Here is a 50,485-nt window from a genome sequence, read left to right as displayed (position 1 = left end):
ATGTTTTTTTTTTTTTCTTTCTTTTTTTGAGACGAGTCTCACTCTGCTGCCCAGGCTAGAACTGGAGTGCAATGGTGTGATCTCAGATCACTGCAGCCTCCGCCTCCCGGGTTCAAGCGATTCTCCTGCCTCAGCTTCCCAAGTAGCTGGGACTACAGGAGCCTGCCACCACACCGGCTAAGTTTTGTGTTTTTAGTAAAGATGGGGTTTCACCATTTTGGCCAGACTGGTCTCAAACTCCTGACCACAAGTGATCCACCAGCCTCAGTCTTCCAAAGTGCTGGGATCATAGGCATGAACCACCACGCCCAGCTGGTTATATTTTAAATATATGCTAAACAAGGGGTGGGGTTATTCATGCCTCCCCTTTTTAGACCATATACGGTAACTTCGTGATGTTGCCATTGCATTTGTAAACTGTTATGGAGTTGGTGGGAGTGTAGCCTTGAGGACGACCAGAGGTCACTCTCATTGCTATCTTTTGGTTCACTGCAAGCACCGCCTCCCGGGTTCACACCATTTTCCTGCCTCAGCCTCCTGAGTAGTTGGGACTATAGGCGCCCGCCACCATGCCTGGCTAGTTTTTTGTATTTTTAGTAGAGATGGGGTTTCACCATGTTAGCCAGGATGGTCTCCATCTCCTGACCTCGTGATCCACCCCCCTCGGCCTCCCAAAGTGCTGGGATTACAGGCGTGAGTCACAGCGCCCGGTGGTTTTGGTGGGTTTTGACTGGCTTCTTTGCTGCAACCTGCTCAATCAGCAAGGTCTTTATGACCTGTATCTTGTGCTGAACTCCTATCTCACCCTGTGACTTAGAATCCCTTAACCACCTGGGAATGCATCCCAGTAAGTAGGTCTCAGCCTCATTTTACCCAGCTCCTATTCAAGATGGGAATTGCTCTGGTTTACATGCCTCTGACAAAACCACTTAGAGGTAGAAAGCCACGTGTGAGCTGACTTTTGAAGAAGACTCACTTCATTTGTAACCAAACACAGGTCTGGATGCCCACAGAGTCCAATTTACAAGAGTGAAAGGTCTGGTAGAAAGAAAATGATTTTGCCTGGGCGTGGTGGCTCACACCTATAATCCTAGCACTTTGGGAAGCCAAGGTGGATGGATCACTTGAGGTCAGGGGTTCGAAACCAGCCTGGCCAAAATGGTGAAACCCCCAACTCTACTAAAAATACAAAATTAGCTGGGCGTGGTGGCACATGCCTGTAATCCCAGCTACTTGGAAGGCTGAGGCAGGAGAATCACTTGAACCTGGGAGGTGGAGGTTACAGTGAGCTGAGATCCTGCAATTGTACTCCAGCCTGGGCAACAAGACCAAAAAACTCTGTGTCAAAAAAAAGGAAGAAAGGGATCTTATTACTCAGAACTCCCAAAACTAGTATTGGGCAAGTGGCCGGACTCCCATCCAAAGCAACCACTTCAAATTTGTGGGGGGAAAGCAAGGGTTCAGAAAGGGAAAACTGTCCAGGGGCGGTGGCTCATACCTGTAATCCCAGCACTTTGGGAGGCTGAGGTGGGTGAATCGCTCGAACTGAGGCATTTGAGACCAGCCTGGGCAACATGGAGAGACCCTGTCTCTACAAAAATACAAAAAAAATTAGCCGGGCATGGTGGTGCACACATGTAGTCCCAGCTACTTGGAGGGGGGTGAGGCAGGAGGGTCATCACTTGAGAGCAGAGATCACGCCACTGCACTACAGCCTGGGCAACACTGTGAGGCACCATCTCAAAAAAAAAAAAAAAAAAAAAAAAAAAAAAAAAAAAAAAAAAACCGAGAGAGAGAGAAAAGTTGATAAGGAAGGTAAGGAAGGTATATGCAGGAATGTGCTGAGTAGTCTATGTGTCTTATTCCTGAGGCTATCGGCTATCTTGGGTCCCAGTCCACCTGGAGCGTGGGCTGGCATCATCTCAAGAATGGGAGGGTTGTTAATTAGCCGTCTTGAGGTCGTCTCTGAAATTTTGCAGCTATATCTCCAGACTTGGTCTGTCTTTCTCAAGATCAGCCCTGGAGCTTCTAAGAAGGCTCATGATCAGATATTAACATGCAGTTAGGTAAATGTGAAGGGAGTATAGATGGCGGAAAGGGGAGAGACCTGGAGTCTATTTCGAGGCTAAGGGAAAAGGGGCTTCTGCAATGTGTTACAAGGTTACATCTTGAAACCCAAGAGAAAGAGAAAGAAAATTTAAAAATGCATTTTGGTGTGGGGCGCAGTGGCTCAAATGCCTATAATCTCAGCTACTTGGGAGGCTGAGGCAGGAGAATCACTTGAACCTGGAGGTGGAGGTTGCAGTGAGCTGAGATCGCGCCACTGCCCTCCAGCCTGGGCAACAGAGCGAGACTCCATCTCAAAAACAAACAAAAAAATATAAAAATAAATGCATTTTGAAGTTAAGCTGCCTAGTTACACATTCACTCACTCACTCATTCATTCATTAATTCATTAATTCATCAAACACTGTCTGAGTACCCAGTATCTTCCAGGTCCTGGGCTTGAATGGAACCCCAGCCTGCCCTCCAGGAACACTGGTCAGTGGGGCTGAGAGGAAAAAACAAGCCATCCCCCTGTCATTTGATCAAGTCATGATGGAGGGCAGGGAGAGGTGGGACAGAGCAGAGAGCCAGAGCCTGTGGGCTCTGAGATGGACATGGAGGCTGATCTACTGCTGTCCCTGCATCGGGAGGGGCAGAACTGGAAGGCAAACCCAAGTTTCAGCATCCCAACCCCGGCTGCTCCTGGCAGGACCAGGGATTAGAACAGATTGGGACTCAGGGGCTTCTGGGGTTAGTACAGATTGGGAGTAAGGCCTGGGGTCTCTGTTCTGTGGGAGAAGTACCCCCATCAAGCAGTGGCCTGGAGGGGTGAGCACAGAGGCTGCCAGCTCTCTGCTGATCCCACCCACCCTCTCAGTCCACATGGGCTGGGGGTGGTTATGAGGAGAGTCCAACAGTGCCCAGTGCCAGGCTGGCTCACCCTGCTGCACACCAGAAAGTCCTAGCTAGTGGCTCCCAAAGCAAGGTTGCCCAGCCCAGCAGCATCAGCATTAACTAGGCACTGTCAGAAATGCAAATTCTCAGCCCGGGTGGCTCACGCCTGTAATCCCCGCACTTTGGGAGGCTGAGGTGAGTGGATTACTTGAGGTCAGGAGTTCAAGACCAGCCTGGCCAAGATGGTGAAACCCCATCTCTACAAAAATACAAAAGATTAGCCAGCCTTGGTGGCGCATGCCTGTAATCCCACCTGCTCGGGAGGCTGAGTCAGGAGAATCGCTTGAACCCAGGAGGTGGAGGTGGAGGTTGCAGTGAGCTGAGATCACGCCACTGTACTCCAGTCTGGGCAACAGTGTGAGACTCCCTCTCAAAAAAAAAAAAAGAAGAAGAAGAAGAAGTGCCTCACTCCTGTAATCCCAGCACTTTGGGAGGCTGAGGTGGGCAGATAACCTGAGTTCAGGAGTTCAAGACCAGCTTAGCCAACATGGTGAAACCCCATCTGTACTAAAAACACAAAACTTAGCCAGGCATGGTGGCGGGCACCTGTAATCCCAGCTACTTGGGAGGCTGAGGCAAGAGAATCCCTTGAACCCGGGAGGCAGAGGTTGCAGTAAGCCAAGATTGAGCCTAGCCTAGGTGACAGAGCAAGACTCTGTTTCAAAAAAAAAAAAAAAGAAAGAAAGAAAAGAAATGCAGATTCTCAGGCTCCACCCCAGACCTGACTCAGAAGCCCCAAGGATGGCACCCAGCCATCTGTGTGCTAACAAGCCCTCCTGGAAGACCCTGATGCACTCCAGAGCCTAAGCCACCATTCTAGAGTTCCGAGGACCATCTAAGAAGACAATAATGGAAGTCACATATGTGCTGGGTGCTTTGTGTCATCTCAGGTAATGCTTCCAACAGTGCATGCAGCAGGGGCCTACAAATCCTTCCAGGCTCAAGAGGGTCACAGGCTTAGCCCCGGGCTGGATTGGCATCCAACCCCAGGTCACCGTGACCCCAAGGCCTGGGCTTCAGTTATCAGGCAGAACCCTCTGTGCAGTAGTCAACACCCACGCAGCAGTTGGTGGTTGCAAAAACGCTTCCTCTTACCTGTTGTCATTGTTCAGTTTATCTCCCAGGGGCTCCAGCAAGGCACAGAGGCTGCACACTTCGCTGGGCTGAACAACCAATGAGTTATAGCCAGGGCCTGCTGAGCAAACTGGAGAGAAAGGGGAGGCAGGTGGACTCAGCGCCAAGTCACACGACGTCCAGTGAGTCAGGCAATCTCTCCAGAGTTCAGTTTCTTCATCTGTAGAATGGGACGATAATCCCTCCCACATAGCCAAAAGAGACGGAGGTCAGATACAAAGCAGCCACCCCCACTTTCTCCCAAAATTCCACCAAAATGGCACAAAAAAAAGATGTCTTTATTTTATTTTATTGTTGAGATGGAGGCTGGCTCTGTCGCCTAGGCTGGAGTGCAGTGACACGATCTCAGCTCACTGCAACCTCCGCCTCCTTGGTTGAAGTGATTCTCCTGCCTCAGCCTCTACAGGTGTCCACCACCATGCCCAGCTAATTTTTGTATTTTAGTAGAGATGGGGTTTCACCATGTTGGTCAGGCTGGTCTTCAACTCCTGACCTCAGGTGATCCACCTGTCTCGGCCTTCTGAAGTTCTGGGATTGCAGGCGTGAGCCATGACATCATTTTTTTTTTTTTTGGAGATGGAGTTTCACTCTTGTTGCCGAGGCTGGAGTGCAGTGGCATGATCTTGGCTCACCGAAACATTCGCCTCCCAGGTTCAAATGATTCTCCTGCCTCAGCCTCCCGAGCAGCTGAGATTACAAGCACCCACCACCACACCCAGCTAATTTTTTATTTTTAGTAGAGATGGGGTTTCACTATGTTTGCCAGGCTGGTCTCGAACTCCTGACCTCAGGTGTTCCACCCCTGCAGCTTCCCAAAGTGCTGGGATTACAGGCGTGAGCCACCGAGCTTGGCCTGTTATTCTTTTTTATGGCTGCATAGTATTCCACAGTGTATATGTACTACATTTTCTTTTCTTTTTTTTAGACAGAGTCTTACTCTGTCACCTGGCTGGAGTGCTGTGGTGCAATCTCACCTCACTGCAACCTCCGCCTCCAGTGTTCAAGTGATTCTGCTGCCTCAGCCTCCTGAGTAGCTGGGACTACAGGTGCACACCACCATGCCCAGCTAATTTATGTATTTGTAGTAGAGACAAGTTTCACCATGTTGGCCAGGATTGTCTCAATCTCTTGATTGAGATTGGGGTGCCCAGCCCCAAATGGAAGCCTAGTTCCATGTCTTTGCTATTGTAAATAGTTCTGCAATAAATGTGTGTGCATGCATCTTTATAGTAGATTGATTTATATTCCTTTGGGTATATACCCAGTATATATACCCAGCCTGATCTTTCTAAAACTGAAAAAAAAAAAAAAAAAAAAAAGGTCCAGGTGCGGTGGCTCACGCCTGTAATCCCAGCACTTTGGGAAGCCAAGGTGGGCAGATCACAAGGTCAGGAGTTCGAGACCAGGCTGGCTAACATGGTGAAACCCCTTCTCTACTAACAAAATACAAAAAAATTAGCTGGGCGTGGTGGCGTATGCCTGTAATCCCAGCTACTTGGGAGGCTGAGGCAGGAGAATTGCTTGAACCAGGAAGTTGAAGGTTGCAGTGAGCCGAGATAGCACCACTGCACTCCAGCCTGGCAGCAGAGTAAGATTCAGTCTCAAAAAAAAAAAAAAAAAAAAAAAAATTCAAGCAGACCATGACTCTGGGCACCAGCATCTCCTTTGTGGGCTGGACTAGGGTTCAGCTTTGGAAGGAGGCTAGGGTGGGATGGGGGCCAGGCCACCTATGCAGGAGACCACCCAGGAAATATAAGGCAAGGAGAGAGGGGGCTGGCAAAGGGCCAGGGCTCCAGCATGGGAGGGGTGAGTTGAGAGGAATCCTCAACTAGTCAGAGAGGTGGGAGGCCAAGGACACAGAATTCATGACCAACTGTCAAATACACAAGCAGGTCAGAGGGACAGCCTATGAACCACCATTGCGTTTGCTGATGGAGTTGTTGCTATCAAGAGATCTCAGGCCAGGCGTGGTGGCTCAAGCCTGTAATCCTAGCACTGTGTGAGGCTGAAGCAGGAGAATCACTTGAGGCCAGGGATTTGAGACCAGCTTGGGCAACATAGTGAAACCCCATCTCTGGAAATAATAAAAAAAAAGACAGGTGTGATGGTGCACACCCATAGTCCCAGCTACTTGGGAGGCTGAGGTGGGAGGATCACTTGAGCCCAGGAGTGCAAGGCTGCAGTGATCTGCGATCATGTCACTGGACTCCAGCCCGGGCTGGAGTGAGAGACCTTGTCTCAAAAACACAAGAGTATAATTTCCTTTTTACCAAGAAAATGTATCCACTCATTTGTGTCATAAACAACAACTGTTGGGCACAGTGGTTCATGCCTGTATTCCCATCTACTCAGGAGACTGAGGCAGGAATTCCTTGAGGGCAGGAGTTTGAGAGCAGCCTGGACAACATAGTGAGATTCAGTCTCTTAAAAACAAACAAACAGGCCGGGCGCGGTGGCTCAAGCCTGTAATCCCAGCACTTTGGGAGGCTGAGACGGGCAGATCACGAGGTCAGGAGATCGAGACCATCCTGGCTAACCCGGTGAAACCCCGTCTCTACTAAAAAATAAAAAAAATTAGCCGGGCGAGGTGGCAGGTGCCTGTAGTCCCAGCTACTCGGGAGGCTGAGGCAGGAGAATGGCGTAAACCCGGGAGGCGGAGCTTGCAGTGAGCTGAGATCCGGCCACCGCACTCCAGCCTGGGCGACAGAGCGAGACAAACAAAACAAAACAAAACAAACAAACAAACAAAAACCTTCTGAACCATACAAGACAGAGAACAAAACAAACTAATAACCACAACAAAAACACCAATAAACCAAAAACAACCTTTTTTTTTTTTTTTGAGATAGGGTCTTGCTCTGTTGCCCAGGCTGGAGTACAGTGGTGTAACATCATGAATCACTGCAGCCTTGACCTCTAGAGCTCAAACAATCCTCCTACCTCAGCCTCCCAAGTATCTGGGACTACAGGGGTGTGCCACTAGGCCTGGCTAATTTTTAAAATTTTTTTGTAGAGACAGGGTCTCATCATGTTGCACAGGCTGGTCTCGAACTTCTGACCTCAAGTGATCCTCCGACTTTAGCCTCCCAAAGTCTCGAGATTATTAGCGTGAGCCACTGTACCCAGCTGGGCTCTTCTATGTCAAAAGCAAAACTTTGAAATCCAATTTCTTGAGTATTCCAACCTTGATTACAAACTTAATTAACTAAACTCCTACACATGATCTAAACTGCAATGACAGATTTTGTATGGCTGACTTCCATAACAATACTTTTACACTTAACACTCTTCTGAAACATCAAGGTCCAGGGGTCATTCAATGCTTCTTCACTTTTTTTCTTTTCTTTTTTTTTTTTTTTTTTGAGATGGAGTCTCGCTCTGTTGCCCAGGCTGGAGTGCAGTAGTGCGATCTTGGTTCACTGCAATCTGCGCCTCCCAAGTTCAAGCGATTCTTCTGCCTCAGCCTCCCGAGTAGCTGGGATTACAGGCGCCTGACACCATGCCCAGCTAATTTTTGTATTTTTAGTAGACACAGGGTTTCACCATGTTGGTCAAACTGGTCTCGAACTCCTGACCTCGTGATCTGCCAGCCTCGGCCTCCCAAAGTGCTAGGATTACAGGCATGAGCTGCCACACCCGGCCAGTGCTTTCTCATTTCTATCCTTGCTTTTATCTTCTTAGGGATATTTTGATTTCTCACTAGGGCTTTGGTGATGGGAGTTTATTTATTTATTGGATACAGGGTCTTGCTTTATCACTCAAGCTGGAATGCAATGGCTAACAGCTCACTGTAGCCTCAACTTCCTGGGCTGAGGCGATCCTCCCATCTCAACCTCCCAAGAAGCTGGAACTACAGGCACACACCACCACACCTAGCTAAAATTTTTATATTTTGTAGAGGCAGGGGTCTTGCTATGTTGCCCAGGCTGGTCTTGAACTCTTGCGCTCAAGCGATCCTCCTGCCTCAGCTTTCCAAAGTGCTAGAATTACAGGGTGAGCTGTAATCCCCTGCCTGACCAGTGATGGGATTTTGGTATCTTCCCATGTTTGGAATAATTTTCCAAGACAAGCTGAGATCACTGGATCTGGATGTTTGACCGTGGGTCCTTGGCTGGAACATAGGGCTTGACTGCCTCTGCTGGGATTGCACTTGCCTATTTAGTCATTTTGGACATTCTCTGTTGAATCCTCCTTGTCCTTGACAACTAGGGGTGGCCCCTGTCCTGAATACCCGGCAGAGCCTCGTCTGCGTGGTAGTTCTGTGCAGCTACCAGTGCCCATGAGTCTGTGCTTGCTTTCCTTGGTGCAGTTTCTGCCTCTCCAGGGCTCCAGTCCAGAGTTCTGTGTTTATTCTTTTCTTTTTTTTCTTTTTTTTTTTTTTTTTTGAGGCGGAATCTCGCTCTGTCGCCCGGACTGGAGTGCAGTGGCCGGATCTCAGCTCACTGCAAGCTCCGCCTTCCAGATTTACGCCATTCTCCTGCCTCAGCCTCCCGAGTAGCTGGGACTACAGGCGCCCGCCACCTCGCCCGGCTAGTTTTTGTATTTTTTTTTTTTAGTAGAGACGGGGTTTCACCATGTTAGCCAGGATGGTCTCGATCTCCTGACCTTGTGATCCGCCCGTCTCGGCCTCCCAAAGTGCTGGGATTACAGGCTTGAGCCACCGCGCCCGGCGTGTTTATTCTTTTCTAATTACACAGAGAGAAAGCAAACAGATCTCTTTACTGTTTTTTGTTTGTTTGTTTGTTTTGCTTTGTTTTGTTGTTTTATTTTTGAGATGGAGTTTCGCTCTTGTCACCCAGGCTGCAGTGTAATGGCGTGATCTAGGCTCACTGCAACCTCTGCCTCCTGGGTTCAAGCGATTCTCCTGCCTCCTTGGGATTATAAACTTGAGCCTCCCAAGTAGCTGGGATTACAGGCATGCACCACCACGCCTGGTTAATTTTTAGTAGAGACGGGGTTTCTGCATGTTGGTCAGGCTGCTCTCGAACTCCCGACCTCAGGCGATCTGCCCGTCTCAGCCTCTCAAAGTGCTAATATTACAGGCGTGAGCCACCGCGCCCAGCCTAATATGTTAACAATAATAAAAGAAACAAAATGCACAGATTAACACACCCCCACATATTAAGCTCAATAAAAATTCAAGTCATATGACAACCATCTTTTTTTTTTTTATGAGACGGAGTCTCACTCTGTCACCCAGGGTGGAGTGCAGTGACACCATCTTGGCTCACTGCATGCTCCACCTCCTGTGTTCCCACCATTCTCTTGCCTCAGCCTCCCGAGTAGCTAGAACCACAGGTACCCGCCACCATGCCCGGTTAATTTTTTTTGTATTTTTAGTAGAGACGGGGTTTCACCGTGTTAGCCGGGATGGTCTTGATCTCCTGACCTTGTGATCCGCCCACCTCGGCCTCCTAAAGTGCTGGGATTACAGGCATGAGCCACCGCGCCCGGCCTATTTTTTTTTTTTTTTTTTTTAATGCTCCAAGGGATCCTGGTTTCCTTTAGTGGATAAGGGTCTTAGAGACTTATATCTGGGTACCAAGGTGCCCATGAGACTGGGGATGGGCAAGGAGCTATTGTGGCTTTCAGGCAACTCTCTGTCAAAAACAAAGCCGGAGGCCAGGCACAGTGGCTGACATCTGTAATCCTAGCACTTTGGGAGGCCAAGGTGGGTGAATTGCCTGACCTCAGGAGTTCGAGACCAACCTGGGCAACATGGTGAAACCTTGTCTCTACTAAAAATACAAAAAATTAGCCAGGCGTGGTGGCGCATGCCTGTAATCATAGCTACTCGGGAGGCTGATGCAGGAGAATCACTTGAACCCAGGAGGTGGAGGTTGCAGTGAGCCAAGATTACACCACTGCACTGCAGCCTGGGTGACAGAGTGAGACTCTGTCTCAAAAAAAAAAAAAAAAAAAGGCCGGGCGCAGTGGCTCAAGCCTGTAATCCCAGCACTTTGGGAGGCCGAGACGGGCGGATCACGAGGTCAGGAGATCGAGACCATCCTGGCTAACACGGTGAAACCCCGTCTCTACTAAAAAATACAAAAAAACTAGCCGGGCGAAGTGGTGGGCGCCTGTAGTCTCAGCAACTCAGGAGGCTGAGGCAGGAGAATAGCGTGAACTCGGGAGGCGGAGCTTGCAGTGAGCTGAGATCCGGCCACTGCACTCCAGCCTGGGTGACAGCGAGACTCCGTCTCAAAAAAAAAAAAAGAAAAAACATGGCCAGCCAGGTGTGGTGGCTCACGACTGTAATCCCAGCACTTTGGGAGGCCGAGGCGGGTGGATCACCTGAGGTCAGAAGTTCAAGACCAGCCTGGCCAACACGGTGAAACTCAGTCTCAACTAAAAATACAAAAAAATTAGCTGGGTGTAGTGGTGGACGCCTGTAATCCCAGCTACTTTGGGAGACTGAGGCAGGAGAATCACTTGAACCTAGGAGCAGAGGTTGCAGTGAGCCGAGATGGTGCCATTGCACTCCAGCCTGAATGACAAGAGTGAAACTGTCTAAAAAAAAAAACACACACGCACACACAAAAAACCAAAGCTGGAAATACCTCATATACTTTTTTTTTTTTTTTTTTTTTTTTTTTTTTTTTTTTTGAGAAGGAGTCTCGCTCTGTTGCCCAGGCTGGAGTGCAGTGGCCGGATCTCAGCTCACTGCAAGCTCCGCCTCCCGGGTTTACGCCATTCTCCTGCCTCAGCCTCCCGAGTAGCTGGGACGACAGGCGCCGGCCACCTCGCCCGGCTAGTTTTTTTTGTATTTTTTAGTAGAGACGAGGTTTCACCATGTTAGCCAGGATGGTCTCGATCTCCTGATCTCGTGATCCGCCCGCCTCGGCCTCCCAAAGTGCTGGGATTACAGGCTTGAGCCACCGCGCCCGGCCCCTCATATACTTTTAAGGTCATAAATTGACAGTAAATTCCTTCAGTCTGTGATTTTGTTTACGGACATTAATAACATTGTTATTGTTAACTCTATATTGACATGGGCAAGCCACAGCAGTTACTGTGACACTGGCTGGCTTGGCAGGGGATGAAGAAGGCAGGGAAGGAAGGGTCCGAAACAGCGAGTGGAGGTGATTCGTTTGAGAAATCTGGCTGACAGGAGAGAGCTGGCAGTCACAGCGTAGAGGGAGGAGTGTTTGCTTTACTTTTTGTTTTCTTGTCCTTTTCTTGGGATGGGAGGGGCTCAAGCTTGCTCATGGGTGGAGTGAAAGTGCCAGTAACCCTAAGGGTGCATCAATCAAAATTCCTGCTTGTACAAAGGAAAATAAGAAGCTGGGCATGTAATCCCCACACTTTGGGAGGCCAAGATGGGCGGATCACCTAAGGTCCAGAGTTGGAGACATGGTGAAACCCTGTCTCTACTAAAAATACAAAAACTAGCTCGATGTGGTGGTGTGCGCCTTTAGTCCCAGCTACTAGGGAGGCTGAGGCTCGAGAATCTCTTGAACCCAGGAGGCTGAGGTTTCAGTGAGCCAAGATCACGCTACTACATTCCAGTCTGGGCTACAGAGGGAACCTGAGTGAAAAAAAAAAAAAAATAGTGAAATAATCCAGCTCATCTGGTTAAACCAAACCATGTAACAGGAAGGCCCAGGTCGGGGTGGAAGCAGGGAGATCACCAGGTCAGGCCCAGCTGGACATGGCTCCAGGGATGCCCTGACTCAGTTCTGTGTGTATAACCAGCTCCATTCATGGGGCACTGGGCTCTGTTCTGAGATGGGCCCTCCCCTTATGTGGCAATGAAATATCACCGAGTCCAGAAAAAGACCTAGAAGCCATCCAGAAGAGGCTACACCTCTATCCCAGACCTCTGTCATTAAGACCATGTGGGTCACATCATCTCTGGACCAGTCTCTGGCTGGGTGTTGTGAACGGTCCATGGTCAGAGATAACCAGGCCCATATTTGTGTCTTTCCACAATGTCAGGATTTTAGCGGATTTTTTTGTGTTTCGATCACAAAAGCCATGAGCTCCATGGCGTTCCCAAGGAGGCGTTCTCATTGATTCCCATTTACTCGGTAGTCAGTGCCACAGGCACACAGGCTTAAGCCACTCCACAAGTCAGTCAATACTGCAAACCATACATAGTAGTGTCCTTAGGCTATATATAAATGTTACAGATTAAACATTCCACAACAAAGTCACACTTAACATCAAGAGGAAAGAGAGGCTGGGCGTGGTGGCTCACATCTGTAATCCCAGCACTTTGGGAGACTGAGGCGGGCAGATTGCCTGAGGTCAGGAGTTTGAGACCAGCCTGGCCAACATGATGAAACCCATCTCTACTAAAAATACCAAAAAAACAAAAACAAAAACGCCAGGCATGTTGACAAGTGCCTGTAATCCCAGCTACTCGGGAGACTGAGGCACCAGAATCGCTTGAGCCTGGGAGGCAGAGCTTGCAGCAGTGACAACAGAGCAAGACCCTGTCTCAAAAACCAAAAAAAAAACCAGGTGGAATTCCTCTGGAAGTATTTAGTGTGCTGTTACCAGACAGTTGGCAGAGAGAAGAAAGAAAGACCCCTGTCCACCGGAAAGTTGGAGTTAGAGGCCAGAGGGGGTGATCAATGAGAGCAGTCACAGAGGAGATGAGAGGACACGGGCCCTGTGCCTTGCCTTTGCCTGTGCTGTTCCTTCTGCCAGGAGAGCTATATGGAGTAATTCACAGAACTTCCCCTTCCCCGTAAGTAATAGTCTAGATGTTGACATCCTGCCTTTCTTCTCTAGGGCCCAGGAAATGCCTGTTGAAATAAATTGCATTTGCTGGAAAGCCACCATGAACCATGCAAATTGTCAGACTGTTCTTTCCCATGTGGGTATGAAATCTGCTTTGGAGCATGGGCCCAGTGGGGCTGCAGCGAGCGCACCACCTTCCAGGACCACTCTCCAGATGACTAAGAGCTGTGGACTGAGACCTATTAACTGAGGGCCCTTAGGCAAACCTGTGCCTGGCTCCCTAAGCCCCAGGTCCTCCTGGGTAAGGGATGCCCCTGGAAAGCAAGTGGTGGGAGTTCACCCCACCAGTAACTATGCCAGTGCTTTATCTGTTCTTTATTGCAGGTAGACCAAAGTGGCCACAGGCTTTCTACTCAATGTTCAAAACCAGATGACCAGCTCCAGTTTACTGATGGGAGAGAAACCCATTGGTTTAGAGAGTTTAAGAATTTCAGCCTAGAAGCTGGGCAACGTGGCTCACACCTGTAATCCCAGCACTTTGGGAGGTCAAAGCGGGAGGATCGTTAGTGGTCAGGAGATCAAGACCAGCCTGGGCAACATAGGGAGCAACTGTCACTTCAAAAAACATTTTTAGGCCGGGCGCGGTGGCTCAAGCCTGTGATCCCAGCACTTTGGGAGGCCGAGACGGGCGGACCATGAGGTCAGGAGATCGAGACCATCCTGGCTAACACGGTGAAACCCCATCTCTACTAAAAAAAAAAATACAAAAAATCAGCCGGGCGAGGTGGCGGGCGCCTGTCGTCCCAGCAACTCGGGAGGCTGAGGCAGGAGAATGGCGTGAACCCGGGAGGCGGAGCTTGCAGTGAGTTGAGATCCGGCCACTGCACTCCAGCCTGGGCGGCAGAGCGAGACTCCGTCTCAAAAAAAAAAAAAAAAAAAAAAAAAAAAAATTTTAAAGAAAAGACCAGGTGTGGTAGCTCACGTCTGTAATCCCAGCACTTTGGGAGGCCAAGGCGGGTGGATCACCTGAGGTCAGGAGTTCAAGACCAGCCTGACCAACCTGGTGAAACCCTGTCTCTACTAAAAATACAAAAAAATTAGCCAGTTGTGGTGGCGGGCACCTGTAATCCCAGCTACTCAGGAGACTGAAGCAGGAGAATCACTTGAACCCAAGAGGCGGAGGTTGCAGTGAGCCGAGATTGCACCACTGCACTCCAGCCTGGGTGACAAGAGCAAAACTCCATCTCAAAAAAAAAAAAAGAGCCAGGCGTGGTGGTACACACCTGTGGTCCCAGCTACCGAGGAGGCTGAGGCAGGAGGATCACTTCTGCCTGGAAGGATAAGGCTGCAGTGAGTTGTAATCACATCACTGCACTCCATTCTGGGCAACAGAGTGAGACACTGTCTCTAAATAGTAATAATGAATCCCAGCCTGGGTAAGACTCTGTCTCAAAAAAAAAAAAAGAAAGAAAAAAAATCTGGCCACGCTCACCCCAGGCAGATCACTCTCTTTCACAAGCATCCCAGGGCTCTCCATCTCCAACCAGAAAGCCAGCCATAAGCCATGCCGTCCCTTCCTCTCAGAGCCTGTGTGCTCGACCTTAGGAGGAAAAGCACCTGCCACGGTGCTAGGAGGGAGGGAAGAGGGGAGCACTGGGCTCCGAGGTGGAAGGGGTGCTCCAGGGGTCAGGAGAACCCAGGGCACCAGGGGCCAGGCTGTGCTTCCAGGGTAGGGTTTCACAGATGAGTAAACTAAGGCCAGGGCAGGTCAGACACGTAGGCTCTTTTGTCCCCTGCTTCCTCCCCCATGCCCTGGCCTCTGAAGCTCTCCCAACAGTCAGGACAGGTCAGACCAGAAAATAATTGGCCTCGGCTGGGGGTAGTGACTTAAACCTGTAATCCCAGCACTTTGGGAGGCCACGGTGGGTGGATCACAAGGTCAGGAGATTGAGACCATCCTGGTTAACACAGTGAAACCCTGTCTCTACTAAAAGTACAAAAAAATTAGTCAGGCGTGGTGGCGTGCACCTGTAGTCCCAGCTACTCGGGAGACTGAGGCAGGAGAATGGTGTGAACCCGGGAGGCGGAGTTTGCAGTGAGCTGAGATCACGCCACTGCACTCCAGCCAATGGCCTCCATTTTTGTTTGTTTGTTTGTTTGTTTATTTTGAGATGAAGTCTCGCTCTGTCACTAGGCTGGAATGTAGTGGCACGATCTCAGCTCACTGCAACCTCTACCTCCCCGGTTCATGTGATTTTCCTGCCTCAGCCTCCCGAGGAGCTGGGACTACAGGCGCCCGCCACTGCACCCGGCTAATTTTTGTATTTTAGTAGAGACGGGTTTCACCGTGTTGGCCAGAATGGTCTCGATCCTCTGACCTCATGATCCGCCCGCCTCGGCCTCCCAAAGTGCTGGGATTAGAGGTGTGAGCCATTGCATCTGGCCCAGCCTCCGTTTTTTTTCATTTGTAAAATGGGGATGATAACAGTGTGACCTCAGAGGGTTGTGAGATTAACAAGCTGCAAGGAGGCCGTTTCCTCAGGCATAGCCAGGAAGAGCTTGTGGGTCTGGGCACAACAGCAGTGCTGGCTGTTATAAGAAGGCCATTCTCTTCTCAATTCTCTTTTAATCCCTTTGCTTAAGTCCAGGGCCAAGTCTTTGCTGGGTGCTGGCCTGTCTTGAATACCTCTCTACACCTTTGAATCTTCCTTTTAACAAGGAGAGGGCAGGAGGAGCTCAGCTCTTGGAGGGGCAACAGGACCTACCCGGGTTTTATACATTGTTTTAGTGTTACTTTTACTGTTGCCTTCTAGCCTCTGAGATACTGGTGTTCCATTTAGGGTAGCAATACACAGTTTCTCTGAAAAATACATTTGTGATCATGGAAAAGCCGACATAAAAGCAAAAGCATTAAAAGTATTACAAGTGGGCCAGGCCCGGTGGCTCACACCTGTAATCCCCACACTGTGGGAGGCTGAGGCGGGTGGATCACTTGAGGTCAGAAGTTCGAGACCAGCCTGGCCAACATAGTGAAACGCTGTCTCTACTAAAAATACAAAAATTCGCCAGGCATGGTTGTGCACGCCTGTAGTCCCAGCTACTCAGGAGGGTGAGGCAGGAGAATCACTTGAAACCAGGAGACAGAGGTTGCAGTGAGTCGAGATGGTGTCACTGCACTCCAGCCTGGGCAACAGAGCGAGTCTCAAAAAAAAAAAAAAAAAAAAAAAAAGAGTATTACCAGTGGAGAAAGGGTCCACATTCATTCATTCCTTTTTTTTCTTTGCTTTGTTTTGAGACAGAGTCTGACTCTTGTCACCCAGGCTGGAGTGCAGTGGCATGATCTAGGCTCACTGCAACCTCTGCCTCCTGGGTTCAAGTGAGCATGTCTTGCTGATTTTTGTGTTTTGTAGAGACGGAGTTTCACCATGTTGGCCAGGCTGGTCTTGAACTTCTGACCTCAGGTGATCCACTTGCCTTGGCTTCCCAAAGTGCTGGGATTACAGGCGTGAGTGCTTGCCTGGCCTCTCGCTTCCATTTTAAGATGGGAGAAGTAACAGCCTGTGATGGAAATGACCCGGGGAGAGTGGAGAGAGGGCAGAGTTTCAGGATCAGTGTTGGCTTGAAGGGTCAGGTCGGGATCTTGTGAAGGGGGTGGTCGTGGCCAGGAGCTGGCCGGGTTCAGCCTGGTCCCAGGAGGGAAGGGAGTGGGTGCTACCTCAGCAGGTGGGTGGGGGAGCTGGTAGGAATTTTCTACTGATTCCTTCATTCGAAGTGTATTTATTGGGCACCGATTGAGTGCCAGGCTCTTTCTCAGGGCTAGGATAGAGGTTCCATTTTCTCAGTGGCTTAGGCACCAGGTCATCAGCTGAGTGAGAGGATGGGCGTCAGCACTCAATAGGTCACCCAATGGTCTCATTTTTTGCAGTCTTTGTTGTTCCAGAGGAGTAAGAACTGAAATCACTAGGATTGTGACATGCTGGAAATATGGCACGTTCCAAAGATAATAAAATACAGTTTAGTGATACACAAATTGTGTGTGATACATTCCAATTTCTCACATTGAACAAATTACCAATAGCAATATGCTGTGAAGATGGGCGAGATGAGAGTGAAGAGGAGAAGGAGTAGAGAAAGGACGGGGCGGCGTTAAGGATACAGCAAATAACTGGAATTCCGCAAACACTGGGGTGATGCAGGCACGCCCTTAGCACGGTCCCGGCAGGGGGCGGTGGGGTCAGGCCGACCCGGGTCCCAGGGGTGACAGCGTCCTTTCCCCACTGCAGGACATCGAGGTACTCAACCCTCTGAACCTCAGTTTTCTCATCAGTTACATGGGGAAAACGGGATGGTAACCCGTAATACTGGCGGCGCGGAGGCCGGGCAGCGCTCCCTACCCGTTGGCCCGCGGGCTGGGGACTGTCCACACCCGCTCCGGGGAGGAGCGAGGGTGCGCTGGCCGGGTCGCCGGGACCCAGCAGGGGCTCTGGGGACCGGGACCCGCAGGGCAGGGCGGGACGGGCGGGGCGGGGCGGCGCTGACCCCGCCCCGGGCCGGAGGGGCGGTGCTGCCTCCCGCCGGGCCCCGGGCACTGCCCTCCGGCCGCCGAGCCGCCCGCCCGCCGGGGCCCCGCTGCCCCCTGCCCGCTGCCGCGGGAGCCAGAGGTACTAGGGGCCGCGCCAAGGGTGCGGGGGGCGGGGGCTCCAGGCGGATCCTGCGGCTCCCGGTGGGGAAGAGGCGCCTCGAGAAGGCAGGGGCTGGGGGGACCGCGAGGGGCAGAGGTGCTGGGCCGCCGCCCTAGCCCGGGCCACCTGTTCTGGAGGCGACATTTGTGCGCGCACGAACCCCGCGCGGCGGTGCCAGCCACCGCCTCCACCCCAACTGCGCCCCGAAGTGGAGCGCAGCGGCTGGACCCGGAGCCCCGGCCCTCGCGGACAGGACGCGCCTGGCTCCGGAACCCTCGAGGGCAGCCCCGCCCGGTTGGGTCCCGGGGCTGGAGAGGGGGCGTCGGGGAGAAGTCAGGTTCGAGGCAGGCTCTGCCCGGCCACCTTGGTCGAGTCGCGCCCCTCCGTCCGAGGGAGGCCTGGGCACCGGGCGGTGCTCGCCCCGGAGCGGATGCGACTGGGGATGGGGATGGAGAGCGTCCGGCAGGAGGGGGCTCTGCCGGGCTGGAGGCGTCGGCGCCGGCCTTGGGGAGGGTGAGGATTTGAACCTGCCCAGAAGCTGGAAGGGCCCTCCCCGTACGGGAAACGACCTGGGTACGAGCTGGGCACAGGGCGAGCCGGTTGGAGTCGCCCGGCCTCCGCGCTCGCCTCGGATCCACAGGCGCCCCTCCCTCCTCTCCAGCTGGGGAAGATTGAGGGCTGAGCGGAGCGGAACTAGGCTTGGGAGAGGCTCTGCTGGGGCACCTGGTTCCAGCGCCCATCCCATTTCACTGCCAGGGCCCTTCCCTCAGTTTCATCACCTGTCATCCGGGGGGATAAGTTCCCACCGCCTGGATAGTCTCGGCTGAGCCTCTGGCCCTGAGTGGGTTAAGGCGCCATGTCCCCTGCACCCACCTTTCCCTTATGACACCCTCTCTGCGGCTTCCTCCCCTCCGCCAATGTCGAGTGATTGTTCCGCGAAGGCCCCTTGGGGTCACTTACCCTGCATTCAGCAAATAATCCCGAGCACCTGGTGTGTCTCAGGCCGGGTCTGGCCTTCCTGTTCCGCCACCAGCTGCTCAAAGACTACCCCTATGTCACCTCCTCCCAAAGAATGGGGGGGAGCCACCTTGCCCAGGGTCCCATAGCAGAGTGCAGATGGAGCCAGGCCTCCCTCAAGATTTCCCACAACCCTCTCCAGCCTCAAACCTTCTCCAGGACCCGAAACCCCCCCCAAAAGGGGGTCCCCAAATCAAAGGAATACAAAGGAAAACAAAATATAAAGGAAAAGAAAGGGAGAGGAGAGATGGAATCCTCTCTGTCATTAGTTTTTTGTTTGTTTGGTTTTTAGGCACTCCCTCTGTCACTCAGGCTGGAGTGTTGTGGCAACTTATTGCAGCCTCAAACTGCTAGGCTCAAGCAATCCTCCCACCCCAGTTTGCCGAGCTGAGACTAGGGGCACACACCACTACACCCAATGTTGTCATTAGTTTGTCTCTCAAACGTTTTTCTAATGCCTTGGATGCCTGTCATTTCTTGTCTGCTAGGACAGCTCAGTATTAGAGGATAAACTCCGAAATGGACAGCCATCTAAAAAATATGTTTTGTTTCCTTGTACTAACTGAAGCCCTCTAGCTGCTAGGCTAATGGGTCCATTAATTTCCAGTTTGTGTGATGGGCCCTGGGACCCCAGTGTGGGGCAGGGTTGACAGAATCTCTGCAGGTGGTTTGTGTGGAACACCAGGAGGTTGTGAACGACCACATCAGCCCCAGCTAGCAACTCCCAAGCCCACCTGGCCATGGGGCCACTGGGTTCAGACCTCCAAGGATGCAGTTCAGCTGAGGATGTAGGTCCCAGAAAGTGGTGGCAGGTGGACGGCTCCACCACCAAGCTGGCCATCTGAGTTCTGAAGTGTACCTCCTCTCACTCTTCCCAGCTGCCTTCTTCTTTGGGGGCCTCCTCAGCGTGCTCACAAACTCCTGTTGATCACCCTGCATTTTCATCGGCTCACCGCATCCTTCCCCCCAGATTGGAAGCTCCTGGAGGGAAGGAGCCTTGTCCAGATCCCAGAGCTCAGTACCAGGCCTGGCACCTAGCAGGTGCTTGCTGAATATTGTTTGAATGAATTAACTGAAAGAAGTAGGAAAAATCATTCCTGTTTGCATACTTGTAGATAACTATTGTTAACATTTGCCTTCTTTTGCCAGACCTTTGAAAACACGTTTTCCCAGTCGGGTGCGGTGGCTCATGCCTATAATCCCAGCACTTTGGGAGGCTGAGGTGGGTGGATCACTTGAAGTCAGGAGTTCGAGACCAGCCTGGCCAATGTGGTGAAACTCCGTCTCCACTAAAAATATAAAAAATTAACCAGGTGTGGTGGCACGTGCCCGTAATCCCAGCTACTCAGGAGGTTGAGGCAGGAGAATCGCTTGAACCTGGGAGGTGGAGGTTGCAGTGAACCGAGATCACACCACTGCACTTTAGGCTGAGCAACAGAACAAGACTCTGTCTCCAAAAAAAATAAATAAATAAAATAAATAAATAATAATAAACACCTTTTTCCATATTTGAATATGTCTATATAAAATATTTTTCCATTAGTATAATTTCATGAGCATTCCTCACCTCAAACTTTTTTAAATATTTTTCATTGCTTGCATTTTGCTACATCATGTTGAGTTATTGGATCTCTTTTGACTTTTTAAAAATATATTTGGCTCTTTTCAATAATGTTACATTGAATTTCTGCATACATTTATACATGGCCAGATCTTTCCTGGGAAGGAATTAACCTGGTAGTCAGTGCGTATGAACTTCTAGTATGGCTGTATCTAGACCCAACTAGATATTTCTTCGTATTTCCTAGAAATGAAATTCCTGAGCAGCTAGGTTCTTTGTATGTTGCTTATTGATTGGTTTGAACTGATCAATAAGGTTTTGCCCCTTGTCTGGTTTCTGTGTGGCAAAGATCTTTCCCCAATTTATCATTTGGCTCTTATTTGTGGGGGTGTGTGGGGGTGTATGTCTGTGAGAGAGAGAGATAGAGAGGAGCAGCAAGTTTTTTTATTTTATCTGTGTGTGTGCTTTCTGATGAGGAAGACCTGGCTGCATTTATGAGCTGATGGAAAAGCCAGAAGAGAGAGCTCAGCTCCCTCAGACCCGGGAGAAGGAGGGACAGGTTAACAGGCTGAGGTCTCTGAGGACTGAGGAGGTGGGAGGATGCAGTGCTGCTCCCAAGGGACCTCCTGAGCTGGTGAGGACAGGAGGCAAAAGGGAGGAGCTGGGGGGGACACTTGATGAATTGGCTTTGGTCTTCCCCAGAGAGAGTTGAAAAGTCAGCGGAGGGGAGGGCCCCAGTCCCTGGGTGCTGCTGGGAGGGAGCAGGTGTGAACACTCCCATTAACAGCTATGCAGGGAGGGGAGAGCCTAGTTCAGGGTGAGTCCATGCGGAGCCAGGTTCAAAGCAGGCTGTCCACATACAAACCACATGCCCTTGGGAATTGCTCTTCTCTCCGAGTCTCCATTTCTTGTAGCTATCAGGAAGTGGCAGCTCTTTGAGTAAGTGCCCTTCCCTCTCCCATCTGCCGCCTTTGTCTTCCCTATGGACAGACCCTAGGGTTGCAGAAGCTTCCAGCTGTGCAGTTGGCCACAGGACTAGGGGAGCCCCCTTCCCTTCCAGATCAGTGTCCACATACCCTCCCCTGTGCCCACACACCTTCCCCTGTGCCCACACTCTCACCCACCACAAGCCTACTCCAGCAGGAGCACCACAGCCTTCTGGGGTCGTGATGAGCTGGCAGACAGGGAGCCAGGTGGACCAGCACATGAGAGCAAAACAGGAAGAGTGTCTGTCTTCACCTTCGCTGTTTGAAAGTCATTGTCCCAGATATAGGTACAGGACCCAGAGAGCCCCAACCATCTGTGGCCATCATTTGTTCCTTCCCCTTCAGTTTGGGGTGGGCCTCTTTCCATTGAGCCCCCACTAGGTACCAGACACTGTTACCTGACCTTACCAGACCCTGTCAGCCACCATGCTCTGTTATTCCCGTTTTACAGACAAGGAGACCAAGTCTCAGAGTCAAGCGTCTCCTCTTGGCCACAGTGAGATTGAGCCGCTAGCCTGGTGCAACCCCAGGCGAATGAGGCTGAACTACAGGTAGACCCCTTTCCCCCAGCAAAGGGTGTTTGAACCCCGCTCTGCCGCTGCCCAGCAGGCCTTGGTTTCCTCTGCACTTACACTGTAGTTAATCATAAGAGGACCCGCCACACGCGATGGTGAGGGATTAAACAAGTCACAGCAGAAAACCACTTTGACCAGTGTCTGCACACGGTCAGTGCTCAGAAAATACATGCCATTGTTATTATTAAACCACACAGCTCCAGGCCTGACAGTGAGCTTTTAATAAATGTTAACTCAACACTGGAGAAGCCTTCTCACCCCGTCAGCAGTGCAAACAGAAACAACAATGAGATCACATTTGCCACTCACCGGAGTGGTGGAGAGGACGGTCATGCAGCCCACTCACCCTCCTATGCCCTGGGAGAGCCTGTGGTGAGGCAAGTGTGCCCTGAGCCTGGAGTAGGAGTGGGAAAGAGCAGGTTAGGGCTCCATATCTGAAGCTTTAAATTATATTTCCGAGGCCAGGTGCGGTGGCTCACGCCGGTAATCCCAGCACTTTGGGAGGCCGAGGCGAGCGGATCACCTGAGGTTGGGAGTTCAAGACCAGCCTGAGCAACATGGAGAAACCCTATCTCTACTAAAAACACAAAATCAGCTGGGTGTGGTGGCGCATGCCTGTAATCCCAGCTACTTGGGAGGCTGAGGCAGAAGAATTGCTTAAACCCGGGAGGCAGAGGTTGTGGTGCGCCGAGATTGTGCCATTGCACTCCAGTCTGGGCAGCGAGCAAAACTCTTGTCTCAAAAAAAAAAAATTAAAAAATTGTATCTTTCCAGCCAGGTGTGGTGGCTCACACCTATAATCCCAGCACTTTAGGAGGCTGAAGGCGGTGGATCACTTGAGTCCAGGAGTTACCTTTTTTTTTTTTTTTTGCAATATAACTTTTGAGACAGGTTCTTGCTCTATTGTCTAGGGTGGAGTGCACTGGGGCAATCATGGCTCACTACAGCCTCAACCTCCTGGGCTCAAGCGATCATCCCACCTCAGCCTCCTGAGTAGCTGGGACCACAGACACCCTCCACCATTCCCTGCTAATTTTTTTATTTGATTTTTTGCAGAGAAGGAGTCTCATTATGTTTTCCAGGCTGGTCTGGAGCTCCTGGGCTCAAGTGATCCTCACGCCTCCGCCTCCCAAAGTGCTGGGATTACAGGCATGAGCCACCTTGCCCAGCCCTAAATTATATTTCCTTTAACCCAGAGGGTTCATTTCTAGGAACCAGTCCTATAGAAGCAGTTAAGGACCTGCTCAAAGATATAAGTGATGGTTACCATGGTGTTGTTTATAAAAGCCAAAAAGATCAAAACCACATTTCTGGTGGTCAAGACAGGAAATGTATGAAAGGAAGGCAGGAACTGCCTTAAAATGGGATACAAGGCCGGGCGCGGTGGCTCAAGCCTGTAATCCCAGCACTTTGGGAGGCCGAGACGGGCGGATCACGAGGTCAGGAGATCGAGACCATCCTGGCTAATACGGTGAAACCCCGTCTCTACTAAAAAATACAAAAAAAACTAGCCGGGCGACGAGGCGGGCGCCTGTAGTCCCAGCTACTCGGGAGGCTGAGACAGGAGAATGGCGTGAACCCGGGAGGCGGAGCTTGCAGTGAGCTGAGAGCCGGCCACTGCACTCCAGTCTGGGCGGCAGAGCAAGACTCCGTCTCAAAAAAAAAAAAAGAAAAAAAAAAAGGGATACAATGTTGCCTTGGAATTTATGGTGTGAGGGCTGTATTGCTTTCTTAGATCTCTAAGACGTAAGTTACATTGTAGCACTCCCAAAATCATCCCAATCAAAAGGCAAGTCCTTCAGCAGCTCTCAAGGCCTCCCCCCGCGCCCCCCCTCCCCCCACCCGCACCCGGCCACCCCGTGGCCCATCCTCCCCTTATCTTTCTGATCTCCTCTCCTGGAAACCCCCAACCCCACATATTCTGCTGTTTGCTCAGTACTCAGCCACACTCGCCCCTAGATCTTTGCACTCCCTGATCTTCCTCCTCCCTGAGTCACTTCCCTCAGGGCCCCGTAGTGTGCTCCCTGGTTTCCTTCAGGCCTTAGCACAAATGTCCCCTTTTCAGAGTGGCATCCCCTAACCCAACTGTATGTAGTAGCCCCTGCCCCGCAGCCCATCTCCCTGAGTGCATTTTTCTCCTGACACATTTTATCCCCTGATGTATTTCTTTATTTATTTTCTTTTTCTCTTTCCTTTTCTTTCTTTTCTTTCTTTTTTTTTCCAGCCTATAGTGCAGTGGCACCATCTTGGCTCACTGCAATCTACGCCTCCTGGGTTCAAGTGATTCTCCTGCCTCAGCCTCCCAAGTGGCTGGGATTACAGGCAAGCGCCACCATGCCCAGCTAATTTTTGTATTTTTAGTAGAGACGGCGTTTCACCATGTCGGCTAAGTTGATCTTTTGTTTTTATTGAGACAGGACCTTGCTCTGTTGCCCAAGCTGGTGTGCAGTGATGAAACCCTGGCTCAGTCTTCTGGCACAAACCATCCTCCCACCTAAGCCTCCTGAGTAGCTGGGACTACAAGCCATGCTAATTTTTGTATTTTTTTTTTTGAAGAAACGAGGTTTCACTATGTTGCCCAGGCTGGTCTTGAACTCCTGGGCTCAAGTGATGCTCCCGCCTTAGCCTTGCAAAATTCTGGAATTACGGGAGGGAGCCACCATTCCTGCCATTTTATTTATTTATTTATTTATTTATTTATTTATTTATTTTTGAGACAGAGTCTTGCTCTGTTGCCCGGTCTGGAGTGCAGTGGTATGAGCATAGCTCACTGCAGCCTCAGCCTGCTGGGCTCATGCAATCCTTCCACCTCAGCTTCCTGAGTAGCTGGGACTACCATGCCTGGCTAATTGTTTTATTTTTACTTTTTGTAGTGATGTGGTTTCCCTATGTTGCCCAGGCTGCTATTGAACTCTTGGCCTCAAGATTCTCCTGCCTCAGCCTCCCAAAGTGCTGGAATTGTAGGCATGCTCCACTGTGCCTGGCCTCTGACTAATTTTTTTATTTTTATTTCTGTTTTTTGTAGAGATGAGGTCTTCCTTTGTTGCCCAGGCTGGTATTGAACTCTTGGCCTCAAGATCCTACCACCTTAGCCTCCCAAAGTGCTAGGATTACAGGTGTGAGCCACCTCACCCAGCCAGCACCTGATGTCTGACTGTCTGTCTGTCTTTTTTTTTTTTTGATGGGGTTTCACTCTTGTTGCCCAGGCTTTAAGACTTTAGACTTTAAGACTTGCAATGGCACAGTCTTGGCTGACTGCAACCTCCACCTCCCAGGTCCAAGCATTTCTCCTGAATCAGCCTCCTGAGTAGCTGGGATTACAGGTGCCCACCACCACACTTGGCTAATTTTTGTATTTTTAGTAGAGATGGGATTTCGCCACGTTGGCCAGGCTGGTCTCGAACTCCTAACCTCAGGTGATCCACCCACCTCGGCCTCCCAAAGTGCTGCAATTACAGGTGTGAGCCACCTGGCCCAGCCAGCACCTAATGTATTTCTTCACTAATTTTCCCCTACTAGAATGTCAGCTCCATGAAGCCAAAGACAATCCTTCTCTTCCCTGCTGTACATATTCCCTGACCTTGGACAGGGGCCGCCACAACATCGGCACCCGGGCACTTGTCGGATGAACGGTCTAGGTGCTAAGGGCAGTGCTGGGGACTTGTCTGGTTTCTATCCAGGAGACTTCTTGCACGAGGTTGAGCAGAAACTCTCACCTGTGAGTTGTCACCTCCTGACTTCTTTATCTGTCTTCTGCACCCTTGGCCTTGACCCAAGGGGGCAGGTGGCACAGAGCTGCTCTAAGAGGTCAGTGATGTTGGCTCCTGATGGAATGGACAGAGGTGGTGCCAGCAGACCAGATTCAGAAGGTCTTTCTAGAAGGGTGCTAAGAGATTGTCTTTTCTAAGCTCTTTATTTTATAGATGAAGAAGCTGAGGCTCAGAATTGAGGGGGAGGCTACAGAGCAGGATGTAGAAGAAAGAAGACAGGCCCCCTCTCAAGCAGTATCATTAGCAAAGATGGTTAATGACAAGAGCACCCAGTAGGTGATGCTGGGGGAGCAGGAGGAGGATGAGCACTCTCTTGCTACTATTTTTGTTGTAGTTGTTGTTTTTTTGAGATGGAGTCCCACTCTGTCGCCCAGGCTGGAGTGCAGTGGCATGATCTTAGCTCACTGCAACCTCTGCCTCCTGGGTTCAAGTGATTCTCCTGCCTCAGCTTCCCAAGTAGCTGGAATTACAGGCGTCCACCACCACACCCAGCTAATTTTTGTATTTTTAGTAGAGACGGGGTTTCACCATGTCGGCCAGCCTGGTCTTGAACTTCTGACCTCAAGTGATCCAGCCACCTGGGCCTCTCAAAGTGCTGGGATTACAGACATGAGTCACCACACCTGGCCTTGCTACTGGATATTTTTAATCTTTAAGACAGTAAAACAGGTGAAAGCGAAGCAACATGGGAACTTTCTTTCAAACAGAATGAACTCAGGACTCTTCTAACTCAGACCTAGATTTCTAGATGCCGTTTCCATGGGCATTGCATTTGCCAGGCAAGATTTCCCTGTGAAGAACTTTCCCTGAGACTTGCATCTCTGGGATCTCTGTGCAAAGCAAGTGACCAAGTCAGAAAACATATCCACATCCAGGCAGCCTGGCACAACAGGATATCCCCATAGGTGCATGTGCATGTGTCCAGAGTGAAGGTGTAGGAGCCCAGATTCAAGGTCACTTAGTACTTTCTGAACTGAGATAAAACCCAGTGGGGGGCGTTGTGGGGAATTTCACTCTGCCCCTGAGAAGCCAGCCCCACCCAGCCAGATCCAGCCTCCTGTGTAGAGCTAGAGTGACCCTGGGAGGGAAGGATGGCCTCAGGGAAGGAAGAAAGGCGCTCTTGGGACTGGCAAGTAGTCAGGTACTTTACCATGAAGAGCTAAAGGCATGTGACTTGATTTGTACCTTCAAATAATAAGGCAGTTGAAATTTGCATCGCATAGAGTTTATAGTTTGCAAAGGGCATTTCCCAGGATTAGTTACCACATTTGATCCTGGTTTTGTGGGCAGGACTGGTATCATTTACTCATCCTTTCAAAAAATATCTATTGAGACCAGTCACAGTGGCTCACGCCTGTAATCCTAGCACTCTGGAAGGCCAAGGTGGACGGATCACTTGAGGTCAGGAGTTCGAGACCAGCCCGGCCAACATGGTGAAACTAAAAATACAAAAATTAGCCGGGCGTGGTGGTGCTTGTCTGTAGTCCCAGCTACCTGGAAGGCTGATGCAGGAGAATCTCTTGAACCCAGGAAGTGGAGGTTGTAGTGAGCCAAGATCATGCCACTGCACTCCAGCCTGGGCGACAGAGTGAGACTCGGGGGTGGAAAAAAAAAAAAGCAAAAAACAGAAAATATGTATTGAGCACTTACTATGTGGTAGGATCTGTGCTGGCCCCAGAGGAGGTGACAGTGAGTAAAAGTAGCGTTAGTCTCTGCCCATTTCCATGCTATCATTGTATCATTGTTTATTTATTCAGCCTCTTCAAGAAAGACCTTGGGGTGTTTCTAATCTTTTGCAACTGCAAACCTGTGACCTTGTGCAAAGGTCATTCATCTGTAGGATAAAGCCCCAGAGTGAGATAGACGTTGTGAAATTGTCCTCTGCAGCGGCTGAACACTGTTTTCTTGCTCACTGGCTGTGTATGAGCATGCCTGTTTGCTCACAGCCTTGCCAAAAGAATGTGTTAAGTGTTTCAGATTTTTGCTAATCTGATAGGTGAGAGATGCTATCTGAGTATGTCCATTTGCATTTCTCTACTTATAAAAAGATCCTTGCTCTAGCTGACTTGTTTAGAGGTCATATTTTGTATGTATGTGAATTGTCTTTGCCCCTTTTTTTTTGGGAGAGTGTTGATCTTCTTCCCTGAGCTTACTATGAGTGCCCAGGTACGAAACTGTGTATTCGTACTCTCTGGAATATGAAGCTAGTTCCTGGCTTCTGTGTTAATCTATATACTTTTGTTAAGGAAGTGTCCATTGATTTGTAATTTACTAAGTATTGGCTACTTTGTTAAATGTTTTTTGGAGTCACTGGGGATGATGATTTTTCTGCTTAGATCTATTTAATATGATGAATTATATTCATGATTTCCTAATTATATTGAACCATCCTTACATTCTTTGAACAAACCCCACTTGCATTCCTGAATCACCCCCATTTTTTATTTTTGTAATTTTTTGAGACAGAGTCTCATTGTGTCGCCCAGGCTGGAATGCAGTGGCCAGATCTCAGCTCACTGCAAGCTCCGCCTCCCGGGTTTACGCCATTCTCCTGCCTCAGCCTCCCAAGTAGCTGGGACTACAGGCGCCCGCCACCACGCCCGGTTAGTTTTTTGTATTTTTTAGTAGAGACGGGGTTTCGCCGTGTTAGCTAGGTTGGTCTCGATCTCCTGACCTCGCAATCCACCCGTCTCGGCCTCCCAAAGTGCTGGGATTACAGGCTTGAGCCACCGCGCCCGGCCCCATCCTTACATTCTTTGAATAAACCCCACTTGCATTCCTGAATCACCCCCATTTTTTATTTTTGTAATTTTTGAGACAGAGTCTCATTGTGTCGCCCAGGCTGGAATGCAGTCTGGTGCAGTCTTGGCTCCCTGCAACCTGTGCCTCTCAAGCTCAAGTGATTCTTGCGCCTCAGCCTCCTGAATAGCTGGGATTACAGTTGTGCCCCACCACACTGGGCTAATTTTTGTATTTTTAGTTGAGATGGGTTTTTGGCATGTTGGCCAGGCTGGTCTCAAACTCCTGGCCTCAAGTGATCCACCTGCCTCAGCCTCCCAAACTGCTGGGATTATAGGCATGAGCCACCGCACTTGGCCTCCTTTAATTTTAATGTGCTGTTTAATTCTATTTGGTTATATTTTATTTTGGATTTTTACAATAATATTCATAAGTGAAATTCATCAGAAGGATATTCTGTGAAGCCATTGTCAGGTTTTGGTTTAAGTATTTGCTTTATTTAAATTTTTTTTGCCTGGCACAGTGGCTCATGCCTGTAGTTCCAGCATTTTGGGAGGCCAAGGCAGGTGGGAGCCTAGGAGTTCAAGACCAGCCTGGGTAACATGGTGAAAAAAACCCCATCTCTACTAAAAATGAACCTGGTATGGTGGCATGTGCCTGTAGTCCCAGCTACTCAGGAGGCTGAGGTGGGAGGGGCATGTACTTGAGCCTGGAAAGTGGAGGCTGTAGTGAGCCATGATCATGTCACTGCATTCCAGCCTGGGTGAGAGCAGACCCTGTCTAAAAAAAAAAAAAAAAAAAAAAAAAAAAAAAAAAAAAAATTAAACTTTCCTTTCTGTATGTTGCTGTTTAACAGTTTAAACATTATCTGTTATTTCAGAGTTTTCCAGGATTCCCTCCCAAAATGTCTTGCCCTGGTGCTTTTTTTTGTAATGGTAGTCCTTTTGTAGTTCTGTTTTTAATGTGGAAGTTGTCCTGTGTAGATTAGCTATGTCTTCTGGGATCCATTTGATTTATTATTTTTCTCCAGAAATTATTTTATTCAGATTTTAAATGTTATTTGCTAAGTACTGTCTTATTTTTAAAAACAATTATCTGCTTATTTGGTTATTTTCCCATTTGGCATTTCCTAGTTTGTATGGGAAGCTTTCTCCCCACCCTCTTATCTTGATTAGGTTAGTTGGTGGTTGTACATTTTATTGGCTTTTTTCCAACAAGCCAGCTTTTTACCTTATTTATTAGTTCTACTGCTTATTTCTTCCCTAATTTATTTCTTCTTTATTCCCTCCCTCCCTTCCTTCCTTCCTTTTCTTTCTCTCTCTTCTCGTCTCGTCTCTTCTCTTCTCTTCTCTTCTCTTCTCTTCTCTTCTCTTCTCTTCTCTTCTCTTGTCTTCTCTCTTCTCAAAACAGGGTCTTGCAGTGTCATACAGGCTGGAGTGCAGTGGCACCATTATGGCTCACTGCAGTCTTAACTTCCCAGGCTCAGGTGATCCTCCTGAGTAGCTCCACTGCAGGTACACACCACCACATCTGACTAAATTTTTTTTATTTTTTGAGAGGGAGTTTAGCTTTTGTTGCCCAGGCTAGAGTGCAATGGCATGATCTCGGCTAACTGCAACCTCCGCGTCCTGGGTTCAAGCGATTCACCTGCCTCAGCCTCCCAAGCAGCTGGGATTACAGTTATGCGCCACCACACCCAGCTAAGTTTGTATTTTTAATAGAGACGGGGTTTCTCCATGTTGGTCAGGCTGGTCTTGAACTCCTGACTTCAGGTGATCTGCCCAGCTTAGCCTCCCAAAGTGCTGGGATTACAAGCGTGAGCCACCGCACCCAGCCTTTTTTTTTTTTTTTTTTTTTTTTTCTGTAGTGACAAGATCTCACTGTGGTTCCCAGGCTGGTCTAAAACTCCTGGGCTCAAACGATCCTCCCACCCCAGCCTCCCAAAATGCTGAGATTACAGACAGGAGCCACCATGATCAGCCATTGTTTCTGTTTTTCATTTTGTGGTTCTTTTTCTAATATTTTAAAACCAGTGCTTTATTTATTTTTATCCTTTCTGTTTTAATTGTTATATACTCTGGTGGCTAAAAATATTCTGATCGTTGCTGTGGCTGTATCCTGTAGATATGGATACTTGGTGTTTTGGTATTTATTGTTGGTGGTGGTGGTGTTACATTTTGAGACAGAGTCTCAGTCACTCGGGGTAGAATACAGTGATGCAATCTTGGCTCACTGCAACCTCCGACTCCTGGGTTCAAGCAATTCTCGTGCCTCAGCCTTCCGAGGTAGCTGGGACTAGATGCCTGTGCCACCATACCTGGCTAATATTTTGTACTTTTAGTAGAGACCAAGTTTCACCACGTTGGCCAGGCTGGTCTCAAACTCCTGTCCTTAACTGATCCCCTGCCTCGGCCTCACAAAGTTCTGGGATTACAGGCGTGAGCCACCATGCCCAGCCTGGTGTTTTTATTATTTTTATTTGCTAGAAATCCCATATATTCAATTTTTAAAATTTTTCCTGATTTTTAAATTAATTTCTAGTCATATTGCCTCATAACCATAAATTTAAAAAAATTTTTTGGATGTTATTGACATTTTCTTTGGACTGAATATGGTCAGATTTCATGATTGTTCCATCAGCTCAGCTCTTAAAAAGAAAGCACATTATCTATCACTATGGTAGAGAGTGTGAAACATTATAGTACCTTACTGATTATCTTATTTCGGTCTTCTGAATTCTTATTTCTGTTTATGCTACTTAACATTTCTTGGACTGAAAGTGGTAAAATCTCTTATTAGTGTTTTGATATTATTTATCCTAGTAGCTCTGTAATTTTTCTATTCTGAAAATTGTAGCAGTATTATTTGATACATTGTAAATTATACTGTTAGCATAATAAATTGCCCTTCTTTGGCTCATTTAGTGATGTTTGTTGTGATTTTGCATCATTTTATATTGAGATTATTGCCCCAGCATTTTGTTTGCATTTGCTTTTATATCTTTGCTTTTTTCTTTCTTTTTTATTTTTTTATTATTATTTTTTTTTTGAGAGACAGAATCTCTATCGCCCAGGCTAGAGTGCAGTGGTACCATCTTGACTCGCTGCAACTTCTACCTCCTGGGTTCAAGTAATTCTCCTGCCTTAGCCTCCCAAGTAGCTGGGATTACAGACACGTGCCACCATGCCCAGCTAATTTTTTGTATTTTTAGTAGAGAGAGGGTTTCGCCCTATTGGCCAAGCTGGTCTTGAACTTCTGACCTCAAGTGATCCGCCCGCCTCGGCCTCCCAAAGTGCTGGGATTACAGGCATGAGTCATTGCGCCCAGCCTTGTGGCAATATTTTCATAGTGAATTTTCTTTATATATAAGCGAGTGTTTGTGCTCCTCACCCCCGTTTCCATTTTGTTTTATACCTTTAATTTTTTTTCCATATTTGAATTAGTTGAATTTTCCTGGAGTGGCAATTAACAGGAGGTTTTGGTGGAAATTGGGAGAGGAGCCAGGACAGTTCTTTGGGTTTCTCTGGTGAAAGGCTCCCTCCTCTGTTGCCATGGTAATGGGCTGTGCTTTTAAAATATGGCCTTTCTCTGTATCCACTCCTTTTTCACCTCCAGAACCTAACCTGTCTCAAGAGGTCACCTGCCTCCAGCCCTGAGTACTCCCAGTTCTTTCTGGCTGTAGCTCCTGCCTTCTGCCATCTCCCTTTTAGAAGCGGCCTTTTCTGGGGTCTTCCACGCCTGAGCGCACCCCCTACCGCCCCCCACCGCCTGCACCATTGCCATGTCTGCTGCTCGCGGGTGCTTTGGGCCACACTCACCTGTGGTTAGGAGTTTGTGGGTTTTCCCTGCCTCTTAGTTACTTTGTATAATTTGGTAGAAGAGGCAAAGTTCAGAACTAAGCTGTTGCCTTATTCCTCCTGGAATGAAGTCCACCTCCCTGAGTTTTCTGTTTGTGGCGTCCACCCAGAGAGCAAGACCGCCTGCTTGATTCCCGGCTTCTGAGGCGTTAAAGGCTTGGGAGGAAGAATATTTTGTAACTTCTGCTCTGAAAAGAGCCCTTCTGCCCTTTTTTTTTTTTTTTTTTTTGAGACACAGAGTCTCAATCTCGCCCAGGCTGGAGTGCAGTGGCGCGATCTCCGCTCACTGCAAGCTCCGCCTCCCGGGTTCACGCCATTCTCCTGCCTCAGCCTCCTGAGTAGCTGGGACTACAGGCGCCGCCACCTCGCCCGGCTAATTTTTTTGTATTTTTAGTAGAGATGGGGTTTCACAGTGTTCGCCAGGTTGGTCTCGATCTCCTGACCTCATGATCTGCCCACCTTGGCCTCCCAAAGTGCTGGGATTACAGGCGTGAGCCACTGCGCCCGGCCTCTTCTGCCCTTTTTTTTTTTTTTTGAGACGGAGTCTCGCTCTGCCGCCCAGGCTGGAGTGCAGTGGCTGGATCGCAGCTCACTGCAAGCTCCACCTCCCGGGTTCACGCCATTCTCCTGCCTCAGCCTCCCGAGTAGCTGGGACTACAGGCGCCCACCACGTCGCCCGGCTAGTTTTTTTTTGTATTTTTTTTAGTAGAGACAGAGTTTCACCATGTTAGCCAGGATGGTCTCCATCTCCTGACCTCGTGATCCACCCGTCTCGGCCTCCCAAAGTGCTGGGATTACAGGCTTGAGCCACCGCGCCCGGCCTCTTCTGCCCTTCTTACAAACAACAGCTCTTTTTTTTTTTTTTTTTTTTGAGTCCAGAGTCTCACTCTGTTGCCCAGGCTGGAGTGCAGTGGGGCAAACTCGGCTCACTGCAATCTCCGCCTCCTGGGTTTAAGCGATTCTCCTGCCTCAGCCTCCCGAGCAGCTAGGACTACAGACGTGCACCACCACACCCGGCTGATTTTTTGTTTTTCTTTTTTTGAGACAAGGTTTTTTTGCTCTCGTCGCCCAGGCTGGCAGTGGCGCAATCTCAGCTCACCACAACCTCCGCCTCCCGGGTTCAAGTGGTTCTCCTGCCTCAGCCTCCCGAGTAGCTGGGAGTACAGGCCTGCACCACCATGCCCGGCTAATTTAATTTTTGTATTTTTTAGTAGAGACAGAGTTTCACCATATTGGACAGGTTAGTCTTGAACTCCTGACCTCGTGATCTGCCCACCTTGGCCCCCAAAGTGCTGGGATTACAAGCATGAGCCACCGCGCCCGGCCACAAACAGTCCTTCTTATGACAATACTTCCTCCTAAAAACTGTCATTCTTACTTCTTGGGTAGAAATATTATATGTATTTGTGCCCTGAAAGACTGTGGGGGCTGGGGTGGGGAACAGGACACTGGGTTCTCCAAGCACGGTTTGGAAGGGCATTGAGTTTTCACACCAAGGGGGGTTGGAGTTCCAAGACCAAGGAGCCCACCCCTCCTTTGATGGACAAAGCAGTGAAGGTCCAGGGAGGGGCAGAGGTGGGTCCAAGGTCACGTGCCAAATCTTAGCGGGTGGGGAAGCTGTCAGGCAGGGCCTGGATTTGAATTCTGTACTCGGTGCTGTTTCTTGGCTCTGTGGCCTTCCACCCCGGATCCCTCAGGGTTCTTGGCGCCTCAGGTCTGTGCTAAGGCATTACTTATCACTTGCAGGTTAGCAGCAGGTGCTCACATGTCCCCCCAAGGTTAGAGCATTTGGTTAGCCTGCACCTGCCCCGCCCCCTCCCCCCGCCACCGTGCAGAAGGGAATCTGAGGCCCAAAAGGAAAGTGACCTGTCTAACGTCACGTGTCCAGTCATCTTCTGGACCTCACTGGTGAGTGGGCCAAGGGCAGCTTCCTAGTTCTGCACTTTCAAAGTTTTCAAAACACTCCTTATTACAGGCTGGGCATGGTGGTTCACGTCTGTAATCCCACCACTTTGGGAGGCTGAGGCCAGTGGATCACAATGTCAGGAGTTCAAGACCAGCCTGGCCAACATGGTGAAACCCCATCTCTACTAAAAATACAAAAATTAGCCAGATACGGTGGCAGGTGCCTGTAGTCCCAGCTACTCGGGAGGCTGAGGCAGGAGAATCACTTGAACCCAGGAGGCAGAGCTTGCAGTAAGCTGAAATCATGCCACTGAACTCCAGCCTGGGCAACAGAGTGAGACTCCGTCTCAAAAACAACAACAACAAACAAACAAACAAAAATGCTCCTTATTTATTTAACACATGTGGCTGAACCCTAGGCTGGGCTAGTCTCTGCCCCCAAGGCATTGACAGCCTGCTGGGGACAGCACACACACACACACACACACACACACACACACACACACACACAGTAGGGCAGCACACACACACATGCACACAGTGGGGCAGCGTGTTCACACACACACACAGCAGGGGAGCATGTGCCAGCCAAGGCTGCAGTGTGGAGAGCAGGGGTGCTGCGGCCAACAGACCACACTGTAATGTACCCCGGCCTGAGTACCGCTGTGGCCCCTTAACTATTCTGAAAGTTAAACAAGGGAGCAGGGCTGGGATTGGCTGGAGTAATCCCTGCATCCCTCACTGGGAGTCAGGCTGAGCTAAGACAACCTGCCGACCCCATTGTTTGGGCCAGGACTGCCTGACTCCACCAGGTGTGTCCTCAGCAAGTGGAGGAACCCATCCCGGTGGGCATTTCACCTTTTCTGCATGAAGGCTCCTGACCCTTTGTCTCCTACTACGTCCCCTCCCCAAAACCACCCAGTTCCAGTGAGTCAAGGTGTCCTCTTCCCAGCAAGCGGGCTCCCATGCCAGTTGGGGGTAAACAGTGTGTTCCAGCCGGACACAGCGGCTCATGCCTGTAATCCCAGCACTTTGGGAGGCCAAAGTGGGCAGATCACCCGAGGTCAGGAGTTCCAGAACATCCTGGCGAACATGGCGAAACCCCATCTCAACTAAAAATACAAAAAAATTAGCCGGACATGGTGGCGCACGCCTGTAGTCCCAGCTACTTGGGAGGCTGAGGCAAGAGAATCTCTTGAACCCGGGTGGCGGAAGTTGGCAGTGAGCTGAGATCGCACCACTGCACTCCAGCCTGGGCGACAGAGCAAGACTCCATCTCTAAAAAAAAAAAAAAATCCCCCTCCTCTGGTGGGGGAGCCCCTTTTTCAGGTGAGGACACACACAAGTCCTCAACAGTGGCCGCACATCTAGGTGCCTTCAGTCCTGTGAGTCTGGCCCTGGCCCTCTCTATCTCCTGCCATTGCAGCCCCGCCCCTGATATGATGTTGTGGGGTCAGAGACCAAGAAAGGCATCCTGGTGTCCGCTGAGGGGGATGAAGAGGGAGAAAGGAGAGAGAGAGAGAGACCAACCTGGAGTGGCAGGAGTGAGAGAAAGAGGGGAGGGACTAGGAGTTCTGGGGAGAAAAAGCAGGAAGAAGACACAGATCAGGGGGATGAGACATTCGTTGATTGACTGAGGAGGTCATCAGAAGGTTCCATCATTGACTTCTAGGTTCTCCTTTCCTCTTGGGTGGGCTGTGCAGGGTGGGATCCACGTGTCATGACAGTGTCATGTGGGTCTTTGTCTCCTTCCCTTGACTCTGCATGCCTCAGGGCTGGCTTCATTCCCAGTCAGCCTCTGCCCCTACGGTTCCTGGCTCACACCTAGTGACCCCATGGGAAGCACATACCTCTGCTTGGCCCGGACTGCATTCTGTGTGCCTCAGCCTGACCACTGCGGCCAGGGGAATGTGGTACTATCATTAGCCGGACCTGAGTCAGTGCTTACGGCAACATTCAGGGAGCGGGGCCCACGGGCAGGGGTGGATTCCCACAGGACAGCAGGTGTTCTCAGGAAGATGAATGGGTGCAGGGTAGGTAAACCTAGATGACCCCTCTGCCTCCACTACAGAACAGCGGTGCATGTGACTTTTCTCTTTTTTCTCCTGCTGCGGTGGGAGCATTCTCCACAGAGCTGCCATGTTAGTGATGTTCAAAGCCACGTGTGACCTTAGGGTCATGGGGACCCTGGAGAAGGTAGTATGAGAAGTTTCCTTTCTACCTCACCCTGGCCAGGGTTCTACCTCGGGCTCCTGTCTAAGTCTGGGACCCAGCTGAGACCTGACCACACTTAATCCCCACAGCAACCTGTGACCTGAACCAAGGTTCAGAGAGGTGGCCTGTCTTGTGGGCACGTGGCAGGGCCAGGAAGGAAGCTCAGGTGTGTTGGTGTGGGCCTTTGTCCTCCAGGCCTGGCCACATAAAGTCCTGCTCAGGAAGGAAGCCGTGAGGCAATGAGCTGGGAGACGCTGGGGGTGAAGCCCACCTTGGTCCCTGTCTGACCAGGCAAGGGTGGAGGTGGATGGGGAGGGGACCCAATTTGGCTCCACTAAAGGCAAGTATGACCATGGGACAGGGATGGCAGGCTCTGATGGTCCAGTTGGTGACAGCTGTGGGACTGGGAACATGATAAAGAGGATGCTATGTCCGGGCTGCATGTCCCTGCTTCCTGACCTTAAACGCTATCCTGAGTGGCCCTTCCCTCGCAGCCCCATCACAGACACCCACCAGTTCCCCTACCGGAGGAAAGGCCTATGACATGATGGCCGTGGCCACATCTGTTGAGGGCCTGCTCCGTGGGCTGGGCCCTGGAGATGCATTGCCTCCCTCCATCCCTCCAAAGTGGAGTTAATCCCATTTTGTGGGCAGAGAGAGACTAAGGTTCACAGAAGGAGTCACATGGCTGGTGACACAGTAGGAACCCCTGTGTGACCCTGGCGCTGGTGTCTTTCGCCTCAGAGGTCTGGGGTCACAATCACAAGTCAGCAGGGGTGGTTACACCCCAGCCTGGCCATGCACAGGGGGCAGCTCCTTATCTGGAGACTTGGAAGCCACGGCAGGATCCAACCATGGTCACTGATGCGCCCTCTTTGGCCATTCCTGGGCCTGTTTATCCCCATATCCCACCGTGGCTTTGCTCCTAAAGTTCCAGTTCCTGGGCCCTCCTGTTGAGACCCCAAGAACATGAGAAGAGTGGAAATAGCCTCTGGCTCCCCTGGAAGGCCATTCCTCATCTCATCGGTATCTGTTGAGCTCCTGCTGTCGGCTAAACCTGCGTCAGCACCAGGAACAGAATGAGAGCGAGGAGCCCCTGCCCGTTAGGACTGAGATAACGGAAAACACACACAATCATTTCCAGGGGATGAGGGCTGCGCTGGGCGCGGTGGCTCCATCTGGTCCCATCACTGAGCCCTGGAGCCCCTGTCTCCTGGGTGGATTGCTCCCTACCTCAGGAACAGCCCATCTCCAGTGACCCACTGTGGGCCAGTGTTGGTGTAGGCCCCTGGGTTAGTCGGGGTTCTCCAAATAAACAGAACAGTCGATGAGAAGATGAAATAAGACGTCTCAGCTCAGCAGTGAGGCAGGAGAACGGGGGCACATTCCTCCGTCCTCAGCCTTTCCTTCTACTCAGGTCCTCGAGGGTTGGGGGACCACCCACACTGGGGGCCATCTGCTTCCGGAGTCTGCCATTCGAATGCTAATCTTATCCGGAAACACCCCCAGACACACCCAGGAGTAATGTTTAATTGGGGCACCCTGTGGCCTGGTCAAGTTGACACATGAAATTAACCATCATAGCCCCAACTCTGGTTTGGAATAAACATCTCTGAAGGCCAGCCCAGCTACAGCACTCCCACGGGACTGGCCGAGGCCTCTGTGGTGACGACAGCCTCACGGCTCAGCCTGTCCCTCTGCGCAGTCCTGCGTCCCTTGCCCTCACAGGGACCCAGAGCCCTCCCCAGGCCCTGCATGGGGCTCTCCAAGTCCTCAGTGAGCTCCCTGGGCCAGGTCCATGACCAAGGAAAGGAAATGTTGAGGGACGTGACTGAGAGTGACAGGAGGGTCATGGTCACTCACGCCAAGGGGCAAGAAAGAATTCAGGGCGAGTCTGCAGTGCAAAGTGAAAGCAAGTTTATTACGAAAGTAAAGGGGCCAGGCGCAGTGTCTCACGCCTGTAATCCCAGCACTTTCGGAGGCCGAGGTGGGCGGATCACTTGAGGTCAGGAGTTCAAGACTAGCCTGGCCAACATGGTGAAACCCCATCTCTACTAAAAATACAAAAAATTAGCCGAGCATGGTGGCACACGCCTGTAATCCCAGCTACTCAGGAGGCTGAGGCAGGAGAATTGCGTGAAGCCAGGAGGCAGAGGTTGCAGTGAACTGAGATTGGGCCACTGCACTTCAGCCTGGGCAACAGGGCAAGACTGTCACAGACACAAAAAACACAGAAAGGAATAAAAGAATGGTTACTCCATAGAGCAGTCCCTAGGGCTGTTGATTACCCATTTTTATGGTTACGTCTTGATGATATATGCTAAACAAGGGGTGGATGATTCATGCCTCCCCTTTTTAGACCACATAGGGTAACTTCCTGACATTGCCATGGCATTTGTAAACTGTCACGGTGCTGGTGGGAGACTAGTAGAGAGGACGACCAGAGGTCACTCTCATGGCCATTTTGGTTTTGGTGGGTTTTGGCCGGCTTCTCTAACTGCAACCTGTTTTATCAGCAAGGTCTTTATGACCTGTGTTTTGTGCTGAACTCCTATCTCACCCTGTGACTTACAGTGCCTTAACTGTCTGGGAATGCAGCCCAGTAGGTGTCCGCCTCATTTTACTCACCTCCTATTTAAGATGGTGTTGGTCTGGCTCACACGCCTCTGACACCTTTTTCCCTCTTGGGGCCTCTGTGTTCCCGTGAGGACATCGAAATCTCCAAGGGCATAACCCTGGTGCTCTGAGAGCCTCTCTGTCAGCACTCCGCCTGGATGGAGGGCTCAGTGCGGACTCCATTTTGTTGGGTCATGGTTGGCCAGTGCTAGGCTGAGCTGGGCTGGACACAGGGCCGGAGGGGTAGCGCCCTTACTGTAGGGACAGGTGGGGGTGCAATTCGTGTAGGGATGAAAAGCACCAGCTTGGAGGGCCTTTCCTAAGCCCTTGGGCCTGGCCCCTGATATCGATACCCCTAGTTGGGGCCTGCAGAGCTGGTGCCAAGAACCTGGCCAGTAGGAGTGTGACCCAGCCTTTGGCCCTCTGTCTCCGTTGCCCTGCACCTCTCGAATTTTTTTTTTTTTTTTTTTTTTTGAGATGGAGTCTCCCTCTGTCACCAGGCTGGAGTGCAGTCGTGCGATCTCAGCTCACTGCAATCTCTGCCTCCCGAGTTCAAGCGATTCTCCTGCCTCAGCCTCCTGAGTAGCTGAGACTACAGGCACGCAGCACTACAGCAGCTAATTTTTGTATTTTTGGTAGAGACGGGGTTTCACCATGTTGGCCAGGATGGTCTTAATCTCTTGACCTCGTGATCCACCCACCTCAGCCTCCCAAAGTGCCGGGATTACAGGCGTGAGCCACCGCACCCGGCCATGCCCTGCACCTCTCCTCACTCCTCACTTCCTGCCTAAGATGAGTCATGGGGGATCCTGGCAGTGGGAACCATGGAAGGGCTTAGAGCAGGGGAGTGACTACAGTAACAGGCTAACTGGGAATAGCTCCCTGGTGACAGGGTGGGAAGTGGTGAGCCTGGAGGCAGGGGCAGGCAGCAGGAATGTGCCAGGCCCAGCTGACAAGGCCCAGGACATAGGCTGCAACTGTGAGGCCCGTCTCGGGGGCCAGGAGCATGCTTTGGGCCTGAGGTCACCCGGGTATTGGTCTGCGGCCAACTTGGCCCCATACACAGTTTCTATTCCTGGGTCTTGGGCTTTGACACCAAATATGGCGTGGCCCTAGTCTGGCACCCCCAACGACATCCTGCCCCTCCAAGTGGGCCTGGACCCCGCCCACACCATGGAGTCAGATCATGCCAGCACTCAGGGCCCCCAAGCAGGCAGGGGCTCCTGCTGCTGCTACTGGCCCTCCAACAGTTCACCTGTTTGCGTGGTTTGCATGGGGTTAAAAGTACTCAGGACCAAAATAGCCCCTCTCCCTTCAGAAGAAGGACAGGGGCAGGGGGCACCATGTCTTAGTTACACCACAGCCCTGTCCTTGCTACCCGCATCCCAGGGAGCTCACCCGGCCTCTGCCCCCTACTTTTCTCACTGGCCCACTTGGTCACACAGCAGTCTACACACTCATTGGTCCGCTCTTACTGGTCACTCACTCGTTAATTGATCCATTCATTTGCTGATCATTCATTAATTCACTCATTGGTTAACTCGTGGAGTCACTATTTATTGACTGCGTACTAAGAGCTGGGCACTGTTCTACTATTCTAGAGCTGAACAAAACACAAAACATACCTAACCTCATGGTGTTACGTTCTAGACAGACAACCAAAGCAAATAAGTAGGATGTACCGTGTGTTAGAATAAGTGCAAGGATGAGGAAACTAACGAGGGGGCTCTGAGGTGATGGGGGCAGTTGGAAATTCAGGGGGCCCAGGGAGGACTCGATGAGAAGGGGACTTATGGCCGGGCGCGGTGGCTCAAGCCTGTAATCCCAGCACTTTGGGAGGCCGAGACGGGCGGATCACGAGGTCAGGAGATCGAGACCATCCTGGCTAACACGGTGAAACCCCGTCTCTACTAAAAATACAAAAAAAAACTAGCCGGGCGAGGTGGCGGGCGCCTGTAGTCCCAGCTACTCGGGAGGCTGAGGCAGGAGAATGGCGTGAACCCGGGAGGCGGAGCTTGTAGTGAGCTGAGATCTGGCCACTGCGCTCCAGCCTGGGTGACAGAGCGAGACTCCGTCTCAAAAAAAAAAAGAGAAGGGGACTTATTTATTTATTTATTTATTATTATACTTTAAGTTCTAGGGTACATGTGCATAGCGTGCAGGTTTGTTACATATGTATACTTGTGCCATGTTGGTGTGCTGCACCCATCAACTTGTCAGCACCCAAGAGAAGGGGACTTTTGAGTGGGCACCTAAGAGAAGAGCCTTCCAAGCAGAAGGACAGCAGGTGCCAAGGCCCTGGCAGCCATGCGAGGTCTGAGAAACAGGCAGCCAGGTGTGGCTGGGGCACAGGTGGCGGGGAGAGAATCAGAACATGAGGTCACGGGTATGGGGGACACATGGCACCCAGCAGGTCAGGGCCTCACATCACTCAGGGTCTAAGCTGAGAATGACGTGGCCAATGTGCTTGTAAAGCATCCTGCTGGCTGTCGAGGGAGTGGGTCAGGGTGAGCCGTTTTCCCATGTGTCGGCTGCATGCTGGGAACCTAGCTGGGTGCTGGGGAGAGAAGATACAGGTGCACACTAGATGCTTGTTCCCATGGTGCTTGCAGAGGTCTGGAGCCACCGCTGTCTCCTCCATCTGACCCGCTCATCCTTGGTGCTTAACCAAGTGTCACCTCCCTGAGGGAGTCACCGTCTCGTTTCCTTTTTTTCTTTTCTTTCTTTCTTTCTTTCTTTCTTTCTTTCTTTCTTTCTTTCTTTCTTTCTTTCTTTCTTTCTTTCTTTCTTTCTTTCTTTTTTTTTTTTTTTTTTTTTTTTTTGACGAGGTTTTGCTCTTGTTGTCCAGGCTGGAGTGCAGTGGTACGATTTCGGTGCACCACAACCTCCGCCTGCTGGGTTCAAGCAATTCTCCTACCTCAGCCTCCTGAGTAGCTGGGATTACAGGCATGCGCCACCACGCCCGGCTAATTTTGTATTTTTAGTAGAGACAGGGCTTTTCCATGTGGGTCAGGCTGGTCTCCAATTCCCGATCTCAAGTGATCCACCCGCCTTGGCCTCCCAAAGTGCTGGGATTACAGGTGTGAGCCATCGTGCCTGGCCTTTTTTTTTTTTTTTTTTTTTTTTTTTTTGAGACAGATTCTCGCTCTGTCGCCCAGGCTGGAGTGCAGTGGTGTGATCTCCGCTCACTGCAAGCTCTGCCGCCTCCTGGGTTAACGCCATTCTCCTGCCTCAGCCTCCCTAGAAGCTGGGACTACAGGCGCCTACCACCACGCCCGGCTAATTTTTTTTTGTATTTTCATGGTTTCACCATGTTCACCAGGATGGTCTGGATCTCCTGACCTCGTGATCTGCCCACCCCAGCCTCCCAAAGTGCCGGGATTACAGGCGTGAGCCACCGCGCCCGGCCTTTTGTGTTTTTTTTTGGAGACAGAGTCCGGCTTCGTCACCCAGGCTGGAGTGCAGTGGCGCAGCTCGGCTCACTGCAACCTCCACCTCCCTGGTTTTCAAGCAATTTTCCTGCCTCAGTCTCCTGAGTAGCTGGGATTACAGGTGCGCACCACCACACCTGGCTAATTTTTGTATTTTTAGAAGAGACAAGGTTGCCCCACGTTGGCCAGGCTGGTCTTGAACTCCTGATCTCAAGTGATCCACCCGCCTCAGCCTCCCAAAGTGCTGGAATTACAGGCGTGAGCCACCACGCCTGGCCTCTTTGTCTGTTTCTAAACGGTGCCCCCACCAGACTGAGAACTCCTTCAGGGAAAGGCTGTGTCTGATTCTCCCCTTCTCCCAGGTACCAGTGCAGGGCCTGCGCCTGTTCCCCGAGTGTCCCCTGAGAGGTGGAGTGAGTGAATGTATCAGTGAACACATGAGCCCCAGGCCTGACCTGCCTGTGTGGCCAGGGGGACGAGTCCTCTGAGAGCCAGCGACCTGTCTCACTCTCTTCTTGTCATCTTTTGCAGATGGATTTGCAGCCGCTGCAAGTGTATGGAAGGGCCGTGTTCGTGTTGGCAAAGAAGGTCGGCTATTGAGCCAGGGTGTGTCTCCCAGAGGCCTGCAGACTGCCAGGATCCCCACTTCTCTGCAATGGGCTGCCCAGGCTGGTCAGTTACCAGCCAGTGACATCGTTGAGGTTCCCAGCTCTCTACCCTGGGAAGGGCCCAGCCTAAGTTACCAAGCCCCAGGCTCCCAGTACCACTCTCAGCCTGTGTGAGATTGCCACCCCACCTTCTGCCTATCCTTGGAAGGGGACCGACTCTCAGTTCCCCTTAGCAACCAGGTTGCACCCAGTCCCTTGACTTTGTGCCCAGGTTTCCTGGCACCTAAAGTAGAAACGATACAACGGCCCCCTGGGCTTGCTGAAGGCCAGTGGCGGTGTGAGTTTGTCATGGAGCATAGAAGTCACTGATTTAATGGTGATCCCGCTGGCTGTTAACATCAATACAGTTCAGGTCAGCATGCACCAAGTTCCTCCAACACACCAGGTACATTGGCTAGCCACTTCTTCCAGGCAGAGCGGTGCAGTGGTGAGAGCAGGGACCCTGGCCAGGTGGCCTGGGACCTAATCCCTGCACTGTCACTGCTGGCTGTGGGACTCTGCACAAGGTACTGTACTTCTATGCCTCAGTTTCCTCATCTGTGGGGTGGGGGTGGTAATTGCCACCCCATAGGGTGGTTATAAGGGGCCACACATGTTCCTATGTGTGAGATGCTGAGAAAGTCACCCGGTATGGACAGGATGGACAGCCAGTATTTATAGAATTATGAACGAATGAATGTTACCCTTTAGTGGGTTCCGGCGTCCTGTCCTGCCGGTGGGAAGACTGAGGCTCAGAGAGCTCCGTCACTTGCCCCAGGTAACACAGCCGGTTCAGGCAGAGTTGGAGTCTCATGCCTCCCAGGTGTTCACAGTCTTTTCCCCAGGAGCATGGTCCAAGCCTGCTGCTCCCCCAACCACCTGCGAGGTACCTGGGCATGTTCCTGCACTGGCCAAGCGCACATCACCAGGAAAGAGGGGTCTAAGGCAGTAGTACAAGTCAGCATCATGGCCTAAGGCACAACCTCCCAGTTTCTTTCCCACCTGTGTCTATGAAAAGCATAGCCCAGGGTCTGATGCGGTAGGCATCCTATGTACCTGGAACGAGCGCCCTGTGAGTGCACCTGCTGGGCCAGCCCTTAGCAAGCCAGTGCCCGGGCCTGCCAGAGCCCCAGGCCTCATGTTGAACGTCCTCAGGACCCCTCAGTGGCCTGTCCTTGGATGAGCCCCAGGCGTGGTTCATGGAGCTGAGGTGGGCATGAGCTGGGCCTCAAAACCCAGGCTGCCAATCCTAACAGAGCCCTGTGTGTCACATGGTGAAGCCATCACTTCTGACAGTCCTTATGCAGACCAGACTCTGGCCTGGGCCTGTAATGGTTACACACCATGGGTGGCACTGGCCTGGTCCTTGGGGGAACTCACAGGTGTGTCACAGGGAGTGGAAGGGACCCTGCTCAGACCCCAGTCTATGGCCCACTGTGCTCCCATTTCATAGGTGAGCAGCCAGCAGGCTGGGGTTCAAGCCTTGACCCCTGTGGGCCCGGAGTCCATGGGCTTGGAAGCCAGCCTTGGCTCTGGCTGATGTTCACAGGAAGCATTTTCCCTGTGGGTCGGGAATGCCAACGGCCTCCCTGATGGCGGGTGCTCATCTCTTGCAGACCAGCCGGTTCCTGCTGGAAGCTCCTGGTCTGATCTGGGGAGACCATGTCCAAACCCCCCGACCTCCTGCTGTGGCTGCTCCGGGGTGCCCCAAGGCAGCGGGTCTGCACCCTGTTCATCATCGGCTTCAAGTTCACGTTTTTCGTCTCCATCATGATCTACTGGCATGTTGTGGGAGAGCCCAAGGAGCAAGGGCAGCTCTATAACCTGCCAGCAGATATTCCCTGCCCCACCTTGGCACCCCCCTCCCACGGCCCCGCTCCGGGCAACATCTTCTTCCTGGAGACCTCAGACCGGACCAACCCCAACTTCCTGTTCATGTGCTCCGTGGAGTCTGCCGCCAGAACTCACCCCGAATCCCACGTGCTGGTCCTGATGAAAGGGCTTCCAGGTGGCAACGCCTCCCTGCCCCGGCACCTGGGCATCTCGCTTCTGAGCTGCTTCCCGAATGTCCAGATGCTCCCGCTAGACCTGCAGGAGCTGTTCCGGGACACACCCTTGGCCGACTGGTATGCGGCTGTGCAGGGGCGCTGGGAACCGTACCTGCTCCCCGTGCTCTCCGACGCCTCCAGGATCGCACTCATGTGGAAGTTCGGCGGCATCTACCTGGACACCGACTTCATTGTTCTCAAGAACCTGAGGAACCTGACCAACGTGCTGGGCACCCAGTCCCGCTACGTCCTCAACGGCGCCTTCCTGGCCTTCGAGCGCAGGCATGAGTTCATGGCGCTGTGCATGCGGGACTTCGTGGACCACTACAACGGCTGGATCTGGGGTCACCAGGGCCCGCAGCTGCTCACGCGGGTCTTCAAGAAGTGGTGCTCCATCCGCAGCCTGGCCGAGAGCCACGCCTGCCGCGGCGTCACCACCCTGCCCCCCAAGGCCTTCTACCCCATCCCCTGGCAGGACTGGAAGAAGTACTTTGAGGATATCAACCCCGAGGAGCTGCCACAGCTGCTCAATGCCACCTATGCTGTCCACGTGTGGAACAAGAAGAGCCAGGGCACGCGGTTCGAGGCCACGTCCAGGGCACTGCTGGCCCAGCTCCATGCCCGCTACTGCCCCACAACACACAAGGCCATGAAGATGTACTTGTGAGAGGCCTGCGAGGCCACCTTCCCAACCCGCTTCTGATGGAGGGGGCACTTGGCCAGGCTTCCTGGGGAGGCAAGATTGGGGGCCCAGGAGAGGGAGGTCTAAGCTGCCACTGGGCTTAGGCTGGCTGTTGAGGAGCTGAGGGAGCAGGTCCAGTGGGAGGCTGTGGACATCCCCAGGACAGTGTCCTGTCTTGAGGCAGGGCTGACACGTGGTGCCAGAGCCTGCGGAGTGAGCTCAGTGAGCGCCCCAGGCCTTCTAGACAACAGGCAGGAAGGATGAACCTCAGGGCACCCCTGGATGTCACAGGAAGCCAGACAGTTGGGGCAGAGGTGCCCACGAGGGCAGAGGCCGGTGCTAAGGGGATGGGGAAGGAAGGACGAGGTTCCCAGAGAGGAGAGGAGGCTGTTGCTAGGAAAGCGGCAGCGATGGGGGAGACCCAGCCCTAAGGACCGGGTGTGGAGGATGCTTTTCTCTTTTCTGGTTTTGGTTCCTCTTTCGGAGGGGCCAGCAGGGACTGAGTGGGCAGAGGCCTGGCAGTGCCAGCCTGGGGAGCCCCTTAGGGGCAGCCCCTCCTGCCCACCCCATCCTTCCTCCTCTCCAGAGATGCCAGGGGGGCGCATATGCTCTGCCCCTTCCCTCTGATGGGGGCTGGGTGGGGAGGCTCTTTAGGCTCAGGAGAAACATTTTAAAGAAACCCCCTCCCCATTATAAATACAGGAGAATAATCAATAAAATAAAAGTGACCCACTGTCACCTCAGGCCTTGTGATTGGTGAAGTGCGTTCTGCTCACAGCCTCCTCCGCTCCATTCTTCTGATGGGGAAGCCACTGGGTGGACAGGTGGTGGCTTCGCCGAGGTCTCACAACCTGCCCAGCACAGAAGAACCTGGGACCTGGCTCCTAGCCCCGGTGTCCCTGGTGATGGAGTGGGGAATGCGGGGAGCTTGTGTTTCCCTCTTCCTTTTTCAAGGCTCACAGACACCCGAGGTTGGGTCCCACCAGCACACCCCCTCCATGACAAGCCTGAATCTGTTTCACATAAATGGGACCAAATGTGGACACTGAGGAGCCCGCCACCCATCCAGGGAGGGGTCCATTGAGGGAGCTGTGAGGGCCTGTGGGGTTCCTCTGGCCTCCGCCTGGATGCTGAAATCCCGGGAGGGTCCTGAAGTACTGTGTGGGCGGCTCCAGGACTGGGCCATAGGAATATCTGATCCCCACATGGCGAGACCCCAGCTGGTTCGCATTGTGGAAACTGCCTAGGCGTTCCCACCAGGCTGGAGGAGAGCTCCCACCAGGACTGGGGGTGCTGCCAGGAGCACTGGGGCCCAGCGGGCTGCTTTTTGGCAGCTGAAGGGGGAGGCATTCATTGGCCCCCGTTTTCTGCCCACAGACCATCTCGGGCAGCATGGGAAGGAGGTGAGCTTCCTGGCTCTTTAGGGGTATTCAAGAGCAGGTTGTGTGTTGTTTCCTTTTTTTTTTTTTTTTTTTCTTGAACTCCTGACCTCAGGTGAGCCACTGCACCTGGCCCAGGTTTTGTTTTTGATAAATACAAAGGGTTGTAAAGTCAGTGATTTCTCCAGCCACAGCAGCATTTCAAATGAGCAGGTTTTACTTAAATAATACAAATCATATACTAACTATATATGTATGTGAACAAACGAGATGACCTTTTAGAGTCCAGCATTGTTTAGTCATTTGACCATTATACAGTGAGTGCCTACTCGGCCAGCATGAGGTCAGGAGTTCAAGTCCAGCCTGGCCAACATGGTGAAACCCTGTCTCTATTAAAAATACAAAAATTAGCCAGGCATGGTGGTGGGCGCCTGTAATCTCAGCTACTTGGGAGGCTGAGGCAGGAGAAACGTTTGAACCTGGGAAGCAGAGGTTGTAGTGAGCTGAGATCACGCTGCTGTGCTTCAGCCTGGGTGACAAGAGCAAGACTCCGTCTCAAAAAAAAAAAGGCCTGGCGCGGTGGCTCATGCCTGTAATCCCAGCACTTTGGGAGACCAAGGTGGGCAGATCATAGGGTCAGGAGTTCAAGACCAGTCTGACCAATATGGTGAAACCCCATCTCTACTAAAAATATACAAACTAGCCGGGCGTGATGGGGGGCGCCTATAGTCCCAGCTACTCGGGAGGCAGAGGCACAATTGCTTGAACCCGGGAGGCGGAGGTTGCAGTGAGCTGAAATCGCACCACTGCACTACAGCACGGGTGACAGACCGAGATTTCATCTCAAAAAAAAAAAAAAAAGGAAATTATGTGCATAAATGTCTGCTTAGGGCAGAGAGGTGGGTAGGAAGTGCCAGTTCCCAGGGAGGATGCTGTTGACTCCTTATCCATGGCCATTCTCCTTCCCCTTCTTTCTTGCTAAGGAAACCCCAATTTTCTTCGACCCTCAGGTAACTTAGGCCTGTAGAAGAAGTGGGCCCTTTCTAGGCCTGAGGGTGAATCTCCTTTGGTCTAAGCCAGTCGTAGTCATTCCAGTTCCTTCCTAGTAATTGGAGTGGAAATGGGCATGTAATGCTATTCTGGCCAATGAGAGGGCAAGTCAGCTGGAAAAGGGGGCTCTGAGAAAATTTTCATAGGCAAGAAAGCAACATTTCTTTTCTGCGTTTGGCATAAGGGTGTAATGCTCCAAGCAATGGCAGCCATTTTGGGGCCATGAGGGGACAAGTCTGAGATCAAAAGTCACTACCTTGCATCCTTGAAGACGTGAAGACCTCAAGGAGCTGCTGAGTTAACCAGCCCTGGAGGCACCCTATCCTAACTCCTTGTCTCGTGTGTTAGATGCTATCTACTGTCCTCAAGGGTCTTTTCTTCCTGTGGTCCTTAGTAACAGAACACACTGAGTTCTAGGCAGACATATCACCTCCCCTTGGCAGCTGGCTATGGCCATGTGACTAAGTCCAGGCCAATGGGATGTGAGCAGGAGTGATGCCTGCAACTCATGTATGATCTTAAAGACATCTGCTTTGGGCACTCTTCCCCGCTTCCCACTGGCTCAAGTGTGGCAGCAACTGGAGCAAAGGTTTTGCAGGGCACATTTTGGGGGTGGCAGAGTGGCCCCAGTGGCCTTGGAGCCCTCACCTTGGGATTCTAATGCGAGACAGAAACAATCTCTTTTTTTTTTTTTGAGGTGGAGTTTGACTCTTGTTGTCCAGGCTGGAGTGCAATGGAGTGATCTCGGCTCACCGCAACCTCTGCCTCCCGGGTTCGAGCGATTCTCCTGCCCCAGCCTCCGAAGTAGCTGGAATTACAGGTGTGCGTCACTACACCCAGCTAATTTTGTATTTTTAGTAGAGACAGGGTTTCTCCATGTTGGTCAGTCAGGCTGATCTCAAACTCCTGACCTCAGGTGATCTGCCCGCCTTGGCCTCCCAAAGTTCTGGAATTACAGGCATGAGCCACCGCGTCTGATCTAATTTTTATATTTTTGTAGAGATAGGATTTCACCGTGTTGGCCAGGCTGGTCTCGAACTCCTGACCTCAGGTGATCTGCCTACCTTGGCCTCTCAGTGCTGGCATTAAAGGCATGAGCCACTGCACCTGGTCTGGTCTCGTTTCTCTCCTTGGAAGTTGGTGGGGCCGGAGCCGGCTTCTGATTTTTGGCGGTGACTACAGCTGGGAGGAGTGTCTCCCTCTGAGCTCACGTCTCACCTCCCCCTGGTTTCCTGCTGCTGCTGCACCCCCCTGGAAGGGGATGCTTCTCCCCCGACCCCACGCCCCCCACTGCAGCACAGATCACACCTGAGTCCAGGGCCTGTGGTCAGGGCCTGAAGCCTGGTCCCACCCTGACCCCCAACCTCACAGCGGAATTCCGAGCACGCCTTGCACTGGGCTGATCCGAGTCAGAACAAGCAGAGATTTAGGAACAAGTGAACCATGAAACCAGACTTCCAGGAACACAGGGCTCACTCATCCCTGAGCTCTGTTAGGCGCTCAGATGGAGGACATTACAATTTAATATTTAAACAAGAAGTTGAATATTGATATGCCAGCCAGGGGAAAATTATTTTCCTTCCCCTAGAGCTGCTGGGGAAACGACTCCCCGCTTGCCTGTGCCTGGCCCGCTGGGAAGATTCCTAAATAACTGACAGGATGCCCGCCCCAGGCCATGCAGTGCCCTGCCCCCAGTAAAGGATGGGTCCACATCTTTCTCAGTCCTGGCCAAAAACATTTGTGAACACACCCACTAGAAACAAACCAGGAACAAACCGCTGCTCTGAGGATCTGATTACATTTCCCCAGGGCAGGTTTCCGCCAGAGCGAGCGCCCCTCCCTCCTTCTTTCCCAGAACTCAGATGCCCAACAACTGTTCTGGCTCCTGCTCCTGAGGCGGGGGCAGCCCGAGGAACCAGGGCCTCAGGCGACAGCCAGCCCTGCTAGGCAAGGGCAGAGCGAACTGCAAAGTCTCTCTGGAATCCCCCAAGGCAGGGGGCAGGAGCCAGACTCCTCCGGTAGCTGTGGGGGCTCGGAAGGGGACATTAGACTCTGGTCTGTGGCTGTTGGCACAGGGAGGTGAAGAATGGTAGCTGCCACTCGAGGCAGGCACTGGACCCCTTCCCGGCTCCCCAGCCAGCCTCCTTCCTACCCTGCGCACAGAACAGTGAAGGTCTGGGTTCAAATCCCAGCACTGCCACCTACTTGCTGAACCTCTGTTTCTCCACGTGGAAAGTGGAGGTGTGATAATAACACCACTCTGTGTCGTAGAGAACGTGCTCTGTGCCAGGGGCTGGGCTGGGCTGGCTCATTTGATCATTACAACCATGCTGGGAGTGGGCACCACCCATCTCTTTGCAAAAGAGGAGACATACAACTCTGGCCAGGGGTCGGAGGCCAGGAGGGAGGGTCAGAGGATCTTCGGGACTTAGGCCCGTTGCTCCCAGCCCAGAGGTGCAAGAGCACAGCACCATGATGGGCAGAGGCTGGGGTCCTCACCTGGC

At 51.5% G+C, this 50,485-nt stretch overlaps 1 protein-coding gene across 5 annotated transcripts; it reads left to right on the top strand.

Annotated features, from left to right (window-relative positions):
• Positions 1–17,402: 17,402 nt before the first annotated feature.
• A4GALT (alpha 1,4-galactosyltransferase (P blood group)) lies at positions 17,403–46,290 on the top strand. Of its 5 annotated transcripts, none has more exons than XM_030915458.1 (3): positions 17,403–17,483; positions 42,707–42,847; positions 44,439–46,290. In XM_030915458.1, the coding sequence occupies exon 3, from the start codon at positions 44,485–44,487 to the stop codon at positions 45,535–45,537; it is 1,053 nt and encodes a 350-aa protein (XP_030771318.1). In that variant the 5' UTR covers positions 17,403–17,483; positions 42,707–42,847; positions 44,439–44,484; the 3' UTR covers positions 45,538–46,290. The 5 variants fall into 5 exon arrangements, with proteins under 5 accessions (XP_030771318.1, XP_030771320.1, XP_030771319.1 ...); XM_030915460.1 differs by having other exon boundaries at positions 42,707–43,195; XM_030915459.1 differs by having other exon boundaries at positions 42,707–43,349.
• The last annotated feature ends 4,195 nt before the right edge of the window (positions 46,291–50,485 follow it).

Source organism: Rhinopithecus roxellana, chromosome 13, assembly GCF_007565055.1.
Source record: "Rhinopithecus roxellana isolate Shanxi Qingling chromosome 13, ASM756505v1, whole genome shotgun sequence".
Lineage (NCBI taxonomy): Eukaryota > Metazoa > Chordata > Mammalia > Primates > Cercopithecidae > Rhinopithecus > Rhinopithecus roxellana.
Note: the sequence above shows the minus strand (reverse complement) of the source record. Positions and strands in the feature narration are given on the sequence as shown.

Excerpts from the sequence above, each read along its gene's own strand:
- A4GALT (XM_030915458.1), top strand. The coding sequence starts at position 44,485 with ATGTCCAAACCCCCCGACCTCCTGCTGTGGCTGCTCCGGGGTGCCCCA.